The sequence below is a fragment of the Drosophila miranda genome, chromosome XR (genome assembly GCF_003369915.1).
Source record: "Drosophila miranda strain MSH22 chromosome XR, D.miranda_PacBio2.1, whole genome shotgun sequence".
Taxonomy (NCBI): domain Eukaryota; kingdom Metazoa; phylum Arthropoda; class Insecta; order Diptera; family Drosophilidae; genus Drosophila; species Drosophila miranda.
The window spans coordinates 20564051-20615192 of NC_046674.1; the positions used below are offsets into that span (position 1 = coordinate 20564051).

Sequence of the window (51142 nt, forward strand, 5' to 3'; positions counted from 1 at the left end):
ATTGGCTTTACATAAAAGGTCTTTCACCTATGAGTAAATATATATCTCCACACAAAGTCTAACAAAGATGATTTATTAAAACTGATAAATCGTCAGAAAAAAAACAAGATTGGGATTGCTCATTTGTTGTTTCTAGGGCAACAAGCAAAAAGCATTATACTTCAGACCGAGTTGATTTTAAATTGAATGCTAAAAATAAATCAAAAAATATGCTCAAGAAAGCATCAGTCGTTGAATGAGATAAATATATGTAGCTATATATATACATATGTATATGTTTATACCTAAGATGTATGTACAGATAAATATGTGTATAAGTATTTATTTATGAACATGTAGATAAAAGTCTGCGACGAACCAGCGATAGTTGGACAGAAATAAAATTTGCTTGGAAGAGAAATTCAGTACAAAATTCGCTGATACGAATATTGGTAATGCGGCAAGACGAATATGGTTGGCAATGGTAATAAGGCAATGACGTCCGTGCTCTGCATGGAGAAGACATACTGATTCTCGGAATAGCCCATCTTAATCCCGGTATCCTGGCATAGCAAATCAAAGCTAAACGAACGAAATCTATATAACCTCGTACTGAAATAATTTGTATTAATAATTGTGGAAATGGTTTGGGAGGAACTGAACGAAACGAAACGAAAGAGCAGACAGACTGAAATTGTTCATAAAATTAAGTGGAAACAATGGGAAAGTTTAGCTTGAGGTAAAATGCAAATAGTCGGCAGTTAACGGGTACCAAACACACAATCCAAATTACCGTCGTGATTTTGGCGATTTTCTGCTTTCAAAAAGTTGTCTGGCATATGCGGCGTATGCGCAACGCGGATTTATCTTACAATGTCAACAGGGCAGAGGGTTCGTCTGGATTATATATGTATGTCTTATGTAAGAGCGCACATATATGGGACACGTACTCAGTTACAATATGTACGGGTGGAGTTGCCTGTAAAGTAAGTAAAAAGTCATGAAAGCATCACTGGAATACAAGTACGCTACACAAATTTCCCCAAAGAGTCTGAGCACCGACCGTCTCAGGTAGATGGTGGTCTTTGTTTATGGTAATCGGCTAAGGGAGGGAGCCACTATTCACTTTACTTTTGCCAGAGCACAATATATGTGTCAGGCGAAGAGGTGCTTAAAAAATATGAAACACACCTACACATACATACTCGTACTTGGCGGCAAGTGGCAACTCCATCAGATTGTGGCCCACCTGGCTTTAATACAGAAATCGCAGCTGCAGCAGTTGCCTGGAGCCTCTGTTGTTGCCTGATCACAATGCCCTTGACTGCTTGTGATTTCCTGCGGAAGTTTTTAGCGAGAGATAACCAAACAAATGAGAACATCCGCGTCGAGGGTTCCGATTTTTGGATACCCGCTTCTTGGAAATTATTGGAAGTTTAAGTTCTTGAAATTTGAATATGAAACCTCTCGCAACTGATTCTCATTCGATGGTCATGCAGTTTTTATTATGAGAGGTTTAAAATCATCTTTTATCTTTATCTTTCATCTTTTAGCAACCCACATACACCATCCTCTGGGTATAGTCTAACCTTTCAACCAACGAATACAGGGTATGCAAAATTAAACACTGTATGGAGACGGATGAGCGGGAGAGCGGAAGAGAGGTGTGGAGCGTGTGTCAAGGGGAAATCGAGTTAATGGATTGATTGGATGAGATACATTTATGGTCCATCTTCTTGGGTAGAGTAAATATCTTGAGTTTGGATTGGCTGATTGGTTCTGAGAATCAGGGCTATCCTTAAAGACTTGGTTGCTATAATACAGAGGGACTTGCATTTAATGAAACCATTTTGTTAAATTATCAACTTCCTCGTACAAAGCACTCATAAATCACTCATTTCGTTGAAATTCGTTGAAAAAAAGCTCAAACTTAACGGCGAAAATTGAGTGAATGCCAAAAACATACGAAGACTGCGTCGTTCGGCTCGGGACACGATGCCTTATCAGAAAGTAACCTGTTGGTCGGCGGCACGGCAGTGCTGCCCATCAGTTGCTTGTGTTTTCTCGTGGAAGTTGGACGCGAATCGGCAGAAGCGCACCCATTCAATTTCGATAGAGAAAGCACACAGGGAATTGTCTCCGGCAAACGACAGAAATATTTTTATTTTGAAGTGAAGAACAGTGAGAGAGAGAAGGAAGTGAAGAGGAGGCCAAACAAGTGCCGGAACGTGCTCGAGTGTCTCCATTTTTGCGGTTTTCTTATGTGGACACCCGTTTCCCTCATCAAATTGGCATACGCGTACCCTCCTCAGTGCTGACACGCCGCCGGTCGCCAATTTTCGGTTTTTGTTTTCATTTCAATACGAGACAAACTTTTCAACTTTTCGGTTTTGTTTAATGCAGAACAATATTATTTGACTGCCGGTTAGCGTATAACTGCAGCAATAAACTTGAAATTAAATAAATTTTCCCAAGTGCGTAAAGAGAGAAAGGGAGGTGAGTGGATTAAACACAAAAATGTATTTGTTAATAAGTTGGACATGTTATTCGGGGGACGAGGACATGGCCCAAAGCCATACCCAAAGCCAGACCCAAAGCCAGACCGAAAGCCAAACCCAAAGCCAAAGCCAAAGACTGAGTCAAGGCTAAAGTGTAACCCGGAGTATATTCATCGGCACAAATTGAATTCCATCCAACTTTTTCCTCGGCCTCTTTTCTTTTTTTTCCTTTCATCTCTTGCCCCCAAAGAAAAGTTTTATTTCACTGCCAAGCGAGAAAGTGAGAGATGGAGACAAGGAAGTCCCGAAAAAAACATTAAACTTTCACTTTGTTTTGCGACAAAACAAATAAGTTAGCAGGAAAAAAAGAAAATAAAAAAAAAAACGTACGGCTGGCTAAAATAGAAAAAAGAGATCCGTAAGAATGAAATGCTAAATGCATTCAAAGAACTCGAAACAGAGTGAGACACGTATTCCGTTTGCTTTTTATGGCACAATCGAATGACTTGGCCGTGACTGTTCCTTAATTAAAAATGCAAATTTCCCTTAATTTGAATAGAGCTCTTCGAAAAACAAGCGGAAGAAGAGCATCCACAAGACCAACTGCAAGAGAATGGTCCCCAACAACTGTAGATTGATTTTAATTGATCCCATCTGACATGGATGCCAGTCATCCATCCATCTATCCATCCAACCATCCATCAATTGTTTATTTGATAAGCAAACGCATTGATTGCTTTTGTCCATCTATGGTCGGCTCTCTCCGACTCCAGCTCCGTCTTCGTCTCCGGCTCTGTTCCAATGAATGCTAATGAGTGCTCTGCTCAGGTGGGAATTGGACTGGTTTATGCGGCGTATGCGTAATGTTAATCAGAATTGTCCTGGGGCGTAATATGCATATGTGATTGGGAGTAGGAATAGGGAATAGGTAATGAATTATGGTTTCTTAGCCTGAGCCAGAACCATGGTCCACATTGCGTATACATTATATGCGTATACGTAACGGAATAAAAGACTCTCCATATCTGGGAAAATGCTGAGCCCTGAAATTGCAGACAGTGCATAGTCCTACCGCAATTCGCCAGCCATTTTCCGCTTAAAGAAGTTGGGCAGTGAGACGAGGAGACACGGTGGGCAAACGCATTTCAATTTGCATATGCGGACACGCCAATGCCCGCTGATGGCCACTGAAATGGGTCCTTGAGGTAAGCCAGCTCGCCAAAATTTCGCAGTTAAGACCAAAATGGGGAAGATGTTCGCATGGACTGAGATAGCAACCGCAATGTCATCAGTCGATTAAGGTGGTTCTGCTTTCTGTCCGCTCCGCTCCGCTTCTCTCTTCTAACTCGCACTGCTCTGGCCGCCGTCCATTTGCATTTGAATCAGCATGTGGCCAGAGCAAGGGAGCCACGGAACACAGTTGGAGGCCAAAACTTTTCAGCACTTTTCAGCACATTTCGGGCTCAAAACTTTTTATTTTTACTGTTGTCAAGTGCTCATTGGAAAGAAAGGGTATGCTCGTATTGTTAACATGATACTAGAATCGCTGAATCTGTGAGTGAAGAATCTTCAGCATTATTGGATTAAATCTACGAAAGCCTGCCTGCTTCCCTTTAGGTATCCACCAGTCGAGTCTCCTCTATGCCCAAAATCGACTCAACTTGTTTTCCCTGTGCTCGTGTATCGTTTTCCATTTTTATTGGTTACTAAGTTTTGCATAAATTATGCACGAGGCTGCATGTGCATGGGTTTGTGTGTGTGTTTATGGGGAAAATCGCTTGATAAGAAATGCGTATAGGTAGGGATGGAATGGAATGGAGAGCAGGCAGGGCATGGAATGGATGGCAGAAGGCGGAAGGTGGCCTGGATTCCAGCAGCTGCTTGAATTTATTTGATTTCTCACAGTCGCAAGTCACAGGTGACATTTTTATGGCCAATCTGAGCGACGGAGGCCCCTGGTCCGGACCCAGACCCGGACCCGGACTCGAGGACATCTCGAAACAGTCAACAGCAACCAGAACACGGCCTTCGAGTGCTGGGGACTGGCTCTGGGAACTCAGGCCACGGCATGGCCATAAAACGATTGGCATTCTCAAGGCCAGCAGCGGTTGCCATTGACATTGCCTTTGACTTGGTCTTTGGTCTTGGGTTCCTTTGAAAGCAGGCCCTGTAGCAGCAGCCACACAGCCACACAGCAACACCCACACCCTCATCCACACCCACAGCCACAATGTAATCTGGGCTCGTAGTCTGAGGGTCTGAGGGGTGGTCGAGCCAGATTCTTGTTTTCTATTGACAGTCACTCAGACGATTGCGACTAGGATTTTCAAATTTCTCCAGAGACCAACGAGACCGGCTTAGAGCTCCGACCATTCATTCCCCACTGCCCCGTGCGACCTTTCGGTGTACCTACCGACTAGTTTCGTTTATGATTTCGGTTCATCCAGTTGCTCACTTAACTTTTGTCAATAATTCAGTTCCCAGTGGGAGAAACACACGCTGGCAGAGATTCAGAGTGGGGCCAGAGTTTCCTCCAGTGGAACCCAAAAAATTAATTGCTTTTCAATTAGACGCCCGACGGACAGAATATAAAAAAAAAAAATGCCCCGTTGAAGCTTCATGGATACAGAGAAACCGCAATTGGGGGCCCGGGGATTTGGATTGAAGTGAGGGCCATTACTGGCTGTGGGCTATAGGAAAAGGCCCATACCATGCGGCCAGCAGCATAATTAATTCTCTATTCATGAAAGAGTCGCTTGGGCTGCGTCGCTGCGGATGGGTGAATTCTCAGAAATACTTGCGTGTAAAAGTATAACCAGATTTCGGGATTCATCCGATTTTGCGTACTCGTAGTGAATAAATTAAACCAAAAATCAAAAATCGATTTAGAAAACAACATCAGAGGTTGACAATTTCAGTTCATGTTAATTTATCTGTATTTCCAGAAAATCTCTTTCGTATTTATTGTATTTATTATAATATATTCTGTGCCAGAGTTGATGCTCACTTGAAGAGTATCCATTGATTCATTATCATACTATGGCCATCATACTATACTCGCCATGGTCTCTACCATCGTCATCATCACAGCGCTTTATCCCCATTACCATTCCCATTCCCATCGCCACCCATGTTGACTCAACCCCATATCGTGTCGAGCAGACCGCGGCCGCACCGCGGTTCAAATATCATTAAAATGCAAAAATTGACGTACGGCAAAGAGGAGCTGGGCAGCGGAGTGGTACTCGTGGCAGGGACCAGGGTTATGCTCGGGGGCCACAAAATAGAGATAGCGCCATCCACATAGATAATACACGACGTGGGTGGCATAGGGAGCTGGCTGCCCGCTGCCCCGTGTCCCCGTTGCCCCGCTGTCCCGTGTCCCCGTTGCCACGCTGTACCGTCTCTCACTTCTTGGCTCTTGGCTCTTGGCACTGCTTTGTCGGATATCCCGTCCACGGAGTGAACATTTAATTAATTGCGTTTGCTGGCTTGGTGCGTTGATTAAAACTCCATTTACAATGTTTGGCTAACATTTAAGTCGGAGCCAAGGGAGTTAGTTGCTTATTAATTAGCATACTTAGACAGGGCCAGAAGCTGCCACAGCCACTTTCTGGCTGCACTATCCCGTAGACTTCTTTATTCTGAGTGAACATATTACAGAGATAAATCAGCATAGCGATAAACCGAAATCGAGACGGGTAATTGGATGCTCGTAATACCGAACCGAAGGTCAGCCGAAAAGACCCCCAAAGGATCCCCAGACTATGATAACTTAATCGCTTTAAAGCAGCTGGCAGGCCACAAAAAGGTCAAGTTCTCAATTTGTCTGAAATGGTTTGCTTTTTATACCCGATACTCAAAATGAGTATAGGGGTATATTAGATTTGTGGTGAAAATGGATGTGCGTAACGTCCAGAAGGAATCGTTTCCGACCCCATAAAGTATATATTTCTTGATCATCATCAATAGCCGAGTCCATTGAGCCCTGTATGTCTTTCCGTCCCTATCAGCGCCTAGTGCTCAAAGATTATAAGAGCTAGAGCAACGAAATTTTATATCCGAACTTCTGGGATATGTCACTGTTACAAGTATATTTCAAAACATCGCTCCGCCCACTTCCGACCCCACAAAGTGCGAAGATCTGTGGCAACAATATTGAAGATACGGAAAACCAGAAAACGAAGAATCGTAGAGGATGACTATATCTTCTAGAATGCACAATCTGAACCAGATCGTATAATTATTATAGCCAGAATCAAGAAAACAATTTCATTCTCTCTCGCTCTATCTCTCTCTAACACACAGGTTTCATGGTCGGCTTTGCCTATTGCAAAATGTGAGTTCAAGGATCTCAGAGACTATAAGAGCTAGAGCAACCAAATTTGGTATCCACACTCCTGTGATATCGGACCTTGACAAGTTAGTTTCAAAATTTCGACACACCCCCTTCCGCCTCCGCAAAGGACGAAAATCTGGGGCATCCACAAATCTCAGAGACTATTAAGGCTAGAGTAACCATATTTGGTATCCAATCTGGATCGGATCGGATTATTATTATCGCCGAAAGTAGGAAATCAGTCGCTACGCAGCGCCCGACGACACGCTCAGACTGATTTTCTGTCTCTCTCGCACGCACTCTTTGTCGTGTCGTGCAATGTTAGCGCCGTCTGGTGGAGGAGAGCCATACTGACTAAGTATCGGGTATAAATGTAGAGTTGCGGTCGCCGCAACAGCTCACAACGTTCCCCCTCGTTTAATATTATGAAGGATAACTTTTTATGAAACAGCTAGGAAATTGTTTCAACCTGGAATAATACCTGGAGTAAAATTAAATTGATTATGTGTTAAAAATATGTTCCCCTTTTGTCGTGTTCCACAGGAACACAGAATAATTTTCTGATTGTTTTCCAATCACACCAAAAATATGTAAAAATATTCAAAAAAATGTGCCTTAGTATTATTTATAAAGTAAATGATTTGGAAGCTTTCTCCCACCATTTCCTCCAGCCATTTTCTTTCCATTCTCTATTAAAAATTGAAAGACGTTTGATTTGCCCGAACCTATGGATAGGTTGAAGCCAAGGCTGAACCTGAAACTGCCCCAAGAAAAAACTCGATTTGGTGGCACTGCCTTCTGACTGGCCACGCTACCCTCATTATGAGTGATGGGCGAAGACATTTGCAAAGTGCACCGCCTTCTGATAAGGACAATGATAAAGACAAAGGAGCAAAAAAGGTTCGGGAGCAACGGCGGCAGTAGTATCGGCTCCAGAGACCAACAAACCCATCGAGCGGCACTCATCCGGTTGAGATTGCTCTACGGTATAAATTTATGAGGCCATTGTCTCCTGCTTAACCGCAGAATGCTTGCAATGGAAGCTGCACTAAATGGTCAATTAATTATGGTCGCTGGCCCTTGAACCAGCCCCACAATCACGCAGACACAAACCACACACGAAGTGCAGTCTTAAAGTGCGCCCTGGCGTGTGTGAGCAATGGAATCGCGTGAGCATAGGTTAAGGCTGAGGCAGGGTCCGGGGCCGGGTCCGGGTCCTGGGGGAGAGTCATGTATGTACAATATATTCGCCATAAAATTCATTGATTCTCATTCGATTCTAATATTGGTTTTGCCTGGTATTCTCGTACTCGAACTCGTGTGTGTTTGCCGGCCCGGGCGCCGATGTCGCCGCCCGTTATGCAAGGACACGGAACAGAGAGCAGGGACCGAGGACCGAGGACCGAGGACCAAGGACCAAGGTTGGGCAAACAAATGGCGTCAAAGACAAGGGAAATTGGTTTCATTTTTGCAGTTGTTGTTTTTTTTTTGTTTTTTGGTGTGGGGCCATTGTTGCTGTGGCAGCCGGAAAAAGGTTAAACGCCCAAACAAGTGAGCAATGCCATCATGGAAAAGGCACAAAATGAGCCATACTTGTACAAACAGGGATAAGCGGATATGGGAAAAGGGTTCAAAGAGCGCGTAGAAAGGTGTGGGGCTATGGAAAAGTTCCAAATCTTCAGATAAGACACACAAACACACACACACATATGTATACTTTAAGTAATTTGTAGCTGTATTCGCCAAAGGACAAGATGACTATAGTGACTATGTAAACTGCCATTCAATGGCAAACGACAACAAAAATGGAATACCATTCCAAGACAATAGACAAACGATAGATGATATTGTCATAAATCCCGAATCAATACAATTTAATTATAATCAAAAGACAGGCCAACAGGGCATTTACTATTTGGCGTTTATATAAGTAAGATTTTCTAAGATATACTGCATCCTGCATTTGTTAAAATTGACTCTGGTATTTACAATACTTTTCACTTTTCAGTTTCGAATAATATAAACAAATATATCAATAATCTGAAAGACTCATGACATTATATAAAGCCTAATTGATGTGCTCTATCGGAAATTTTAGTTTGACTGATTAATTGTATTTTTTTATTTTTTATTTACTCTTGAAAGTTGGAGAAATTCAAGAAATTGAAGAAACTTTTCAAACTTTTACTCCTGTCGCTGAAACTTTTCAGCCCATTGAGGCCCAGATCTCTCTCTTTGACATTGTAATCGTAGGGCGAAACATTGACCTCGCGGTAGGTAGATCCTACCTGGTAGGATCCTTTAAGCTTATGCACCCATTCTTGTCCCAATATAGAGCTCTTCGCCGTTACTTCCGCGCTATCAGCTGCGGATGTCGTCAGTGGGGATTTACTTGTTTCTGTAGAGCCCTGTGCTAAATGAGCTCTATTTGGGGAGACCCTTCACAAGATCTTTTTCGAAAACACAATCTTCGATGTAAAGAATGTTGGTTTTTATTATATCTTATTTTTCTTCGCTTAATCAAACTCGAAAAGCTCTTAAGCTTCTAAAAATTCTACACACATCGAAATTTCCAAATAGTCATTATTCATTCAATGTTACTTTAATCATTCGTAATCTATCAAAGCCCCATCCAAGTGGACATATTCGAAGTCCCCAAAGATAATCTGCAAATGCGAATAGCCTTTATTTATTTAGTTGAACGGCAAATGGTAAATGAAATTATTGTCTTTGCATATGAAAAATGAAAATTGTGAGTAAATAACCCGAAGAAAGGAAAGTCTTACAGACAGACCCAACCAGACAGATAGAAGGACAGACAGACAGACAGACGGACAGACAGATAGCGAGAGACCACATCGAGTGTGTCCTCGTTAGGCACACCTCCTGTCAGGATTCTTCGGCCCCGGCTTCGGTTTCGGCCACACCCTCCGGCCAGAACGCCCCCATATGTCGCTCAATCGAAAGTTCATCGCTGCTGTGTCCTTGGCATTTGCATTTTTATTTAAGCCCCCCCACTGCTTTCTGGTTATTACCACTGAGAGGGGAACGATGACAACTACGAGTGCATATGTATATGTACGAATAATTCTCAAAAGTTTTGCTTAGTCGTGCTCGTCCTGGTAGGCATTGGCCTTTTAAAAGCTTATGGAAAATTATGAAACTTTTAACTCAAGGCAGCCAGAGAGGAATGTCCACCGAATCTTGGTCTTGTTATCCTTATCTTGTGGTTACAGGCAGGAACACGGCCTCGTTAGTTTACAGAAATTTGGGTATTTGGCATTTTGTGACGGCCATGACAAAGTGAGGGAAACTTTGCTGTAATTGGTCACAGACCAGATTCCAAAGAAGCAAATATTATATATGTATTGCGCAGAAATGAGTCCTTCTAGAATGATGATGAAGAATGTCGATACAGACTACTGGTAATTAGAGCCTAGAAGCCCCGTCAACGGGCAGCTTTTATTAGGTGCAACCTGGAATCAAGAAATGTTAAACTATTCAAATATGCAGTCACACACTTTCAAGCCATATCCGAATGTGTTTTGAATGTACGAATTTAAGGGTTTGTTTTTTGTTTACTGTTTTATGAACATCAGTGGCGCTGGGTCTGTAATAAATGATTAAATCGCATGGCAGAGAGAGCTTCTCCACTCGAAACTACTAGATGGCTGGCAATAAAAGTGAATCACTTTATTGTATGTTTTTCTGTGGACAATTTTCGAGGGGATCATAATTGGGGCGACCACTCGGGCCACTCGTAATTGCCAGGTATATTCAAATTGTGTTTTCGCGGTACTTTAAAGCGCCTTGCTTTGGTGGAACGGAACCACTTACCACAAACACAAAACACAAAGCACAAAGCTCACACACAGGCAGGTCTGCGGGCCCCCTTGTCGGGATGGGGATGGGGCAGGGGCATGGGCAGGGGCATTAGGGAAAGGGCGAATGGGATTGTTCGTCTCTGGCTCTGATGGCTCTTTGGCTGCATGCCTCGTTGAGCTTTGGCCAAAAGTGGCCGTGTAATTTGTATGAAATTCGTTTTACTTTTTTTATATTTCTTCCTATTTCTCATACATTTTTTCTTCGCTTTTGGCTTTGCGAACTTCGAGTGGCTCGTGTTAGCAAACATTTCAATTTCCAAATAGACTGTCAGCTATACGAGTGAGGAGTGGAGAATGGTACTGGGAATGGGGAAGGGGAGAGGGAGAGGGCGGAACAAGGAAAGCCATCGAAGTAGGGAAAACTGTGGGGCTGACTTGTTTACATTTTGGCTCGAATGCTTGTGTTTGCAAGGGGATCAGAATGCGGAAGGAGGGGAGGCGGCTCCTACTCCGGCTCCGGCTCCGGCTCCGGCACCGCCACCGTGGGTCACTGGCGGGGCTGCGGCTGCCCTTCGGCCGTAAATTCATGCTAAAACAATCTTATTAATGGCTATAAGGGTCTCTTCCTGCCAGCCTGCCTCCCTATCTCCATCGCCCCCTAATAATGTTTAACTGCGATTTTTATACTATGCGATTTCTGTTTTCTGATAAAATATTGCCGCCTGGATTTCCTGTTGCTGTTGCCTGCCAATTTTAGCCATTTAGTTTGATTTCAGTGTTATCTTTATGCGAATGTCGCTGAGGCTTATCGCATCAGGCCGCTCTGTCTGTCCACTGGGGCCGTAATGGGCTTAGCCCGGCCCAAACGATGGCACTCAGCGGAGTATGGAGGATGGAGTGCGAGGACTCGTGTCGAAGTAATTTGCTGCTATTTTTGGTTGTTTTATTCAGCTGTTTGTATTATAATTTAGTCAGGCTATTTGCCGAGCATTGATTGGGCCCACAAAGACATCAGACAGGTTGAATATGAATAAAAATTGTATGATTTTTGAAATATTTTAGTTACACTTATTATGCATTGGGCATATAATGGATGATAAGATGAAAGCTATGACGAATCACCTCTTGTTAAGGGTAGGGTATACAGATATCCCTGCAGCTCCGCAACGAATTTAATTTTGTCTGATTTGTGATATATATGTACATATGTATGTGTGTATGTATATATATATATTGCGCTTTGATATGTGGATATACTCGTGCTCGTATTCGTATTCGTATTCGTATCTATAGATCTCGATATTCATGTGCATGTGCCTATCGTAAAAGAGGAAAATGCTCGTACTCTTACTGATGAGTGAGTGAGTCAGTTTTCTGAACGACGTGCCCTCGAATCGGGTGCAGTGAGAGCTTAAATGGGAATAAACTCTCTAATTAGTTGCTGCGAAAACTATAAATCATATAAGGCAAATAAGTAAGTGCGCCTCAACCTCCTCTGCTATGAATATATATATATATATATATATATATATACTGGCTGGATGTGTACATATCTGCATACGTACTCGCGTATCATCATCAGATACTTGTGTGAACGAATAATAATTCTTTCAGCTCTTGAACAATATGCAAAGTGGCTGCTTACGAGTCGGAGCAACAATTTTAAGTGCCCGCCATGGCAGCAGAAAGCAGTCCAGCGAATTTTCATCGAAATTTTAATTAAATTCCGCGTCATCAATCGATCCATGGCACTGACATAGACATAGACATAGACATAGACATAGACATAGACATAGACATAGACAGTGAACACATGTTCTCATCTCGTCTCAATCCATCTGTCGTGGCCCCTAATCTGTTGAGTAATTTCTTTGATGGCGAATAAAACTTTCTTCGTTTCTTCCTTTTTTTTGAGTTTAACTAACGTCCAAGTTTCCGCTGAAACTTTGTAATTGATTATCATAAAAATAGCCATGTTAATTAGTGCAAAAAGCTGGTTGAGCAACTCTCCTGCTTCATCTCCAGCGCCAGCTGCCAGCATTGATCACTGGCCACATCATTAGTCGATGGAATTTATGTGCCGGCTAATGGCATAGTTTCCCTCTCTAAGGAGGGGCAAGAGCAGGGCCAACGGCAGAGTTCTGGTAGCATTGCCAGACCAAAAATGCTTAAAAAGTAGTTAATGCCGGCAACTGGGGCCGGGTCAGCAGCAGGGGCAGGGTTTAGCCAAAGTTGTTCTCGGTTGCGGTCGAGGTTGCTCTGGGGTTGGAGAAAATAAATATTTCCTCTGCCAGAACACGCAACGCATGTCCTGGTTTTAGCTTGTGTTAACTAACTGTGACTTTAACTTGCTAAATTCCTGATTAAATATAAACAAAATCTTTTTAAGGAATGAAAATACAAATAATATTATAATCCGAGCAGAGGAAGATTTTCAACATTAAGGACTACTGTATTTTGGACGAAATATTCCACAAACATCCGGCTGCTATCTGCAAGTTGATTGATTGCTAGCCGACAGTGTTCCAACCACTATTCGACTGTTATTTGATTATTTTCCGGGTATCGGAAAGTTATCTCACTATTACATGAAATGTTCTCGCTATTTAACCGACAGTTATCTGGTTGTTGACTGTCCCGAACCTAATCTAAAAGCTTTCCGGCTATTTATACTAAAATTATTCCATTCTCAGGCTGCTGTAATTCTCAAAAACCGAGTTTTAACGAGTTAGATGCTATTTACCCTCTTGGTCTTTATACAGTGTATTTCCATTCGATGTTTGACTTTCCTTCGATGGTGTGAATGGAATCTTTAAGTCCCCTGCAATACGAAATTCAATAATGGCTTTCACCCTCTGGATAGACGCATGCACCTTGTCGCCATAAAATGCTCCACGCGTCTATAAGTAGGCCATATACTAGCACTTATAGCAGGAGCTTAACGTTATGTTCTGTTGTGACTGTACAAGTATGGTGCAGGAGGGTGGGGCAGGGCAGGCCAAAGCAGGGCGGGGCAGGGCAGGTCAGGGCAGGGCAGGGCAGGGCAGAATAAAATCCCATTAAAGTGAACGTTTGTTCTCGCCACGGCCATAACGCCTTGTTTCATTATGTCACGGGCTCAAAGATAAATCGTTGCAGAAGAAGAGGCGGCACGAGGAACAAGTTATTGTAAGTATAAAAGCGAGCAAAAAATGGTGACAAATGCATCAAAATTAAAATTACGAAGTGTGGCAATACGGTTGGAGCAGTAGCTCCAACGGAACACCAGGATGACACCAGCAGCCGACAGGCGGGACAAAACAGGACAGAACAGTACGGGACAAGACAGGACAGGACAGGACAGGACAGGAAAGGACGGGATGACACACTCAAGCTGCTTTGTGCTGCTTGTTGGTAATGATAATGGGAGTAAGGCGTAAGGCGTAAGGCGCGTGAGCAGGACCGACCATCAGCGATGGCGATGGCGATGGCGATGTCGAGGATGAGAATGACGATGATGACACTTGGGGGATGCCAATGCGGGCTGCTGATAATGATTTTGATAAAGTTTATGGCTCGTCTTGGCTGTTTTCACACCCCTGTCTACCAGCAGCCATGAAAATTGTTAACTGGCAATTTTTCTTTCTGTCGTTGCCTCTACCTACCGTACCTATACCCGCTATACACGTATTATCCAGAATTCAGAGTTTGAATTACATGGTCGCTCTGCTGCTGATGGTCCCTGGTCTTAGCCAGGAGAGTTACGGCTATGCCTTCCGTCTATTAATTTATCAAAATGATTATATTCTTGCCCTGGGCCCTTGTTTTGACATTCTTCCTGCGGACCGGATTCCGGTATTCCGCCATAGCCCCAGGGTGCCGCCAATCTGCTTTGCATAATATCTTGTGTAATTTGTATCAATTTTTTGCAGCTTTTTCTTTGATTAATAATGCCTCATATTGCATATTTTCCAATTCAGGGATTCGGAGGGAAGAAAGGTTTTCGCAATAATTTTCCCAATCGACTTGAAGGATTGAAAGGCTTGAGTCCTGTTACTCCTTTTGTTGAGCCACTTTATCTGTAGTCATGCTGTGTGCTTTATTGTGTATTGATTAAAATTCATATCATTTAGATACAATTTACATCAAACGAGCATTTATTTGATTGATTTCCCGATTAAAATTACATAAACTGCAGGAGATGCCTTCCAGCCTCTGACCAATTTTATAATTCAAGGCTTGTTTTTACAGCGCATAATATTCAGCATTAATTTTCAGAGTTCAATGATATATGTACATAATATTGAGGGGAATGGTAAAGTAATTTATAATGTAATTACATCTGATACCTATACAAAAGTTGTACTTTAACTATTTATTCACGTAGTTAAACGTTGAGAGTCGAACTTTAAAAGTTTAATTTTGCATATTTTTGTTGGCTTCCTTTAAAGCTTTTCCAATCTGGTTAGCATCCCTCAAAGCCACATTGTTTATGGGCACTAATTGAATTGCTTCAATCTCCTTGGATCGAGTGGATTGGCATAGTTATCTGGAAAGCAGGGTGCTCAGCATATGTATTCATTAAAAGTGGAAATTCCATTCCCAGCCCTGTAAAAGGTTCGTCCTCCGAGAAAACATACATCTGTGGCATGCAAGGCAGTGCAGGGACGTAGCGTTAGCCAGCTCTTAGCTGTAAAAGTTGCAGCTTAACGAACATTGTTCTAGGCCGTCTGGTGCCACGACTGGGGCTGTGCTTGGGGCTGTGCTTGGGGCTGTGCTTGGGGCTGTTGCTGATTGTGGGAACTTCGGTATTCGGCCGTGCTTCTCTACTTTGCTCTTCTATGCCAATCCAATTAAATTTGAATTTGCTTAGCGAACGTGATCAGAAGCCATCAACTATCGGAATTTTCGTCTGGGGGATTGCCAAACTTTCGGCCATTTGAATCAGCAATAAAGCTCCGATTTACTTCCCCATTGTAAACACGAAATTAAAAGCCGCTCTGTTCTCTGCTCAGGGCTTAGCCTGGTACAATGGTGGGATTTGGTGTGTTCTGGTCGTCCGGCTCGTTATTCGCCCCGGCATTCGCCAGGCACCAGCAACCAGCAACCTATTATCGATTGTTTCGATTGGATGCAAAGTCTAATTGGGAAACTCTATGCTGGCAGTGGTCATTCGGGGTAATCGAGATACTAAGCTCCGCCCGTCAAGTGCACGACGTGATGAGAATTGTGCGAAGAACAACTGCTGCAGCTCCAGCTTCAACATCAGCCAACAACTGAGTTCTGGCTTAAAGCCGTCTTGGCCCAGACCATTTCCGCAGCATGGATTCCTCCGACCGCCCTCCGCCTATCGCTTGACTGCACTTGGCCCTCCCCCCATTTGACAGAGACAGTTACTGCCACAATCGCATTGTTTTTAATAATCTCGCTCTCGCTACCCCCGAAGCCCGCTGAGAAGGAGGAGCTGCTCCTTGGAAGCGTGTCTGACAGGGACTAAAAATAAAAGCCAGTCAAGGCAACAACTTAATCCCTTTTGGCCAAAAAGCAGAAGCCAGAAGGCAAAGTACCGACTGGGAAATCGGGGGAAAACGAGGTCTGCGGTGTGGAGGAAAGAACTTACTTTTAAAGTCCATCTGACAAGCGATTCCTAACTAAAAACTTTTGTATGAATTTTAATGAAGGGATCTACAATATCAATGGAAACTTTGGCACTGATGCCAGGAAGTTTTCAAGGTACGAGTATCTAAGGTTCGGTTGTCATAATAATGAGATATGCGAGAGGGAATCTAGCTGAAAGCTTTGATAGAAGGATGATACACCCCCATGTAGAGAAAATACTTCAACTAAAACATCTCTCTATCATTCATTTCCATTTACAGAACCCGGAGACTCAGTCAATTAGCAATGAGCGAAGTAGCGAAGTAAATTTGCTGAACAACAACGTAGGGAGATCAAAATAGACGGAGACGGAAATGGCCGCTTAAGTGGCGCACATCCGGCGAAGCCCATTCCCAACCGGAAGACGAGTACCCACCGAGTAGGAGAGCACAGATAGGACAGCTCCTCTGACTCTGACCCAGCACTCAACCCATTAGCCAGACCAAACAGAGCCCACAAGATGGCCATCCTGAGCTGGCTGGCCACGACCACGACCACGCAGCTGCCGCTAGCGACGACCACCAACTGGAGCCTGACCACGGCCGCGACGAGCATCAGTCTGGCGGATGCGGCATCCGCAGGGGCAGCAGCAGTGGCAGCGGCATCTGCAGCGGCATCGGCAGCAGCATCAGCCGCAGCATCAGCCGCAGCAGCAGCAGCAGCAGAGGCGGCCCAAATAGAGGTAGACAAGTCGGGAGGCGTCATCCACAATCAGTTCGTGCAGATTTTCTTCTACATGCTGTACGCCACCGTCTTTGTCCTGGGAGTGTTCGGGAATGTCCTGGTCTGTTATGTGGTGCTGAGGAACCGGGCGATGCAAACTGTCACCAACATATTCATTACGAACCTGGCCCTGTCCGATATCCTTCTGTGCGTCCTGGGCGTGCCCTTTACGCCGCTGTACACGTTCATGGGCCGCTGGGCCTTCGGGCGAACGCTCTGTCACCTGGTGTCCTTCGCGCAGGGCTGCAGCATCTACATATCCACGCTGACTCTCACTTCCATAGCCATAGATCGGTACTTCGTGATCATCTATCCATTCCACCCGCGCATGAAGCTCTCCACCTGCATCGGGATCATTGTGAGCATCTGGGTGATTGCACTGCTGGCCACGGTGCCCTATGGCATGTACGTGAAGATGACTAACGAGGTGATTAACGGCACCCAGATGAGCGGGAACGACACCAGTGCGGATGCGGCCATGATGTTCAATGCGAGCTACGATGTGACAGGGTTCATTGAGGCGCCCGACGCAACCTCCGCCGCCCAAGCCTACATGCAGGTGATGACCTCGGGGGTGAGCACGGACCTGTCCTACACCCGGATGGTCTGCGAGGAGAACTGGCCGTCGGAGGAGTATCGCAAGGTGTTCGGGGCCATCACCACCACGCTGCAGTTCGTGCTGCCGTTCTTCATCATCTCCATCTGCTACGTGTGGATCTCGGTGAAGCTGAACCAGCGGGCCAGGGCCAAGCCGGGCTCCAAGTCCTCGAGAAGGGAGGAGGCGGATCGGGATCGCAAGAAGCGAACCAACCGCATGCTTATCGCCATGGTGGCTGTGTTCGGTCTCAGCTGGCTGCCCATCAATCTGGTCAACATATTCGACGACTTTGACGTCAAGTCCAACGAGTGGAGGTTCTACATACTGTTCTTTTTCGTGGCCCACTCCATTGCCATGAGCTCGACCTGCTACAATCCCTTCCTCTACGCCTGGCTCAACGAGAATTTCCGCAAGGAGTTCAAGCACGTCCTGCCGTGCTTCAATCCCTCCAACAACAACATCATCAACATCACTCGCGGCTATAACCGCAGCGATCGCAACACCTGCGGCCCCCGTCTCCATCATGGCAACGGCGAGGGCGGGATCGGCGGCAGTCGCGATGCGGAGGATCAGGACGACAACGGCATCACCCAGGAGACCTGCCTGCCCAAGGAAAAGCTCCTGATTATACCTCGCGAGCCCACATATGGCAATGGCACTGGTGCAGTGTCGCCCATTCTCAGTGGACGCAGCATCAACGCCGCCCTCGTCCATGGCGGGGAGCACCACCAGCAGCATCTCCAGCAGCCGCAGCAGGTGGAGCTGATGAGGCGCGTCCGCCGGCGCACCGACGAGGATGGAGACTACATTGACTCTGGCGACGAGCAGACGGTGGAAGTGCGCTTTAGCGAGACACCATTCGTTAGCTCCGACAATACCACGGGCATCAGTATCCTCGAGACGAGCGCGACCAGCTGCCGGGAGTCGGATGTGATGGTCGAGTTGGCCGAAGGAGGTGGAGGAGGAGAAATCGGTACACGAATTAACTGAGATAGGGTAAGTACGATCTGAAATCTGAGCATAATGGATGGGATGGATGCTAGACAAATATCGGAGGTATTACTCCATACACTTAGAATACACACCCAAATCGCCAGAATATTAAATAGAATAACTTCCACATACATATGTTTGTATGTGCTACACAATTATTTAAGAATTGTCTATCATTATATACATTAGAGAGGATAGGTCTCTCTTTCCGTAATATCAAAGGAACGAAAAGCACCCTACTAATATCACAAAAGAACTTTTCCCGCATAGTTCTCTTTCTTTCAGGCAAAAATTCGAGAGTCAATTGGATTGGCGCTCATCGTTTGATTGCGAATGCAGGGCCAAAAGAACTGCTGAATCAAATAGTATTCTGATGAAGGAATCATGTTTTTCCCCACTGACAAAGAACAACGCATTAGTGGAAATAAAGCGAACCTGCATGTCTTTTATGACAGTTGCAGCAAATGCAAGCAAACTTGCAGCTTCCATCCAGCATCTGGCAGAAGAGTTTCAGTTGCCGAGCAAGGGGGAGGGGAAGTAGGGCAGTACGTGGCAAGTTTCCCTACATTTGCCTAGCACCCCCAAGAGCAGTAAATCAGCTGCCATGAGTCAGCCAAAACATGTGCCCTGCTCGAGCACAAATCTCACCCAGCCATGAGCCTGGTGGACTGGGTTGCTGCTACCTTTGTCCTGTTGGTAGTAAAAATTCCCTTGCAATCTACAGAAGTTTGCCTCAGAGTATTTCTGACCTTTAATGTCTACTCTAGAGTAGAGAAGAAAATGTGGGAAAGAAAATATATGAAATTTCATCAGCAAATCCTTTGTAAATGTCTTATTTTGTCTTGAAGGAAAAATATTTACGCTGCGTTTTTTACAAACGCAACATTCATTTCCAAGAGCATAACATCTTCGTTATAATCGGCTTAGACATAAGAAAAATAATACTTATGCTAAAAGTTTATTCCTCAAATGGTCAGCGAAAGAACTTTTGAAGTCAGGTGGCGGGCTCTGAAGGAGACTCGGACACAGGACTCAGACCCAGGCCGGGCTGCGTCCATTTAACAGATGGGGAAGACTTGGTAATGGATTACAGAAATATGAAAAACGTGCCGACAATAAAGGAGCCCTTTAAGGTCGTATCCCCCCAATGCCCGAGGCCAGACAGGTGCACCAACATAAACATACTTAATATATTATATGAACAAGAATTACCATCTGAATGTTGCCCGATAAATACCAAGCAGAATTTACATTATTTGAGCCCCATATTTATTTATATTCTTTATGGGGGAGATTGTCTTTAATGTCTAGTATGTGTCTGAATATATGGTAGAGATCGTAAAGTTTATAAATACATTTAATTTGATTAAAAGCAAAGAGCTGATGGCGTCCAAAAAGTATAGTCTCTTGGGGCTAATCGAAAATGGAAGGCAAAATTATGTACATTGAAGGCATATATGTATGTACTATAAGACTATAGTATAACAATCACTGGAGTCAGAAATATTACTATTTGGTTAGTAAATCCATAGAATTACAAAATTACAAATGTGTGTACACTGTACACTGTACATGTCTGCATTCGTCTGGAGATATATTCCTGTGATATGTTGAATCTGGGCCACAACCACAGAGAATGTTCCTGTTTACATTTTGGTTATGTTTGCGGTTGTTTTTGAATCCATAGACTTAGAGCGAACCGAAACGAGACCAAAACTCGTATGAGTGGATGTGGGTGTGGATGTGAGTAGTGCGAATGAGGAGGGGAGAGGCCTGCTGTCCCCTAGCAGGCTAGCTAATGAATTATTCAGGCGGGTCGTTAGCGGAGCACAGTCCCACACGGCTGTGCCTAATTAGCCTTCCAGTCCTGAGAGGCTGGACAGTAAATAAATGGCAGGCACTGTGGCCAGGGCTGTGGTGAAGCTGGAGAAGAGAGCTACAGATGAATGAGAGAGTGGGTGAATGGATGAATGAATGAAGAAGAATGCCATGCATATCTGTCTCAGTAAACGGACCGACAAGCTTTTCGAGATGGTGCATGTCCAACCCATCTGCATTATGCATGAGGGAGGTTCAGTGCTCCGCAGCAGCAGAAACTCGAGCAACTACTCGCACAGTTGCAGAGCCAGTCAGACAGAGACTGTAAATAAGCGAGAAAGTTTTGTTTTAAAACTAAATAGTGTTTTTCTTGTTTTCTGCTAATGGCAAATGGCTGCACAAACTTCCTTTTGATTTCGGACCAGTACAATGTCAGCCCGACTGCCACTGATAAGTCGTAGTAGGGCCTAAACTTTGCCTCTTTTGTTCTGATCAAATTCGTAACAATCCGAAACACTCACCGCAGTAATTTGCAGTAAGTTTTGTTCCACAGTGGCCTCAGGCGCCGCACGGCTGCACTTAAAATGCCATTGGCAGCCGCAGAAAACTGCAAATGGTTAAACGGGAACAAAATGTTTGGCAAGGACAGCCCCAGCCACAGGGCAAACAGACTTATCCGATAACTATCTACCCGTGAATATACACAATTATCAAATACTCGGTAGTTAAAGTCTGTTGTTTATTTATACGAGTTACATCGAGAATCTGTCTGTCACGTTTTTCTAATTGGCGTGAAATAAATAATGATGATCAGCTGATGCGTGTAATGCGATAATGGCCTCATATCGACAAGTACTTCGTCAAGAAAAGTCTTCATATGTATGTAATATTGGCAGCCATAAATACATATCACCTTGTCTTTTCGCTATGTAACTTAACAACCCAGATAATAAGGGCTGTGGCATGTGTGCCGGCTCTTCCGTCCTTCTCTCAGAATCCGCATAAGCTATGATGAAATGGAGCACTTCTGGAGCTGGCGTCGCCAACCTTGTACCATGACCTGTGCAGACGGGATAAGTCCGGAGAAAATGGTTCGGATTGTGCCTAACACATTCAGCAAGTTGACAGTCTGGCTGCACAATTGTTAAGCCTTTGGACTCAGGTGACGGCGTTGCCGTGGCTATGCTCCGTTCCGTGCCGTTGGTTTGGTTCTCAATAAGAAATGCCACGACAGATTGTGCGCAACTTTTCTTATGCCACCACGGATGAGCGTGGAAAAGTGCGTTGTCAAGGAAAAGTTCTAAATGACGGACTTTGAGCAGGTGAAAACCGATGCACCAAGAAAAATATCACCGATAATCCCTTTTGAAAATCGTTTCAACTCTCGGTCCTGAAAATCGAATCGAGATATCTGTAGGGTAAGACCGTCTGGCGGTAGCATTCACTAGAAAAACATAAAATTAATAAAAGAAAAACCAATAAACGTCCTGGCGCCATTGCTCCATCTGGAGCGGTGATTCGTCACTGGCCTCGTCCGCCTCATTCCAACAGATGTGGGATTACGGGCGGAGTACGCCTGAATCACAACACTACTCGTAGTTTCTTTCGAAAAGTGCTACTTTTCCGACGAAAATGTTGTTTATTATACAGAACAAGTTTAAGCCGAAACATAACAAACAAAATACCATTTTTAGCTGTTGATAATATTTCCTATTCATAAACAAAACGTTTTATACCATTACAGTGGGCAGAATTGTGTAACGCACAGAACGAATTATCTCTAAAGTATTTACATTGTACATATACACATATATACATAAGTATACCTACATATATGTACATACAAACCACAGCCATAGATGGTATCTCTGTCTGTTTCTATGAAAACTATTCTGTCAGATTTTAAGCTAGGTATCAGCTTATAATTAATAAAAATTAAAAACAAAACGTGGTGGGAACCTTTACAATCAATTCCCTGGCTAGGTTAATTCCTGTAAGCGTATTATATGAATTCCTTCAAATCCATGTGTATTCTTGCTTAAAGTCGATCTTCGAGTCGATATATCCGTCTGTATGAACCTGGATCACTAAGAGCTAAATAAAGTTGGGTTTGTTTACCAAACTTTTTCTACCGATTTGAAACAGCCTGGAGAAAGCACACAATTTCCTAGACATTCAATATATTCGGTTTCTGAGAAGAAAGTGGTATCCGAGTGGCGGGTATCTTGCGGGTGTGTCCGTGTGTATTTTGATTCTCTTTTTGGCTCCTGAGATTTCTTAGAAATCTGTCGTTCTTTTTGTATTGTTGTATTTGTTGTTCTTGTCTAAATTGGAGGCCAGAATACACAGAATACAGAGTCGTTATGTGTTCTTTTTTGACACGGGAGAAGGGGGTGCAAGAAGTGAGATCCTACCCCTGCAATCAATCACACTAAAAGTGCATAATGGTGTTATAAAATCAAAGAGGCCGATTAAACCGACACTAAAGCAAAGGGCATAAATATCGTGAATGCAGCCCACATGCCACGCCCACAGATATTCATATGTGGATTCGAGTTCAAGTCTTTTGTGTGTATGTGGATTTAACGGCTACAATAACAAGGACTTTGGCTGCTTATCAGAGAGACATATGTACGTTCAAACGCGCAGAACCTCGCACATAAATGGGAATGCCATTATTTCAATATGTACGTAGTACGCACACTCGATACGAAATGTTTTTGGCATTGGCATTGGCTGGCAATAAAAAAATTATTGCTTGGCATTTACTTGTTCGCGCGATCGTCGTCGTCGTCCTCGAATCGAATCGGGGGATTTTGAGTGTTATGAAACATGTGTTCCTTTGGCCATGGCAAAAGGGGGTTTCAGAAGTGACATTTACCATTTACTAACTCGCACCACACACAAAAGCTTAGACTGACGGGCAGTGTTGAAAGGACGGGCAGAATCACTTCGTGTATCTTAGTTGAGTCTCTGGACCCCCTCCGACTAAGCGCCTGCCAAACAAAGAGTGAGTGTGTGGTGCTGGGGTACTTATGGATAGGTCTATCAAATCGTATTTATGCTGTCGGCAGCTGCTGAATAAGCCAACTTGAATGACAGACAGATATTTGCTACGTATGTGTGTGTGTGTGTGTGTGTGTGTGTGTGTGTGTGTGTGTGTGTGTGTGTGTGGAAATAAATGCGTTTAATGAAGTTCCTTCTAGCCAAATGGCATACCAGGAAGCCTCTAATTGATGCCTGACTACGCTCCTTTTCCCACCCCTCCCGCCTCAACGACAACCTCTGCCAATTACCAGTTGATGTGGTAATCGATACTGTGGCAGTTGCCTCCTAGATTTCCAACAGATTCCTTTTGTCTGATTAGCTTGTCGAAGAACAAACAAAAAGACTAATAAAAGAACAGGAATTTCATTGAGATTCCTTTTCAGATAAATACATTTAAGAAGGGAATGGAAACGGAACAGCACGGAGACAAGTGCTTTAATTGTCATTCGTCCGTATGCACCTGGTGAGCACTTAAAAAAGGATGTTCCTTCAATGTGTTCTTCTTTGGATGGCTATATATCTTTCAGATTTTCACATTATTATATATTCGTAGATTGTGTGTTCATAAAAAGCCCACAAGTCGTCAGATAAAGCCGAAGCAAGGTAATTACGACTCCATCTTCGCACTCAATTCAATACGTGTGGCCAGAAAGCCAGGCGAATACGGATACGGATACGGATGCGGATACTGCCAGTGTGTGCATACGGGTCCAAGTGGTGAAACCCTCATGGTCATCGGACTAGCAGAGCTAGCAGCAAACATTTCCATTAGGGCGGCAGGCTATGACGGTGACGGAGAAGGAGCGTTGGAATGGCCCTAGTCTTGGCCAATTAAGCAATTACGCTAACAAGCTTTTATTATGTTGGGTAAGCTGGACCGGCACCGGCACCGGGACCGGGACCGGGACCGGGACCGGGACCAACATTGGAGGGAGACCTTACCACGAAACTGGCCAAGGTGTTGAGCAAACAATTAAAGCGGAAAGCGCCAGAGACAACAGTGCGAATATACTCGTAGATGGAGTTTGGGCAGGCCGTGCGAGTGCGAGTGCGAGTGCGAGGGGCAGCTAAAGCGAGTTTAAAGTGGCTCAGATTAGGTGCCAAGAAACCCTGCAAGAAATTTATGAGCGTTGTTTGCCTTTCCTGCTATCCTCCGGCATAAATTATAGAAAACAAGCGACGGACCAGAGACCTCCGACCCCGACCCCCGACCCCCGACCGAGCTTCGAGCGCTTGTCCACAGAAGGAGAAAAGAAGAGAAGGAAAACTTTCGACACTTTGAAAGTGATGGTCATAAATTTTATTGACTTGTTGTCGGTATGCTTCAGTTGCTGCTCAGTAAAATATATCTGCGTTGGATATGCGAAGATATCCATATGTCCAGTCCAGTTGCCAGTTGCCGTTGCCTGGCACTTTTTATGTGGCACCGATTATGAGACGCACAAGGAGACGCAGACGCAGACGCAGACCCCAGACATGTTGGACTAGGCTAAGTCAAACATCATTTCAGGCGTTTAACTCACTCATCCAAAGTGCCCCACGACAATTACGACTGCTCGGAGCTGGAGCTGTAGGTCCTTGGCCATGCCAGGCACGTACATATACATACATACATATATGTGAGTAGCTACGGCCTGGCCCGAAGCAGCAACTGGAATTTCTAACTGACTTGGCAGCCGTTCGATTTACACTGGCTCAAGCGTCGCTGATCAAATCAAAAGATTTCCAATATTCATATTTCAATTTGGCAGCCACAAATATTGGGAAAACTGATGGGGAAATAAATGAAAAGGAAAACAAATTCGTTTTCTTGAATGACGTTCGCCTTAAAGTTGGTTTCCTCTTTTCCAAGACGGTTACTATTTTGTTTTTCATAATATTATTTTCAGTGTACTCGTACATTTCGTTAGCAGAAAGGAAGTGAGTGATTTTATATGTGGGATGGCTTAATGTCGGGCTGAATTTCGTCCTTTGTTATTGATGAAAATTGTCTATAAAAACGAGACCAGTTTATGCTCAATTAAATGCCATTAAAGGCGTTCGCCTCGACTTATACGAGTATGTGCGGTACGTGGCAGTCTTCGGACAGGTTGCTCTGCTTCTGCCCCAACGAATGTATACACTCGTTCCATTATAATTTATGCTTGAAGTTTTCTTTGTGATCCCTGACCAGGGGAGCACACACACAGAACCTAGCAAACCGAAGGGACAGAAAATCACATGGAGAAAATGGGACAGGGCAGGGCTGGGCTGGTGCTGGCTCCCCCTGTGTTGACAGCAGAGCTTAGCGCCACTTTATATGAGCCAAAGGCAATATTAACTTGACAGTGGCGCAACCGACTGGGAAGGGAGGGCCGCGCTGCCTCTGGTGCTGTCTTCATTAGATGCTTTATTAACAGTTAATTAAATTTTGTGTTTAATGATTGGCGAGGCAAAAGTCAAGCGCCCCCAGCACTCAGCACTCAGCACTCGGTACTCGGCAGTCGGGGAGGGGACTAGAGCTAATATTAAAAATGCTTGCGGCCTGGCATTTATTGAAGTTTTCCAAAGAGATCCAATTTTTGCCAGTCTGCCAGAGCCCTCCCTCGATTGTGTTGCCTAGGCATCGGATCTAGCAATTAAACGTTTAATGAAGCGAGAAATGCCTTTTATAATAAGTGCCCAACAAGAAATACCAAAACAGTTTCTGCACGAGGAGTTCTTGCGGATGGGTGATGTGCGAAATGGAGCTGGCAATTCGCATAGAATGGGATGACATTCTTGGTTACTTTCACATTTTCCCCGCTCAAAAAGCAAATATAATTACACTTTCATTATAGCATTTTGTACATGTTCTGGGATTGGACTACACTCTTTCATTCTTTGACTGAAAGACTGGGTTATTCTGCCCCCACGGAAAGGCATAATTATGCAGCCAAGAGCCGCAAGTGACAAGCCTACAGTCTACAGAACCGAGGAAGTCCAATGAAAAAATAAGGACATACAAACAAGTAGAGCTGAGCACAAGGCGAGCCAGGCGTTGTAATTGCGTTTGAGTCGAGGACTCTCCGGGAAGATTCTCTGCGAGGACTCCACCTGCACCTCCACCTGACAGCAGGTGGCGTTGCCAGGGACTTAAGGGGCGTCAAGAAAAAGTCTGCTTCGCTGGCGTTTGGGTTTGGGGTTGGGGTTGGGGTTGGGGTTGGGGTTGCTGTTGGTGTTGGGGCCGTCATCAGCCAACAGAATTTTTTCAGCCAGTTCTTAATTTATGTGCGAGTGCAAACAAAATCTGAATGGTGGAGAGCAAACAATGCTGGCCATAACGTTGATGGGCCTCTGCTTCTGCCTCTGCCTCTGTCTCTGGCTCTGCTTCTGCCTCTGCGAGCATGTTTGCTCCTTAAAGACCTTCTACTTTAATGTTACATCACAAGAGAGGATAAAAAAGAACTTGGAACATCTCTTTGGGGAATAGTGGTGATAGGAATGAAAAACTTTCGTGTGAGCAAAAAGATCCAACAAAAAAAAAAATGTTAAAAGACAAGAAAATCTTGGCAAGAGCTGGCTCTGAAATATTATCATAAATGTAGCTCGACGTTAGCTGGATGCTTTTCCTTTCCTGTTCTTTCATGGGATGCAAGGGATGATAACCGACTAAATGATGTCCTGTAATAAATATAGAAAATATGTTTATAAGCTGAAACTGAATAGTTGGGATGATAAAGAATAACCAACAAATTTCATTTTAATTTACGATGATAAAACTCCAGAGAGACAGCTCCAAAAAATATGAAGGTATTTATTCTCGCTCCTGTTCTGAGCCACATTTATTTCTCCAAACTTCGAGGCCTTGAGCTTGTCATACCAAACCACCTTTTGGCAGATACAAATCCTGACAAATATTTTGCTCATAATTTATGGCATACAAACACACACGCAGTGGTAAAAAAAGAAAAAAAAAAAAAAAACAGGTAACAGAATTACGCCACAAGGAAAAAGAAATTCCAACAAAACTTGTCCTAACTAAAAAAATGGCTTAAATTACTTTCCTTGCTCTTGTTGGGCTTTTCTTTAATTTTTTTCTGTGACCAGAGCTCAGTTGCCTCAGATCATTAGTCGTGGCCTTTCCAGGGAAAATAATAATTAAAGTACAAGAGAAATCAATCACATTAAACCAACAAAAGTGCGTACCATATCAAGACCAAGTCAAGAGTGTCACTGCTGATGAATGAATTTCAGAGATGAAAAGCACTGCATGTTAACGTTATTTTAATCAGGGCTGACGCAGGGAGCTGCAATTCAGACAGAAACGAATATCGCAGACAAAGCCCCACACTCAATCCCGACCCCAATAACTGTGTCTTGTAGAAGCCTCTTCTCTCCATGTTTGTGACAACCTGGATATGGATGCGACCTGCATCTCATTAAGCCACAGCGAAGCGAACAGTCTTGGCCATGGCTGTTGGGGATCGGATACCTACATACGTGAATGTATGTACATATGTACGTACATAAGAGTAAACTCATACGAGTATCCCCCGCAAGTGCCAGCAAAGAAATAATCATTCATTCACCATGGGGCCTTCTCGTCAATGACAATCTGGCTGAGTGGGCTGTAATACTTGGCTCACTGGATCTGGATCTGGATCCATGTCAAGCCTTGTCCTGTCCGGACAGCTTGAGCATAGGCAAATTTAAGTTGATTTTCAAATCAATACAAGGAAGCCAGATGGATGGGTTGGTGCCTGCGTGATGGATTGTTTTCGGTACTCGCTTTTTTTTCAGGTTAAATAAGGTAATTTTTCGGCAAAACTTTTGCTCACCATCAAACATTTGCTTTAAATATTTGGACATTTGCGAAACTTTTTAAAAATGGTTGCCTAAAATCCAGAGTAATCCCACTTGGAGTTTTTGGAGTTTTCTCATTTATTTTATGGATTGGAAAGCCTTGTGTTCGCCTGACTTTTTGTTTTGATCTTCTGACGGCTCCTGACCGCAAGCCATCTATGGTAATGGTAATGGAGGTCCCTCACTGCCCTTTCCAATAAAATTTTTGCTCTGTAAGCCAAACAGTGATTGTCCTTTGACAATTTCCGACTAGCATAGCTTATACATTATTAAAACTCTGTAATTGAATTAAAGGTACGTTTTCTCTTGGTTCCTCTGCTCTCGGGAGTAAGCCACAGGCAAATTAATTTTATAAACTTTCCAACAACCGCAGCCGAGTCGGAGTCGGAGTCGGGCACACAATTCCCCAGAGCAACTTTTGTGTAAGCAGAAAAATATTTCAAAAATTTAATTTCGTCTAAAATGCCTAAACGCGCTAAGAAAACAACGCAATGCGCGTTGACAGCTCCTCCTTCCACTTCCTCACTTTCCCACTTCCCACTCCCTCCCCCACCCCACTGAGAAATGGCAGAGCTCACTTATTGCTCCCAAAATGCTGGTACGTATACGTATATGGATGGTCTGTATATGGTCTGTCTAAGTTCAAGTTAATAACTTGAATAATGCCACATCATTTGGGCGACTAAGTGAGTCGCTGGCCCCTGGATATTTATAACAGCAAATACATCAGCGACAGCACCAGCGACAGCCGAGCTCCAGTCAGGGCGTGAAATATTGTTCGGAGAACTTCTCGCAGCCGTAGGACGCGCCTTCCCTTCCTTTACTGTGTGCAGTGGGGTGTGCAGGAACCCGAAAACAAGTGGCAAAAATCACTGTCAAGCTGCTTGCTCTGACAGCTTTGTTAACCAGGAGTTGAAACTTTGACTGAAACTGTGTAAAATGTAGAACTTTTTTCTGTAGACGTAGTATGTACAAAGATTTCTGTCTCGCAGGGGCTTGCCCTTGACCTGTTAGTCGATTCAGAATCATAACTCAAACAGAAATTTCCAGAACAATGAGCACATTTCCAACATACTGTACAGATTCTTGCCAGAATCTACTGATCGGATCTGATGGAGGGTCATCGGATCTAGGACGCCTGGCCAGTGGCATCCTTGACGATGTACTCAATCCACACCTAGAACTGGGGCACTTTAAGGACTCAGCCTCAACGTACGAGTCCGTCGCCGTCAGCCAAAGAAGTGCGTCATCGGGAAAGAGCATCGTAGACAAGCGCCTGGAGTACTGGAAGAACACGCTTCGCCAGAGGCGAGCGCTCCAGGAGAGACTTCGGAAGGCAACCGGCAAGGAGCCAAAGGAGATGCTACTCAATCATCCCACCTACATTGACCATCGAGATAGAGAGACGATCAAGCGGATACTGGACCTGGCCCGACCAAGGGATCCCACTCAGAAGGAGGCCACCCTAGCTGCGCTCCATCCATGCGCGGATCCTGTTCAGGAGACTCGGCCTCAGAAAGACTTTGTGGAGATTGTGGGGATACCAGGACAAATGGCTGACGAGCTCCTTGGTACAGACGATTCTAGGAACTTCCCCAGAAGCAAGTGGATCAATTCGAAACTTCTGAAAGATCGCATAGTAAAGGATTTTCCCAATATACAGAGGGTGCTGGAGTACTATCCGAGCATCAAGAACTTGGAAATTGTCCGCAGGCGGCGCTTGGGCACTCCCCGCGGTAACACTGAGTCCCTGAGCCCCATATCCAGCTCCTCAGTGATCGACATGACGGAACCCGACAATCTAGCGAAGCCGATTATTTCGGTTAAACGAAATCCAGGGTGCAGGTGTCCGCATGGCTGCACTGGCGTGTGTGTCCTCATCAATGGCATGCACTACAAGCCGCACGTTCCGGAGTTCTCGCCCATCCTGGAACGCACCTTCTGTTGCAATCCCTACCAGCACCACCTGCGCACCGTAATGCGAATCGAAAACAGTGGCGCAGATGTCATCAGGTTCACCTGGATGCGCGTCGGTTCTTTTGCATACAACGACACGCTCTTCGATGCGAAGGACAACGAGTTCGTCTTCGACGACAGTGCTTTCCGGCTAGAGCCCGGAGAGATTCGCGATGTGTCCGTCATGTTCCAGCCGCGAATGGTGGCGATAGTAAAGCAGCGATGGCTGCTGGCCATGCGGCCGCGTTTCTTCTTTTACCGTCCCTGTGCCCTAACCCTCAACTTGCACGGACGCTGTTCCCCTCCCAAGGAGTATCTCGATCGACTTGAGGAAGAGATAGCGATCTCGAAACGCAGCTCTGCACAGATTCTGCTACATATGGCTCTGCCTCTGGAGCAGAGACACCTTATCATGTGTCCCTATGAACGCGAGCTCGAGGACCGCGAGGCCTTCAACCGACGGAACAAAACCTTCCACTGCTCCACTCATGCGGACGCCGAGCAGCTCAAGGAGTTCTTTGCGGCGAACAAGCCCTTCCGATCCTATCCGAAGTGGGACTACAGTGTTCGGATGCTCATCGATCTGGTCTGTGACCACAAGGACCCGCAGAAGCGCCTACTCCTATTCAAGGAACTCACCGAAATCTTAGCGCGACTGCGCGGACAAGGGAGCGCTTTGACCGGGCCGCAGGAGCGCAGTTACACGAAGCTCAACTATGTGCGCGGGATCATCGTCAGCCGCATCGAGGAGTGGGAGGAGAAGGTCTGGCAGCTAGAGAAGCAGCTTCTCAAGACCACGCAGCAGCGCCTGCAGGACCTCAGCACCACGCAAGAGCAGGACAATGAGAATATACCCAGCTGCGTCGTGACCAAAGAGGCACACAATACCTTCCAGAGCGAACCTACGACCAGCCTGCTTATGCGGAGGCTAACGAAAATGAAATACTTTCGGGACTCCATTTACATATTCTCCTACGATCTGTTGTGCAACGCTGCCGAGGATATTGTATCCGTGATCGAAAGCACTGTTTAGATACAGGTCTTAACAGTTTGCAATTCTATTCCATAGAGATAATTCTTCAGATAATATGTTCATACCTGATTATGCCCTTAAATCCATGTTTTATACCATGTATACCCTCTATTCTACATTAAAATTTGTCAGAAAATTGTAACGCTTCTTGATCACAGTCAATATGTACCGATTTCCGGTTGTTTTTATGCAAATCATCAATTCTATACCAGGATTGAAGCTACATGTATGAAAGTTTTGCACAACGTCTTCGTTCATGAGTAAGGAAATCTCCTTACTTATTCATCATTATCTGAAGGGCAAGTTCCAGTTCCATAATCACGCCGAAACTTCCGGCCTAAATTAACATTTTAGTGGCAGACAAAGAATGTTTACAATCTGCATTTGTCAAGATGATTCTAAGACTTTTAAATTCTGCCAAATAATGTAAGAGCAAGAAGACAAAAAAATAATAAATATATTCAAAGTTCATTAACCCATGTTAAATATTCGAAAAATCACAAAGCCTGAGTTCTAAGACCTCACTTAACCCACAGACTCGTGCACATTTCCAAGGGTTAATGTCCGTGACGAGGAGTAAGCTCAATAATAGAAGCATTCCATCCAGATTTACATAGGTTCATCTAATGCTGAACTCTGTCAAGTCAGCCTATGGAGGAAGCCTTTTTCTGCCTACTGCTTTCCGTTTTCTGCTTTCGGCTTTCCTCGCCGGAGACAGTAAATATTTGCATGTGAGCTGTCCAGGTCAGAGTCAGACTCAGAACCCAAGCACCGACTTGGGGAATCCTTTTTTTGGGAGCAGTGATGGGATACGAGTATGCGAGTCTGCCTCTGCCCCTCTGCGAGGACGTTACTGTGTTTTTGGCCTGCTTGCCCGTTGCCTCTTGTCATGTAAATCTATTTTAATGTATGCAGCAATTAAAAATACATCAGTTTACTTTCGAGGCGCCTTTGACAGGCGGAGAACCTCTTCGGGATACTTCATGGCCCTGCGCCCGGGCATTATTATACCCGATACTCAAAATGAGTATTGGGGTATATTAGATTTGTGGTAAAAGTGGATGTGTGTAACGTTCAGAAGGAATCGTTTCCCACCCCATAAAGTATATATATTCTTGATCAGCATCAATAGCCGAGTCGATTGAGCCATGTCTGTCTGTCCGTCTGTCCGTCCGTCCGTCTGTCCGTCTGTCCGTCCCTATTAGCGCCTAGTGCTCAAAGACTATAAGAGCTAGAGCAACGATGTTTTGGATCCAGACTTCTGTGATATGTCACTGCTACAAAAATATTTCAAAACTTCGCCCCGCCCACTTCCGCCCCCACAAAGTACGAAAATCTGTGGCATCCACAATTTTAAAGATACGAAAATACGCAGAATCGTAGAGAATGACCATATCTTTTAGACTGCAGAATTTGAATAAGATCGAATTATTATTAAAGCCAGCATCAAGAAAACAATTTCATTTTTTCTCGCCGTGTCTCTCTCTAACACACACGTAGCATAGCCGGCTTTGCTTAGAGTAAAACATTAGCGCCTAGATCTCAGAGACTATAAAAGCTAGAGCAACCAAATTTGGTATCCACACTCCTTATATATCGGACCGAGACGAGTTTGTTTCAAAATTTCGCCACACCCCCTTCCGCCCCCGCAAAGGATGAAAATCTGGGGATATTCACAAATCTCAGAGACTATTAAGGCTAGAGTAACCAAATTTGGTATCCGCACTCCTGTTAGATCTCACTTTAAAACGTATATCTCAAAATTTCGCCCCACCCCCTTCCGCCCCCACAAAGAACGAAAATCTGTTGCATCCACAATATTGAGGATACGAGAAAACTAAAAACGCAGAATCATAGATAATGATCATATCTATCAGATTGCTGAATCTGGATCAGATCAGATCATTTTTATAGCCAAAAGGAACAAATCAACACGCTCAGACTAATTTTCTGTCTCTCTTGCACGCACTCTTTGTCGTGTCGTTCAATATTAGCGGCGTCTGCCGGAGGAGAGCCATACTGACTTAGTATCGGGTATAACTGTAGAGTTGCGGTGTCCGCTGCAACTCACAACGTTCCCCCTCGTTGTACTTGTAACTGCGCCATTTTGGGCTCATTAAATTTCATTGCGTTAAATGTTTTTATGTCATGCATATATTGAGTAATTTTTTTCTAATACTGGTTTTTTAAACCACTCTCCAAGGCTGTGGGTATAATATAAACATCAAATAAAAGCAATGAAGGGCTGGGAGGTGGTATATGGGGGGGCTACGGCGATGACTTGATAACATTCCATTAAATGATGATGTCAACCCGGATGGGTCTGCGATTCAATGTGGCACCTTCATTTACATAAGGACCAACACGTGTTGGGCCCATTGAACTGTCATCCGATCCGATCCTCTTCGAGTCCCAGTCCCTCTTCCTGCCCCTGTCCCTGTCGTTGCCTAATTACTCTCTGTGCAAAATTCATTAAATACCCTGACACCCTAATCATCCTTGCCTGACCTTGTGTTTGTCTATCTGTGGGCTAAATTAAGTCCACATCGCCACTCATTAAAAAGAACATTTCCTGTTGAGTTGCTGTCGTCGTCGTGGTTGTCTCTCTGTCGAGCCTGCGGCACACTCTCCAACCACCTGCCACATGAGAAGTGACGAGTGCACAGAGCTTGTTTGTGTCACCATCTAATTGCGGCCAACTTAAAATCCACTCAAGTCATGAGCAGTCGTAATGTACTCTTACAACTGGTTGTGGTTGCTTTTGACAGGAATGCGCATTCCCAGCTAAAACGATGTGCTTGGCATACATGGTAAGTCCTCCTGCTGGGCATCGGGACAGGGATTCTTTGGGAAGAAGTTAGATGGATTGTTGATAGTCGTTGGCCATTTGTTTCAGCCACATCAATTAGCAAACACATTTTTCGACCCAGAGCCAAAGAGTCACCACCTACGAGGAAGTTACATAAATTTCCACCCCATTGATTTATTTATTGGTCTGTTTCGTAAATATTTTATTCTATTCCCATTCCCTATTGATTTTGTTGGGAAAACTTTTGGCAACTGGACAATATAGAATATAATGTAAAAGAACAATCGCCGCATAAAGACAATGGCCAAACAATAAAAGGAAACTTTTGTGTGTTTGGGTTTGGGGACCCTTTTTTGAGAATGGAGCGGAAACAAAGGCAAAAGTAAAATCATTAAAATTAATTACATAAACATTATTGTGCCGATGGCAATCAATGTACGCACAGTACAAGACCGTTGAGGCAGCCAGCCCTCGGGTCACAGATGGTTCTACAATTTTCACTGGCTTGCGGCCAAGTCCCTCTATTGGCAGGCACACCGCAACACAATGCGTATACGAGTAATTTCCTTACGCGCACCCAGCGCATATTTACATGGCCCATTTCTGGGAGTGGGAGTAGGAGTGGTAGTGGTAGGGGGAGTAGACGATAATGAATACTTAATAAAGCGGTATTCAAGTTGCTCGACTCCGGGGGCGACAAACAAAGGCGACAAAAAGACCAAAGACCATGGCGAAGGCGAAGTTTACCTTTGTTTGACTCTCTACTCATACTCTCTACTCTCTACTTTTCCCGTTACGTTCTTTTCACTTGGTTTTCTTCGCCATTTCCGCGAGGCTGGTCAGGAAATTTCACTTCAATTACCAACACCCAGGCGGCAGGCATTTAGCATTTAAATAGATTCAATTTGTCGGCAGCTTTCGCTTTCGCGTTCATTAAAGCCACGCAAGCGATTTTTTTCTGCAGTGAGGGCACCGTAACAGCAATAACTGTTTGGGGGTTATAAGTACGAAAACAAAAAAAGAGTATCCGTTGCGGATGGGATCTATAAATTAAATTTTCTATCCTCTATTCATAAAAATGCTGAAAAACCTTCTTCGCAAACAATTACTCTTGCAGTTTGACGACCGGCAAAAGTTTATTTGCTCTAAAAATATGTTTTCTTGGCTATTTTCTCAACAGCTTGCGTCATTGTGGTTACTCTTAAGCCAGTATGTAGTGCTATACTGAGAATATGAGAAAACTGCACGGATTATAAATGGAATGAACAAATGAATGCCGGTAAAACTAATGGCTATCGCTACAGAAATAGCGAAATAGCTCTCAAAGGAGAGCAAAGTTAGGATTGCTCTCCAATTCCAGTATCATCAGGTGATGACTGATAGCAATAACGTCTAAGTTAAAATAAGTCCACTCCAAGGTCTACTGTACTCAAAATAAATATCTAATTTTAGATTTAAAATTAATATTTTAAGACGCTAAGTTGCTCTTGCTTTTCACATGAGCTTCTTATAGGAAATGGCTCACCAATTTGCCATCGAAGCCCAACATGCAAATTGATAGCATCATCACAATAACAAATCGATATATACGCCCACGCCCACAGATGACTACGAACGCCAGAACAGAATTCCATATAGACAACCGCAATTGGTGCGTTATTTTTGTGCCAATAAGGCAAGAGCGCCATATTGGACGGGTAATTTTAATTAAAAATTGTCAAATTCCAAATGAGGAGGGAGACATCAAATATTCAATAGAAAATCAAAAAGGCACATTATTAAAAATGCATTGCACACAAACGCCAATTAAACGCAAGTCGCTGAGATTTTTGCTGTCATTGGGGATAGAGGAAACTTTTGCAGATTGGAAAATTAAACCGGCAGCAAAGCTGCCGGTTTTAAATTTCCCTTTCATTTAATTTAATTCGATTTTCATTTATTACACACCGTTGCAACATCATTTTTGCTGTAAGACGAGCTGAATATAAAACAGAATACATTATATCCCGAACAATTTAAAAATAAAACCAAGAATTAATTAACCCGAGTATTGTTCTTCTCCCCTTCGAGGTGGTAATGGAATGGATTAAATAATTAAAGGGTGATTAAAATTGCATGACATGCAAGCCAACGTCGTCTGTCAACGCTTCGCTCAGCACCGTATACGTATACGTAATGCAGTTTTATGGAACACGCTCTTGACAACCAGCTAATGCTAATTAGGGCCCGCCGGGGGCCAGCAAGGACAGGAAAGAACAGGACAGTGCAGCATTGGAGAGGACAATGTCGATTTCGATTGCCCAGAAGGCCACTGAGACCATGACAAAGCAGGGGCGTGGCACAGTTTTGTTTGTTGGCCTGGTCATCCTGCAATCCGATGCCCCTCTACCCGATGATTGTGCAGACTATTGGAGCCGGTCCATGGTCTAGCGATGGGTACGATGCACAGTGAGGCCCTAGCCGAATTCAGATAGCAAAAATATAACATTTTATGAGAGCCTTGGATGACTTGAATATACGCATTTGATGGAGTGTTTTTTTTTGAGCTGTCAGAAATGCAAACTTGGCTGAAATCGGATATATGAGCATTCAAAGTAGTCCTTTTTATACCCTGTATTCAAAGATTTTCCGACCCCACAAAGGATATATGTGTACATATATTCTTGATCAGCATCAGCTGTCCGTACGTTCGTCTGTTTTGTCCGTGTCCTACCACATTCCCCCCACAATCCATTAATAAAAAAATCCGTGTGTTTTCATTTTGCGAACTCTTTGAAATTCTATTGTATTTATAAAAAGTGTCTGTACTGAATTTTGCAAGCTGAAATGTCCGAAAGCCCCACTGTGCTGTGATGTTGCTAATGTTGAACTGGGAACAAAGCAATGTTTGAATGTTTCCATTTTTATTTGCTCTGAGACATACATTTCTGTTTCAAGCCCATTCAAATGCGATTTGCTGCTTGGCAAAGTCTCAAACCTAGACGACATAGGAATTCAGACAAATTGGCGTAAGCCGCTTTCATGACAAAAGGTTATACGGAACCATCGAAGCCTCTGATGTGGAATGACTCAAAAGATATACATACTTGTATATGATTGTTCGACAAATGCGTGGGAATTAAACCTAAAAAGTACTTTTTAGCTATCTACAATAAGGGGGATAAATTCAGATGATGTTACTCTTGAATGCCTTGAACAAATTGAAATTGACAAGAATATTCGCTCATGTGTCCGCCCATCAATATGTCAATCACTAATCTTATTTTCAACTCTTCTTCTTTGTGTCTTACAGATTTTCGAAACGCATTTCTAGGCATTTTCACGGATGGATTTTCATTGAATTGTGCTGGCAATTCAAGCCAAAAATATGCAGGGTTTTGGCGGCTGAATGCTGGAGAGTCCTATTGTAAGTCAAACTAACGAAATAAGAAGAAAAAGGAAGAAAATGTGGAAAGAAATGCTGATAAATGCCAAATCAAGTGACAACGATGCGTAAAAAGTGGAAAGGGAGGATTGTCTAGCAATTGGCTGAAACAGCTACACAAGTCGTTGATATAAAATATGTATACATATGTTAATGGGAGTGTGTGTGTGGTGGGTGTGTGGTTACGGATGCATGGATGTGTGGGTGTGACTGGTCCTGGAGGCAGTGCTCCTTCTTTATTCAGCTATTTCTGCCGTTTTATATTGTGTTTTTTGGCCATTCAAGTCGCGGGAATTGCCGCGCCATTTCGCCTATATATGTCGTATACTAGTCCTCGTACAATGCCTTGAAGGAAGGGTGACTCCCATACGCAATTCCCCCGAACGTTTGCTTTTGTCGGATTCAATTTGTACCTAACAATTGTCGAACATTTGTCGTTGTGGTCTTGGCATTCGCCAGACGCAGGGAATTAAATTTCCTGTGCCGATGTGCCAGTTTTTGGCTCAATTGTGTGGAAATATGTCAACTCAAGCCCCTGCCCCTTCTTACCAGCTTTTGATGGACCCGCAGCCCCAACAATGGCAACTGGAAAACCAGCTACGAAAATAATTTGCTCGACTTTTGAAGAGCGAAACATTTCCACGGCTGATGGAGCACAGCAATGGAGCCAGAAAGCGGACGAGAATACATACAGAGAAACATATGTAAGCTGACATTGATGAGATTTGGTCGGGACAAAGCCAACCGAGCCAACTCGGAGAATATCCTCGTATTGAAGCTGGCTGACAGCTGGTTGCGGATTCGCCTTCAGGCATTGAATCGAAATTTAATCTAAAATTGTTTCCGACCATGAAATGGAGTTTATTAATGCCACATCCGGCCTTGGACTGAAGCCTTTTATAACTATAACCTATAATTCTCTATGCAGTATTTTGTGCATCATATATTATCGATGCCTGTTTTTGTTCTCCAAGTTTCCCATTCAAGTTTCCCCTGGCTGCTTGTGTTTCTTTCTGGGCCTGTCATTTATAGCCAATAGTTGGGTGTGTGGTGTGTGTCTTTATTTAAATAATTAACTCGGACTGCAGGCAGTCTTGCGCATAAAAGTTAAACTATTATATGATCAAATATTTCATTGTTAATAAAATGTTTAGGTCTAAGGCAATTGCAGCTCGAAGCGCTTGTAAAGTGTTTCCGAGCATAGTATAAGCATAAAATAAACTGTACGAGTATATCCAAAGTCATAATATATGTATATGTTATATATGTACGAGTAAGGGGAGATCTATAGCTATACGAGTGTCAGCTTAGGGCATCAAATGCTAAATATAAACAAGAAATGGGGTAGCGAGGGGCAAACACATAAATGAACCAAAACCATAAAGAAAAACCAAAAGTACGCAAAATTGTGCTGACCACGAGCCCCGCTTTTGGAAGTTTATGTCTGGCGATGTCGGGCATCATAACCACTATACTCACCCTCCCCGTTCCCGTTCCCGTTCCCGTTCCCGTCCCCCTTCCCTGTTCCCTGTTCCCGTCTGCATCGTAAAACAAGCTTTCAAAATATGTGTCACCGGCTTTGCTGTACTTTTGGTTTTTTTATCGCAGTTTTGTGGCATGTTTCCATTGCGTATACGTAATATAAGCTAGTTTAATTATAGCCAAGTCGATAGAAATTATTTGGCTAAGGAAAATAATTAGAATACTCATCGAACTGTAAATTTAATCGGAAATTGCACTTAAGTGTGAGAAAGTCTCATTTAATGTAAGAGGCAAGTGTGAAACATAAATATTATTAAAATAAAGAAAAATGTGTGTAAGTTTAGCCAAGATTAATAGTATGTTGTTTTACTCGTAACACCCTATTAAGTGCGGTCAGAGATAGTGATTGAATGAACAAACGAATGGCAAAGAATTTCGACATATGGAGGGAGAATTATTAGAAAATAATATTAAGTAAGCACATACTATACATACCAAAAATTTAAAGCATAGAACTAATTCTATAACTAAGACAAAATTTATGTAAAATAAGAAATACAGATATAGATCTAAGCATTGATAAGAGTTACGTACGAACAAATTTGTCGACATGTTGTGTGTTTCTGTATTTGAGAGTATTTAACCACTAGTTAAGGGTTTTTAGAAACAAAACCAAAACCCCAAGACAGGTCAAATATTATTCAAAGAAAATACATGCATACATACATACATACATACATACATACATACAAACATACATACAAACATACATGTTTAAAGTTAATGAAATTACGTGTATCCCAAAGTTGAAAAGAAACCAAAGAAAAAATGTGTGTGCTTAAATATGAATAGAAAACAGGGAGTACGATTAATATCGCGAACGGATGACAGATGCCATCGCAGCTGAGTATTAAAATGAATATCAAAAAACCATACTTATGTAGTGAAAAAGGTGTTTTAAAATGACAATTTATGAGAAACTAAATAAATAATGGATGTTAAAAAAGAAACGGGTGAATACGTTTACATTGGGGCTACATATGGAAGCAACAACATTGAAGCAATCAACTTTTGATTGGATTGAATTCCGGACGAAATATTGCTGGAATGTATGTGCGGAATGTTCGTTGAGTAGGAAGGGAAGCAGGTGCTGTATCATGCCGTGGCATACTTTGATCAAATAAATAACCAACTGGCAAATAAGGACAAATGTGTGGACAAGCGATTTGTCGCTCGGTAATTTATATTCATATCGTAGCAGTGTGCCACAGCTGGGCCAACAAACAACCTTCTGTATCGGCATTTACAGTTGTGGCAATTCCCGCAGCAAGTGCAAAAACATCAACAGGTTCGGTTCTAGGTGTGTCCCTCGTCTTAAATTTAAATGCTGACATGATGATAGTTCAGACAAGAATGCTCATGGCACACATATTGTACTTCAGCTTATTCTCACCACTCGGAAAGCAAGAGAAAAAGCAAAAGGAAGCTGAAGTTTCACATTTTTGTACTGCTCCATTTTGGAAAAGTTTTACCTGGTATCGCCAAGAAATTTGAACTTACTTTGCAGACGTTTATTAAATATTTAAAACTTCCCCTTCGCATTGTTCTTGCTCAACTTTTCAGGTTGGAATTTTCAGGTATTTACGAACGAAAGGATCTGGAGTAGTTCGTTTAATGCATATAAAATACAGCCGTTATGAGATGGCAGTTTGACATTTTGATTGACAAATTGATAAACGCTGCACTTACTCGTACTAATTAAAACATTATTATTATTAATACCGCACTCATGGTGTGATTTACGTTATTTAATTTTGCTGAAAGCCTGTGCCTCTACATATCAAACGTGGGCTCTCATTTCTGATAAAATTTAAAATGATGCATATACGAAGAACTGTTCACAATAATGTGTAAATTAATTTTACATTTTTTGTTCCATGTACTAGTTTTTTGTCTTTCATTGCTTGTTCAGAAAGTGCGCAATTACCGACTGAATCCCTTTTTAATTAGCTTTATTACAGTACGGAATCTATACGTTAGCCACTGGCTACCGACCACAGACCCAATGGTTAAATGATAATTTTGCAATTATTTCTGGTCAGTCGGTGGGCGATGCGGCAAGTGAGGTGGACCTGGTGATTGATGCTGATATTTAGACCAATTTTCGTAAATTGAAACAATATTTTAATTAAATTTCTGAGCCAATTATTTTGCATTATGGTATTTGATGAACTATTGAATTTAATTAAAATAAAAAACGCAGAATTTACTCGCACCTTTCACAGTGAACATTTGAGATAACTGCTATTTATATTTAGTCATTCGCAGAAAAATAAATCTCCAGTTACCGTGGCAGCTTCTGCTGGACTGATTGCCCCCATATCAAAATTTCGAATTAAATGTACCTTTTAAAGCAGAAAACTAATAAACTGTCCGGACTAGAGCACTTCATCAAGCCCGAACCGCCGTCAGGACATGCTAACCAGAAACTTAATCATTACGAATGTGCGGTCGTAAGTCATCCATACATAGCAGCAGCTCGTACATGGGTCTGTGTCCAGCCGCTACCTGCACAAGCGGAAGTCCCCTTGTCGGAGAGTGTTTCCATATTCAATTGAATTCAGACTCATATCTGGCAGATAGCAGTGCAGTCGCACCAGTAAGAGTATTTTGGATGAATATCAGTAAGTTAAAAGCGTAAAGTTGTCACAGTTGTGGTTCGAATCATTCCTTAGAACATTTGGAAAATGGTCGCTTTGTTAAAGCATTTAAGATTAAGCTAGGAACAATTTTTCCCATGACTTTGTAGCAATTTCAGGAGCATAAACTGCCATTTATAAGTATATGATATCCAACGTTATGCGTACGATGTCCTGGCAACTAGCTGTTGTCCTGGCCACTGGCCATTGGCAAGCAAAAGTTATATGTTTGTGGATTTCCTCGTCATACTTTTTCTGCAATTCGTGTTCGTGTGACCTGAATTACAGTATGAGGGAGAGAGAGAGAGGAAGTGGGCCAAAAGATAAAGACAGCGTGAAACAGAACTCAGCAAAGCACAGAATCGGAATAGTTTTTAACATTTCAGTTTGATGGTAGAATAAATGTAACGCCAGCCACCATCCTTCCGTAAGTTCCGAATTAAAAATCCCACATAGAAACGATTATATAGAAAGAAAGTTTGGATATAAAGGTCTTCAAAAGGGCATGTAGAAACAGGTGGAAAATTTCAATAAAGCATGGCCAAAAAACGTGTAAATTTAATTAAAACTAAACGACAATGGGAGACATGCAAGCAGGTCCTACACTTCACTCCCCACGACTTCACGACTTCTCGTGACTCTCGGAAGTGGAACAAAGTGAGCCAAAACCACTTTACCGACACATTCCAGCCACGAAAAACAACAAGAGGAACGCATGAGAACTTCCTTTGTATACGAACGTGCGTGGATACGTGGTGGGCGGAAAAGTTTTTGCCGGAAAAGTGTCACTCAAAAACAGCAGAAGAAAACAACAGAACTTGTGGCAAGTCAAGCAGCGAACTCAAAGGAAAATGGAAAAAGCTTAATTAATTGATGGAAGCTCGAGATGGTAACGGTTAAATTAGGGGAACAAAAAACTGAAAAATATATTCTTTTAAATCGATTCTCTCCATGGACATCCTAGAGCTACTAGCACTTTGAGAATATGAAATCACCTTTCCATACTCGTACTCTCGTACAGCGTAATGAAACTGTCTGCGGTAGCTGTACACTCCAAAAGCAGCCAAAACACTCGTTGAACAAATGGTAAATTAAGTTTCAAAAACAGCTTCCACTCATGGCAACTGCAGGTTGCTCTTGTCACTGTTTCTAAAAAGCCGAGCTGGGAAAAAGCAGAACCAAATGGCTGCAAGTGCACGCCGGGCCATGCCAGTCAAACTGCTTGACTCTTGTGCTGTCTGCGCTCCTTGGCCATTTAACTGCTGCAACCATCCCTGTTTCAACTGCAGTCGAGGTTTGTGTGCCCTAAAAAGTTTCGGCTCCAAATGACATTTAAACTAGTTAAACTTACAGAAGCTGCCAGCAGTCCATGGTCTGACAAAAAAGCCAGAGTACCAAGGCGATGTCATGGGTGGCCCTTAATTGAATTGAATGCGTCGGCTTCCGCCTGTATGATGGCTTCTGCTATTTTTGCTGTTGTTTAATTATCACTTTTTTAAGACGCATTAACATAATGTAGAAATTAACATAAAGTATATGAAAATAAATAAATATAAATAAATAAGCAAACAAAAGAAAAAGATACAATTAAAGTCACCGCGAAGTCTGGCATTTTTGTCACTTTTTTATGTAGTGTGTAATTTATTTTCAATTAACTAAGAGTTAAATATCCACCAGCATAATGAAAGTGGTAAAAAGCAAGGTCCATTAGCAAATGAAGTGGGGAGCGACTACCAGTTGTCAGGAGAGCAAGGTCATCGTGAAAATCTCCCTCTCGCCCTTATAAAGATCTCTAGAACTTGTGAAAAATACAAGTTTAATATCATCATAAATTGTAAACTAATTGAAAAAGAGAAAAGAAACTTCAAGATCAAGTAGAGCGCTCATTTCAAGTGCCAGAACAAGGGACATGGGATGTCACATGATGTCCTTACCTCGACCCACCTCTCCTACTGCCTCTCGCTCTCTCTCTCCTCGTGGGAGTTTGCTGTCCAGCGTGGTGTTAACATCCACAGTATCTAATGACTTTTAGCTGGAGGCTGTCTCTGTTGCTTCCGCTGTCTCTGGCTCTGGCTCTGGCTCTGCAAAGGGAACGGCGCATTGTAGCACTTAAGTGCAATGCAATGACGCTACCCAAAATGGGTGGGACAAACAGGAAAAAATGTTGCCAACTGCATTGAGAGGTGGGGACGGCTAGAAGGCTGGTGCTTGTGGAGCGTTGGCATTCATTTTTGACGTTTTTGCCGACCGTCCAAAAAGCACATTGCCAAACACCCGCACACAGGCAGAGGTAGGACGAGAGACAGAGAGAAAGCGATACCGTCGCATAAGTAATTGCATCTCCCCGCAATGTAAAGCACTTCCGGTTCATTAAACTGGCTGGCCCTGACGCAACGGGCAATGGTCTCCTGGCAAATATGCCAACTGCTGTCTGCATCGCTGACTTGCTATTTTTATGGTGACTGTACCATCGAATTACCAATGCAATGAGTTTCTGAATATATTTGAAATAGTTACCTATGTTACTGTACTACTCAACAAAAAAAGGACTTGATTCTTGCCATTGCTTGAAATCGAAATCAAAATTTTATTTCAGATAAATAGGGTAGTTGTTTTTAAGTATTCTTCTTTTATGTGCCTATAAATATTTTAAAATAATACAATATATAATTTGTCAAATTTTTACACAGACCCATCTGGCGAGATTACAAACTGGAATCTGAAGCTAAAAGCTATGTAAAGAAAGCAGAAATCACTAAGACAAACAGCTTTGCTTGGTAATTATTGAAACGCTCAACTCAAACGGAGAGCAAAGTTTTGTTCTCTGCGGATGTACATACACACATACTCGTAAAGTTTGTCCCTCAGAATTTGCATTCCTATCACAGACGCGACAAAATACGAGTATCAAGCCATTTTTCTGCGTTGGTTCGTTTGAAAAGCTGCCGTTACTTCACCCCCTGTTCGCCGCGCCATCCATTTGTTCAGAATATTTCTCAGTGTTCCCGGAGTCTGAGCGGACTTGGGGAGCATTTTTTCAATGCAAAGTGCCAGCTCATTGCCATATGGAAATTTAAGCGATTTGCTTAACACGAACATATGTTAAATGTTGATTTTTCATTTGCCCATTGCCAGGCAAATGAGATGCCATGGAATGGGATGAGATTGAGGTTGCGGCGACTCAACTCAACTCGACTCGACTCGAGACGAGTAGAGTATAAATGCGAAGCGTCCGACATCAACCAACAACAAGTGAAACCAGAGAAATGGCAGAGCAAGCAAATCAAATGAAACCCTTCATCAAGTGCAAAACATTTTTGGGAGCGACGAATGTCACAAAAGAAAGACAGCACCCAAAAAAAATAGCAGATTTGACAAACGAAAGAGGGACGTGCAGGGAACTGCTAACGTGGTTACCGCTGTCGGAAAAAGAGAAACAACTGTCAGGGAAAACGCAGTACCACAGAGTCTACTCCCTCTTCCCTGGTTTGCCCCTTCACGGGTCTCACAGATGGTCCTCCATCCATCTACAATACATGCATATTTGCGAGCTCTGTGGTTTCTGTTGTGCTGTGTTGTGTTGTGGTTTGTTGTGTTTCTTTCTGTTGCTGTTTCTCTCGTTTTCTGAATCAAGCTGAGTTAAGCATACGCATACGGCAAGGAGACATCTGGGCTAATCTTACAGCTTCATGAACTCCATTTCCTGACCTGTTGATGGCCTTAAGCTGGGTGATCCCATTCCTCTGGGCCCGATAATGCTCCCATGTTACTCTGTTCAATCAACCGAGCTGCCTACATCGGGTACGCCTGATTGGTTTTGACTGCCTCACTTCCAATTCAAAGTGGAAATTCAAAGAATTTCCAATTCTTGCCGAGACATTTCATCTTGAAATTATCACTTAAGGACATGATAGAAAACACAGTAATTCTTTTAATACCTAATAATGATAATGAATCCAATGAATATTTTAAAATATATTTCAAATGTTATTTCCAAAAGCGAAACCCCATTTCCCGAGTAGCGTATAATAACCCTCGACAACTTTCGGTGTCCGAGTCAGCCCTATTTTTTTCTTATTCTTTTCCTATTTTTTGGTTTCCGAGCTAACACTAATGAACAAGGACAGCTGCGAGGCAGCTGCAAGATGGAAGTGGCCAATGGGTTGTGGCAGCTTGTGATACTGATTGCATTTTGCACCTGCGGGCACAAACTGTCAGTCCGAGTGCTTGCCTCAAGATGATTGAGATGTTTGACACTTTTCATTGGCATCAGACACACAGAGACACAGGAAGAGAAAGAATTTTTAATCTCGAAATGAGACAACATTTTCTACTGCAAAAGTCTTCCTTCCTTTCTTCCCCATCTTAGTCTATTTGGCTGACGAGCAGTGCCATTCAAATAAACGTCTTTGTCTAATACTCGAGGGCGAAGAGGACAAAGAGCTTGAACGAAATATTACGCATACCCGAGTAAACATATTAATTATCTTCCGCCGACATCGTGGGGCTGTAAATTGTGCGGAAATTTCAGGACAGACAATAAATCAAAATATTTATTTACGATTTCTGTCTATATGAAAAGCGTTAGCAGACGAAGGCCTTTCCAATATGAGTGTCTGTCGCCGCCGTCGTCGTCGCCGTCGCCGTTCCCTATCGGAATATTCATAAGCCGGCTCCTGTTGGGCCTTCTGTTTGTGTTTGTGTTCGGGTTTCCCTTGCCGGGTTTTTGCCCCGTCCTGCCGTATGTGGCATAAACAAATATTTATACTTGTGCGAAATATTCTGATGCTGGTGTTGCTGTTGCTGTTGGTTTCAGTGTGGTTATTGGTTCTGGGGCGTGCTGCGTGGTGCAGCCTTCGCATTTCTCTGCCGCTGACATTGTTGTTGACTGGCGGATGCCTCCCCTTTTACGGCTGCTGTTGTGGCAAAACCGAAACTATTGCCGCAGGATATGGACTTTGTGATACCCAAGCAAATGGCTTGAAAAAGTGGGCAAATTCCCTTGTGATTTATGAAATTGCAAGGATATTCGTTCAACTATACCCTATGAGTCTCGAGTGTATCTTTTGACATATAACCATGTAATGTATGTCATAAATATGTTCAAACTGAATGAATTCCCTTGAGGCTTTGTTTTCAAATTTTGGCATACAATTAAATATTTAAAAAATGACTTTTCAGCTTTTCAAACTTTTCCAATAAGTCAATATATTTCCAGTAGCTTGTTTTTTAATAGCAATAGGAAGTTCAAGTTAATCTGCAAATTTCGCATAGATCGTTCATACCCAACCTTCCTTTGGCCAACAATTGCAAAAATATTGTGTGAGAAAATACATAAATTATAAATTCAATTTCACAAACGACAATGACCGCATTTTTGAGGCATTTCTTTACTGCCAAAGCAGGAATATATATTTGCTCTGTGAATGGAGGACAATTTAGTTGAGACTCTTGAATAACTTAAATTTAAAGGAGATCACTAGGCGGCATGAATCAAACTAAGTAAAGTCAAGATGTGTGTGTATACTCTCAGCTCACCATCTTATTACCTGGATGCTCAGATTAATTATTGCGGCCAATTACCAGCACCTGAGGCAGAAAACAACTCCTGTAGAACTCCAGACATAATAGTGTTTGACATTGAAACGATTTGTATTACATTTCTGGTGCACAATTTCATATTCTTTATAGCGAAAAAACTTAATTCGAGTTTCCTCAACCTCAAATTCAAGCAGAACAAAAGTTATCCAACGCTCCTGGCCATTGAAAAATTTCTGCTAATGCATCTGCCATTTTCAATTTACAATATCGAGCTGTCACTGATAGACATTGGCATTGGGTATTGGGCCAATACACTGCCGTGGCCGCACCCAGCCCCGTGCCCCATCGTTTTACGCGTCAATAATTTATATTTCAATTTTCAAAATTGACTTTTCAATGCAAAAATGGCAAAGAGGCGAAAAAATGTAGCCTAGTTTCGTGCGCGTAATTACTTTTGGATGTTGGCAGAATTTCTTTTCCTTCTTGAGATTCGCTGAATTTTGTTGAATTTAAAGCCAATTTGTTTGAGTTTCTCCCTTTTGGCAAAAGCTTTCGGCAGTTGGGAGCTGGCAGCCAGCCCTTTTGTGCTAATTAAGCGAAGGCACAAAAACTGAGGCACGAGTAATCACGAAGGAGTCGATGAGTCGAATTGGGGCTACCTAGTAGCAGCCAATGGTCTCGGAAATCATTGAAAATAAATTTTATTTTGATATTTTTATATAATTTCTCACTCACTAAACATTTCTTGATTGAAATTTGCAAATAATTTCCGTTTGCCGCAACAAGATTGTTTCAATCCATTGCCAGTGAGGGCATTACCCTCTAATATTTAAGTACTTAAGGCAGGCCTATCAAAACCTTTTTTTTGTTGTATGTATTCACTGTACAAAAGTTTGTTCATTCGCCTCAACTTTTGGGACCGACATGGTTCAATACTTAACAGAACTTCCGGTTAAGTTTCATTTGAAGTTTCGGCCTGTGTTTGTTCCGCTCAGTTTGGGCCTGTTGGCCAAATGGAAAAGTAAATCAAAACGATTACCATTTAACACTAGATCAAGGCCGAAGCGACGCCAGACGCCATTAATTACTGAAACAATTTTATTAACGGCCCGGCAAGTGCCAGGGCCAGGGCATTATTAATGAACAGAAACAGAAAGTTGGCCTGAAATGTCGAGATCGAAAGTGCAGCTGAAAGTGAAGCAGGAAAAATCAGATCAGGGTCAGAGCTGGGCTAACTTAAGCAATTGAAACAGACAGCTGTAAAAACCTACTCTCCATTATGCAGAAATGTTTCATTAAAAAGTTCTGTCACAATTTTTAATTACAAATTTTCAGTAGTTTTTTTGCTGGAAGTTGACACAAAACTCTCCGAGTTATTGAAGGCATCAGAATTTAAGGAAAAAACGAGTGCAAACAGATACAAATTCTAGCCCCTGGATATCGAGATAAATGTCGCATATACATATGTACATGTATATGTATGTATATTTTATGTATATAATAAATCGAATTATTTGAGATTTTAAAAAATAGTTAAACACGCAAAAGCTACACATTTATACCTACCTATGTATACCTATAGCAACCCACATATTTAAGATACATATATCCTGACTAATACACTGTTTTTTTGACCATCTACTAACATTAATGCAGCGATCGGTATGAGGTGCAGTCTCTGGAGCTAACAGAGTGGAGCAATTTCTTTAGTCCACTCGAGTAAAAAAGAGCAAACAGTTTCTTATATTCATTATAATTGTAGAAAAGTAAGTTATATAATATTGACGTCATCTTAGAATCTTAAATCCGTATACAATGTATGAATCATGAATCACTATGAATGACAAATATATATGTGTTTGTGATACGCTATATTTTCTGAGCGTGCCACAGGAATGCAGGAACGATGAAAAAATATTTTTGGTGCAATTTATGGGCACACACGGTGATAAAGTGCGCGGCAGGGGAGGCACGGGTGGCAGGGGTGGCAGGGGGGGATGCAACATGATATGTACCTTGCCACTAATGGCACACAACGCCGCCTGCATTCCGATCGCAGAGCAAGCGGATGCAGAAGCCGAAACCTGAAGGCTTCGACACCATTCTTGCGCAAAGCTCTGCCGCTTGCCAACAAACACGTAGCACACTTGCAGCTTCCCGATTTGGCCATAAAAACACCAACGCTGCTTTTTTCTCCAGCTCTCTCAGCATCCTTAAGTGCAGCTTTGTCAGGCGGCTGCCGGGAGCCGGGAGGGAAACAGAAGCCATGAATATATATCTAAATGGATTTCCTGTGTGACATCAACATCGCTTGGCATCTGCCGCCTCAGCGTCGAGCGTAGAGCGACGAGCGTTGACATTAATTGCATAAGTGCAATCAATGCCATGAACGCTAAGAAAAATGTCATAAGCGTATTTTCGTATGACAACTTCAAGGGGTGCTGCAGCCGTAAGCCTGAAGCGCGCTCGCAATTGCCAATCCGCATTCAACTTCAATTAAGGGATATTATAAATTAAACTTATCTCTGCCCTGAAGATGCGCGCCTCGCGTCTGCCAGCCACTGTCGAGGCCAAGAGCTAAGATAAAAACTTGAGTAATGCGATGTGAAAAGAAAACTTGGATAGTTGTGCTTCTCAGTTTCAACTGGGACTCCACTCAGAGTCATTCGAGTGCTTTAATGAATGTATTTCCTGCTCCTGACATTTTCTCCTTCCTCTAAGTTGCTGAAATAAATCAAAAATTATGCTCCGAAAGCCACCGGATATTGGCTTTCTTTCTTGTTTCATAAACTTTATGTTGTTATTCAATTTCTCAACTGTTTGTCATTGCTGAAGAGCAGAAGTTTGAATTTGACACGAAGATTAACTACTCTCAAGTTAATTCCCAGGACTTCACAATCTTGAATCCCCTCAAGCAGAACTGAATGATTTCCCAACACAAAGGAAAGCCGAGGCGAGAGTTCCATCTTCTCTCCGACCAGGATCTTCATACGAAGCATGTCATGGGAAGCTTCAGAATGTAAAATCATAATCGCTTGCTGGCAGAACCGTACAACCGAGCCGAGAACTCAATTGCTCCGCCTTCTAAGCCATGCCCCGCGATGTCTAACACTTCCTCGTCTTTCATACATTACACGTAGAGTAATTAAACTTAAAGACCAACAAAAGCACAAAACGCTTGAGGCTATACACTTACTCGCAGGTACACTGACACACAATTTAGTAGCTTCTTATAAATACGTACGGAAAAGTATTAAGAGGACAATTCATTGAGTCACATTAAGGGCAACACTGCTTCTGTCAAAGGGCATCAATCAGCTGATACCTGTCTTCTTGTGTTCCTCTTTTACAGTCAGTGATAGCAGGCAATCTCGTAATTTGAGGACAAAATGGATAAAAATGAATTTCGTATGCTCTTATTAGGCATTATTTTTGCGGAAAAGAAAAATGTTTGCGTTCTGGACGCCATGTTGAGGTCATTACAATCAAAAATATTGAAAAAATTGGTGTTGGGCCATCGGAGATTAAAAGTGGGAAAGATTTTGAAGGAATGGATTATTTGTTGATTTTTTTTTTAAGTAGTTTATTTTTATAATTTTTTATATTTATAATAATATGGTTTCGCAACAGTTTTATAGATATATTTCGTCCAGTGTAGATACGCGCTTGACATTCTTGTGTACGCCGCCTTCGGTGTGCTATGTGTGGTTCCGCGTGTTCCGCCTTGTCCCCGTGCGGCCCACAACACAAACGTGGCTCTTTGTGTTGTGTCGGCTTGGCGCTGGCTTAGTCGGCGCTGTTTGTCATATCACCGCTAATATTGCCGAGCCGTTGGCTGCGGCTCAGCATTCAATATGTGGTGGTAGACTCGTATGGAGTGTGTGGCCACATGTGTTGCATGTGTGTACTGGCAAATG

At 43.0% G+C, this 51142-nt stretch overlaps 2 protein-coding genes across 2 annotated transcripts; both read left to right on the forward strand.

Annotated features, from left to right (window-relative positions):
* The first annotated feature begins 2050 nt into the window (after nucleotides 1–2050).
* On the forward strand, nucleotides 2051–39984 carry LOC108153550 (neuropeptide Y receptor type 6). The gene is made up of 3 exons (XM_017283618.2): nucleotides 2051–2475; nucleotides 16499–18594; nucleotides 37372–39984. The coding sequence occupies exon 2, from the start codon at nucleotides 16738–16740 to the stop codon at nucleotides 18586–18588; it is 1851 nt and encodes a 616-aa protein (XP_017139107.1). The 5' UTR covers nucleotides 2051–2475; nucleotides 16499–16737; the 3' UTR covers nucleotides 18589–18594; nucleotides 37372–39984.
* On the forward strand, nucleotides 29260–31409 carry LOC108153549. Its single transcript, XM_017283617.2, has one exon. It carries the CDS (start codon nucleotides 29336–29338, stop codon nucleotides 31268–31270), a length of 1935 nt encoding a protein of 644 aa, XP_017139106.1. The 5' UTR covers nucleotides 29260–29335; the 3' UTR covers nucleotides 31271–31409.
* Nucleotides 39985–51142: the final 11158 nt, after the last annotated feature.

What these genes read in the sequence shown, in the direction of transcription:
- LOC108153549 (XM_017283617.2), top strand. Translation starts at nt 29,336, where the DNA reads ATGAGCACATTTCCAACATACTGTACAGATTCTTGCCAGAATCTACTG.
- LOC108153550 (XM_017283618.2), top strand. Translation starts at nt 16,738, where the DNA reads ATGGCCATCCTGAGCTGGCTGGCCACGACCACGACCACGCAGCTGCCG.